Source organism: Geotrypetes seraphini, chromosome 8 (assembly GCF_902459505.1).
Source record: "Geotrypetes seraphini chromosome 8, aGeoSer1.1, whole genome shotgun sequence".
NCBI lineage: Eukaryota > Metazoa > Chordata > Amphibia > Gymnophiona > Dermophiidae > Geotrypetes > Geotrypetes seraphini.
Genome location: NC_047091.1, coordinates 96,484,515 through 96,544,198, shown reverse-complemented (window position 1 = coordinate 96,544,198; position 59,684 = coordinate 96,484,515). Strand labels below are relative to the sequence as shown.

The 59,684-nt window shown below is 42.2% G+C and overlaps 1 protein-coding gene across 1 annotated transcript; it reads right to left on the bottom strand.

Moving 5' to 3' along the window:
* Positions 1-7,154: 7,154 nt before the first annotated feature.
* On the bottom strand, positions 7,155-59,295 carry TMEM38A (transmembrane protein 38A). The gene is made up of 6 exons (XM_033953811.1): positions 59,055-59,295; positions 20,991-21,147; positions 18,990-19,174; positions 14,089-14,176; positions 12,114-12,231; positions 7,155-8,100 (listed from the first exon to the last, which is right to left on the bottom strand). Exons 1-6 carry the CDS (start codon positions 59,176-59,178, stop codon positions 7,873-7,875), a joined length of 900 nt encoding a protein of 299 aa, XP_033809702.1. The 5' UTR covers positions 59,179-59,295; the 3' UTR covers positions 7,155-7,872.
* Between the last annotated feature and the right edge of the window lie 389 nt (positions 59,296-59,684).

The window sequence follows — 59,684 nt, the reverse complement described above, 5'->3', positions numbered from 1 at the left end:
AGGATTTCTCCCTCTCACCCCTTTCTACCTCTTTGTTGTATCTATCCTTTCCTCTCCTCCAACCCATGTCCAACAATTCTTCTTCTCTTCTTCCCCCCCCCCCATGCGCAACAGCTTTCCATCTCTCCTGTCTCCCTGTGCAGCAGCTTTCCATCCCTCCTATCCCCCTGTGCAGCACCTCCCAACCAACCCCGCCCCCCCCCCCCATGAGATCTGGAAGCCCTGAATATGTATACCCTAGAGGAAAGGAGAGACAGGGGAGATATGATTCAGTCGTTCAAATACTTGAAGGGTATTAACGTAGAACAAAATCTTTTCCAGAGAAAGGAAAATGGTAAAACCAGAGGACATAATTTGAAGTTGAGGGGTGGTAGATTCAGGGGCAATGTTAGGAAATTCTACTTTACGGAGAGGGTAGTGGATGCCTGGAATGCGCTCCCGAGAGAGGTGGTAGAGAGTAAAACTGTGACTGAGTTCAAAGAAGCGTGGGATGAACACAGAAGATTTAGAATCAGAAAATAATATTAAATATTGAACTAGGCCAGTTACTGGGCAGACTTGCACGGTCTGTGTCTGTGTATGGCCGTTTGGTGGAGGATGGGCAGGGGAGGGCTTCAATGGCTGGGAGGGTGTAGATGGGCTGGAGTAAGTCTTAACAGAGATTTTGGCAGTTGGAACCCAAGCACAGTACCGGGTAAAGCTTTGGAGTCTTGCCCAGAAATAGCTAAGAAGAAAAAAAATAAATAAAAATTTAAATTGAATCAGGTTGGGCAGACTGGATGGACCATTCGGGTCTTTATCTGCTGTCATCTACTATGTTACTATGTTATTATGTTACTTTGAGCCTCCCAAGGCAGTGGCAGCGGTGGCCAGCTGGAAGAGGCAGCGCTATGAACAGGCTGCACGCCACATCATCAGTGACGCAGCAGAGGGAAGGCCTTGGTGGAGCAGGCTGCGTGCAGCCTGTTTACAGCACTGCCCCTACTGGCCAGCCACTGCTGCTGCTGCTTTAGGAGGCCTGCCACCCAGAGGTATGTCAGGTCTCACCGGTAGAGGGGGGTTGGTCACCAAATCGGTGAATCCAATTTTTTTGTAAAACGAAGCAATTCAAATCGGCGAATCGAGCAGCACTATTCTGCACTAGGCGGTTAGCGCAACCACATTTCCACATGCTGATTAGCACAAACTTAGTGCGCGAGCCTTTACTACCTACATTATTTATTTTAAAAATTTAGCAGGTAACAAATGATACATGCATAAAAAGATAACAAACTCTACAAATTCATCAAAACATCAGCAATACAAAAGAAAGTCATCATCTAATATTTAATTCACATGGGAATACTGTCATCTACTCATTTAAAACCATTAGGAAACAAAGGCTCGCATAAATAGGCATGTGTTTAAAAATTTGTTATAGGATTTAAAGTCTGCACATAATCTTAATGTCCCTTTCATTGAGTTCCAAAGTCTTGGGCCCGCTACAAATACAGCAGCCATTCTGGGTTTTTTGTAGTGTACATCCTGGTTTCTTTCCTCAATCAGCTCCTAGTCAATTCTGATCCTAAATTTCAATTTGGAATCAAGTACCACGGTGGCATACCATAAAGCACATGGTGTATCATTGTCAAAATTTGGTACTCAATTCGAAATTCAGTAGGCGGCCAATGTCATTTTTTTTAAACACAGGAGGGATGAGTGACAGCAGGGTCACATGCTAATAGCCACATCCCTACCTCACTTTCATTTTGTGATCCCTCCTTCCCCATCTCCAGTCTTCAGTGTTTCCAGGTTCCTGGTGATCTCCCACAATTTAACTTTGGACAGCAGGGGGCACTCTTTGCCTAGTTTCTGTTGTGATGCAAAGCTCAAGTTCTTTGCAGGCACCAGATACCATTCAGTGACACTGTAGAAGCAACTAGGGTAATTTGCCTTTACAAACTGTACATCAGAACAGGGCTGTATCTTATACAGTTTGCACTGCCATAATCCAGAGTCCAGACAAGACAGTTTCTGGTTGATTTTCCTCTTTTTCAAATCTGGCCACCTAATCTTTTTTTAAAAGATTATAGTGTTTATTAAGATTTATTTACTACCTTTTTTTGAAGAAATTCATTCAAGGCAATATACATCAAGAATATGTTACAGATTGTTGAAGCTTCATTTGTTTTGTATGATGAAATATGGTCAATGATGTTTCTTTTAAATGGATAACTGTCTGTAATATTTTTATATTTGTTGTTTGTATATTTATTATGTGTGTAATATTGCAATCCACCTTGTTAAAGGCGGACTATAGATAATAAACTATAAACTATAAGCAATAGACAATTACAGCAATAAAAATATTCAAATACCAATACAAAATATGCCATAGTATACTACATTATAATGCCAATACAATACACAATAAAACATTGTAGTTGCATAGGGTATAACATATAGACAGATAAGAGTAACAGAAATTAGAATAAAAGGGGAATAATTTAAAGAAAGGTGCATGTGAAGTCAGAAACATACTTGATAAACAGATCCCACTTGTGTGTGTGTGTGCTGGTTCTTAGCATTTTTTATTTTTTTTTTTTTGCTACTTCAGCTTGTCTGCGGTGTTCTTTGCTCACATGTTTAAAGACAATAGACTGTTTTCAGTCCAATTCTTTATATGTGAGGTTGCAAACCATTGGACCTCTGAGGAAGGCGTGTTCGCCGAAACACAGACCGTGTAGGGTCCGGTTGGATTTTTATCACAGTATTTTTTATCATTGTACTTTTTTAATTGCATTTTCATGGTTTTATGTGTCAGTGTTTAATAAATTATCTCCAGAACATCTGTATCCACAGTTTTTGTTTTCATCGGTGGATTGTTTTCACTGTGGATCATTGGGTCTCCCCATTTTTCTTTGGCATGTGAAGTCAGAAACATACTTGATAAACAGATCCCACGTGTGTGTGTGTGTGTGTGCTGGTTGAAGAGCCATGCTCTTACCTGCTTCCTGAAATACAGGTAGTATTACTGTGTTAAGCAAAGTCTTTCATGAAGTGCATTCCAGAGTGTGGTCACTGGCAGGTAGCACATTGTTCTGCATTAACTATAATAACACATTTCACTCGTTAACTCCCCCCACCCCTACGCTGCTCCAACGCTCATAGGGCTAGATTCACTAACCTGAGTTCCATGCCCAATCCGTGGCCGATCCCTGGAGGTCTGACCAATTTACAAAACCAAAAAATTAAAATGAGGGCGATCGGAGGAACGCTCCCCTCTGACCGCATGGATCGCTAGTGTGTGATCCCTACGCATGCAAAGACTATCTCTTTGCCTTGTCGATGGTCAGCACATGCTCTCTCCGCACAAGAAGACTGCAGGGAGGGAGGCAGGCAGGGAGGGTGCAATCAGCCAGAAAGCAGCCTCCTAAATGTCTCAGCCCAGGAGTTTGAAATTCAGCCGCTTGCAGATAACTCCCCGAGCTGGAGAAAAGACAGGGCTCCCAAAGAAAAGGGAAAAAGAGCACAGCCCTGGAGAGACTGCCTCTCTGTTTTTTAACTCGCCCAACTCTCCTGCTCTCTGCTACCTTCCCTGCAGTGCTAGCCTGCAGGTTTAAAGCGGGGCTGCACTGTGGCATGTTCTGGAGTGGGTTGAATTGGGTATGTGATTGAGTTTATTACTAGGTTTGTTATGGTTCGGATTTTGTTATTTTCGAGGAGGATGAATTTTGTTTTGTAAGGATTCAGTTTGTTTGTGCTCTTTCATCCATGTTGCTACTGTTTCTAGTGTTCTGTGTAGTGTGTCTGTCATGAAGGGCGCTGGTTGATCAAAAGGAAGGAGAATGGTGATGTCGTCTGCATAGCTATAGGAGGTTAGGCCTAATTTGTCTAGGCAGGTGCCAAGGGATGCAATGTAGAGGTTGAAGAGAGTGGGAGATAAAGGTGATCCTTGGGGTACTCCGCAGGGGTTGGACCATGGTTCTGATTTTTCTTTGTTTGACTTTACTCTGTAAGTCCTGGATTGTAGGAATCCTTGAAACCATGTGTGTACCTTACCTGTGATTCCTATTGAATCTAGTATTTGTAGTAGGATGTCATGGTCTACCAGGTCAAAAGCTGTGGTGAGATCTAGTTGTATAATCAGCATTTTTCTGCCTGTGCTGAGATATTGTCTAGCTGTGTCCAGGAGGGATCCCAGTAGTGTTTCTGTGTTGTAATTGGTTCTGAAACCTGACTGTGTAGTGTGGAGTAAGTTGTGGTTTTCTAGGCAGTTGGTGAGGAGTTTAGCTACGAGGCCTTCCATTAGCTTGACATAAAGTGGTATTGAGGCTATAGGTCTGTAGTTGGATGGTTGATCTGTTGCTCCTTTGGGGTCTTTTAGGATCGGGGTGACAATGATTTCACTGAGGTCTTGCGGTTAAAGACCATCTGTGAGCAAGGTTTGTATCCATTGTAAGAGGAGGGCACAGAATAAAGTACTGGAGGTTTTTAACAGGTATGGTGGGCAGTGGTTGAGGTCACAGGCTGCGTGGCTGTATTTTTGACAGAGTTTGTTAAGGTCTGACCATTGTATAGTGGAGAAATGGGACCAGGTTCTGTCTGCTACTACTGATTCTTTTTCTGTGGAGGGCAATGTGATCTCTTCTAGGTGTGTAGGGGTTCCAGTGAAGGTAGTCCTGGCAGTTGTGATTTTGTTTTCTAGTGGTCTGCATCTGCCCTGGGGGTTGCACATTGAAGACTAGAGTCAGTAAATGGTGGCCAAATTCGGGCGCTGAAAAAAAACTGAGCACTAAGGCCCAAATTCTCTAAACGGTGCTGCATGTTATGTGGTGATACTACTGCCGCCTAACTTGTTTTAATTGGTTCAATTAGTTCAGTAATTGACTGCATCGATTAAGAATCAATTTAAAACGTGTTTAAAAAATGTAGATACCCAGAGGCACCTACAAAAACAGCACTGGCATCACGTCTACAGAGGCACCTAACAGTGCCTAAGGTCAAAGTAGGCATGGTTTGTGCCAGAAATGACCTTAGGCGCTGTTAGGCGCCTCCGTAGGTGCAATTCATGTCAAAAGATAGGCGTCGGTAATATAGTCCTTCAAAATCCTGGCCTACATTCTCGGCGCCTATCGTTGATGTTAGTCAAGATTCTGCAAACAGCGCCATAACGTGATTGGCGTGTGACCAGCCCCATTGTTGCAGGCAGCCGCCGATTATGGCACCACTCGTGGAATCGGGTCCTAAGTGTTAATCCAGAAATGGCACTTTTGGTTGGAGGCCGTTTATAGAATAATGCCGAGTGCTGGGATCCACAGCCAATTTTGGACACAAGGATTCACGCTAACTGAATCCTGGTGTATATCCTCCCACCAGAATTAGGCACATAGGCCTGAAGTTAAGTGCCTAGATTGGCATGTCTAGTCGATCTAGGTACCTAACTTAATTATTGAGGCGCCCACCAGAAAGTAGGTGTGATTACGAGCAAATTTTGGGTGTGGTTTGACTTCGGCACTGGAAGACGCCTAACTTAGGTGCACTCATTTAGGCCAAGAAAACCCTCGCATGAATGGGGGGGGGTGCCTAAGACTGCGTAGGCGCTACTAGGTGTGATTCTATAAAATGGCATCCAGCGAATAATTGACAATTGCACTCAATGACACCTACAGGTTAGGCACTGTTTATAAAATCAGGGCCATATTTCTCATCTTTTGTGAACACCCCTACCAGTGGCGTAGTAAGGGGGGTAGGGGTGGACCGCCCTGTATGCTGTCTTGGTGAGGGTGCAGCACCTCTCCGCACCCCGCTCCTTCCCCAGCACATGCACGCCTTCACTTCCCTCCCCCCCTCCCCCACCACCATACCTCTAGCTCTTTGCCGGCACGAGCAGCAGCTCCAACCTGCTGCTTACGCCACCCTCGGCGCACCCCTCTGACGTTTACTTCCGGGTCCCGCAACTAGGAAGTGATGTCAGAGGGAGAGCTGACAACAGCATGGGCAGCAATTTGGAGATGCTCCTCGCACCAGGTAAACTAAATAGGTATTGGAGAAGGGAAGGGGCGCGAGCACGGGAGGGGGGTGGGGAAAGAGAAGAGAGCAAGGCGCCTCCTACCCCTCGTTATGGCAGGGATCCACTCATGTTCCTCCCATGACCACGACCCCTCTTCAGTTGCAGCTGAAAAATTTACATGTGCATCTTTCTAGAATACTGGCTAGCAACATGTGCGCATAAATTCAAACAGTTGTCAATTAGCACCACTAATTATTAGCACTAATTGGCTCCTTACTCGATTAAACTGTGTGCTCAAACTGGGCACACACTCAAATTTGTGTACACCATTTTGAGCGGTGGTTATAGAAGTTGGAGGCGAGTTTCCTGCTGTGATAAAGAGAATGTAGCGCTCAAAAGCTAGTGAAAGTGTAGTAGGTTAATCCCGTGAAAACAATATAACCATTCATCAAAAAGGCTCAAATTCATACACAGGAGAGCGATAAGGGAGTTCAGATTTCCACTCAGTTCATACGATATTGGTGGTGGTATTCTTCATTATTCCCTTCATAGTTTTTAATTTTATAGTTTTTTTAATTTTTCTTCTATTTTTTCAACTTTATCATTTAATCAATTTATACATCTTCACTTATCAATTCATTATAACTTTTTGGGATCGCCAGCAGCCGATATTGATGGAAAAGTTTTACTTCACAAAAAGTTCCTTCGACCTTGATAAAGATAGGCGAAATGCGTCGGGAAAGGGAACCGTAGCGAAAACAAAGCTAAGTTATAATGAATTGATAAGTGAAGATGTATAAATTGATTAAATGATAAAGTGGAAAAAATAGAAGAAAAATAAAAAAAACTATAAAATTAAAAACTATGAATGGAATAATGAAGAATACCACCACCAATATCGTATGAATTTAGTGGAAATCTGAACTCCCTTATAGCTCTCTGTGTATGAATTTGAGCGTTTGATGAATGGTTATATTGTTGTGAACAGAATTGAATTATAGAAATTGTGGAAAATCCTGTGAAAAGGCATTGCAAGTTCCTTGTCTTTTATTGCACAATGCCATCAGATGAGAACAGGTTTACGAGCCCTCGAGCCCACCATCAATTGAAAATGTTAATGCTCTCACTATTCTAGCGTGTCACAAACAGTCAGGCAACCGTATCTGGGGATGTCACAGCAGAGAATTTATTCAGTGTTTTATCATCATCACCAGTGGACATGAAAGGTGAAGGTCCCTTCTTCCAAGGGCTTACAAACTTAACAATACAAATTCCTGAAAAAAATTAGAGGTTAACAGAAATCACAGGGTTATGAAGTACAGGGAGATCCATGTGACTTGTTGAAGGCTAGCTAGTCAAACCAATAGAGTCTCTTGTTCAACTGCTCTATGCTTGGACCAGGAGGTCCCACTTTCAGCCTTACTGATTTCAGGGCCTGAACACTGCATTATAGCTGCTATAGGGAAGAAGTGCTCATGTCAATAGATAGAGGACTAAACCCTAAGCAAAACCCCTGCTCTAACTGCCGCACCCTTCCCTTCCTTCTGTAGAGAATTTCATTTTCCTTCACACATTTGACACAGATCCTTTTCATTGAATGTCCAGCAAAGAAGCCTGCAGTTAGGCCATGATTACAAAAAAAATAACTTAATAATTTAAAATCCCTATGTTACATAAACTCATCATTCTAGCAGTATCTGGCCCTCTCTCAGCTTTTCAAAGGTATTGGGGTAGATCGTGCTGCCAGATAGTTTTTAAACTCTTTTGTGGATCTAGCAGGCCATGGGCTCTGCTGTCACTATCGTGGACTCCATTTAGCGAGGCAGACTCCTCAATCACCTCTTATCAGGAGCTTTGCTTTTGACACGCTGTGCTATTTCTTATTCAGCCTTCTTTGCTTTCCGTTTCCGGGTTCCCTCATTGAGGTCTTCCTTGGACTTGGGAGCAGGCTGCGGGGCGAGCTGAGCAGGGGCCGGGCCATGAGACCCGCCGTGGGCAGAGCCGTGGTAGTTTTCCTCCTGGCTGTTCGCACCAAAGAGGATCGGGCAGATGTAGGCTTCAAGTGGAGCAAGTGGTGAGGCATGGGAGTGTGTGGCTGTCAAGAAAATCTGCAGTATCATGGGGAAGAGGGAAGAGAAAGAAGATTATAATATGAAATATTGAGTCATATGATCTCCAGGGCTACCGGACTTATCACCTAATGTAACATGCAGGTTCTTCCAGAATAAAGGATTCATTTTCCCACTAGAGTTTACAGATACTTCAAGAACAATGAATTCATAAACCATCAGCTCAATATTTAAAAAGTTATACTTTAGACCAGTGGTTCTTAAACCTGTCCTGGGGGACCCCCAGCCAGTTGAGTTTTCAAGATATCCCTAATCAAGTTTCAAGTTTATTTAAAATTTGATAAAAATGCTTCTAAAAATTTCTAAGCAAAGTAATGGGGGATGCTAAACTATTAAAGTTAAAAACAGACCAAACAAATAAAAGATGATTTACAAACAGAAATGTGGTGGAAAAAAGGAGAGATAACAATGAAGGAAAAAATAAAAGGGTCGGGGACACCACAGGAACAAAATCTTGTAAAGGAGGGAGGGGAGTGCAAAGAAATAAGTATCGTTCTATTTGGATAAGTTTGGATTAATTTTCAAATTTCCAAAATAATCCAAAATTAATTTTCAAATTTCAAAAAGCGTTCTTAAAGAGAAAAGTTTTTAAGGAACTCTTGAATCTATCTAGAGAGGTTTCTTCTCTAAGGTGGGCTGGAAGAGAGCTCCATGGTTGAGGAGCAGCGGTTGAGAAGATTTCATTGCAAGAATGTGTATGAAGCAGATTTGCATGTCTGTCATCTCTAATATATGCAAATCTGCCTCATGCATAGTCATTAGGGATATCTTGAAAACCAAACTGGCTAGGGGTCCCCCAGGACAGGTTTAAGAACTGGGCTAAGGTATAACTGATAGGAACGGGCTAGGCAAGAAGGGGAAGGTAAAATATTAAAAGCTAACCGTCAGCCAGAAAAACACATATATATTATACAGAATCTAGGGATATCTTACACACTGAAGCCCTGATATTTCACATATAAAGCAAAGATACTTACCTGTAGCAAGTGTTGTCTGAGGATAGCAGGCATATGTGGGTGATGTCATCCACTGAACCCGATACAGATACTACCAAGTGCACTATAACTTTACATCTTTAGGCAGTGCTCTTCGATTCAGTAAAGAAGCTAATAAGCCAACTAGGGGAGGTGAGCGGGTTATGAGAATACAGGTATATGCCAGTTTCCTCAGAGGCCGTGCTACTTCAATCATGCCTTTTCATAAGTGAAATGGTTGGGACTCCCAAGCTACCAGGATCATGTCTTTTGATAATGTAATGTAATTTATTTCTTATATACCGCTAAACTCCTTTAGGATTCTAAGCGGTTTACAGAAAAAATAGACAATAGGGTACATTAAAATTATAAGTAATATAAGTTTACAGAGAAATATACATTATAAGGATAATAGATACATAAATATGAGCCTGGCGAAACCCAAGAGGGTTGGAGGGAAAGTTGGCAATTAGGAAGTAAAAAGATTCTGTAGAACCGCTTGTCCAAACTGACTCTCTTCTGGAGTTTTTATCTAAGCCAGTGTCCTGCAAACTTTTCCAGCCGGCGGCACACTAAATGCAGTGCCCCGGCCAGAAGGCACCTTGAAGTCAACGCGATGATGTCATGCACATGGGTAACATCATCGCATCAACGTCCACGCATGTGCGGAGGCCCGTCTTGCCGCGACCCGTTACAGGGATCCGGGAGATCCAGGGAGAAGAGGAGAGAAGCCAGCCAGGAGGAGAGTTGTCCACACCGGCTGACTTCCTTCAGGACCTGCCTCTCGCCACAGCCGACGTGGATGACTCTCCTCCTCACCAGTGTGTCGTGGCACACCAGAAATCTCAGGCGGCACACAGTTTGCGATACACTGTTTTAAGCAGTAGTGAGAAGTAAAAGGTATGGACTGAGGACCAAGTAGCCACTTTGCAGATGTCCTCAACAGAAGAAGAGCAGAAATGAGCTACCGAAACCGCCATAGCCTGGACACTGTGGGATGTTACATGGCCCTGCAGCGTTAGAACAGCCTGAGTATACTGGAAGGAGGTACAGTCCACCGGCCAAGTGGAGATGGTTCTCTTGGCAACAGAAAATCCAAGTCAAAAGACACAAAGAGCTAGGAGGACTTTCTATGAGGTTTAGTGCAGTCCAAGTAGTATGCCAGAGCACACTTGCAATCCAAGGTAGGAAGTGCTGTCTCATCAGGATGGGAATGCAGTTTTGGGGAGAAAAAAACCCCAAGCACAACAATGGATTGGTTGAGGTGAAATTCTGAGACAACTTTGGGTAGGAATTTTAAATGAGTTTGAATCACTACTCTGTAGTAGTAGAATCTTGCATAGAGGACATCTGATACAAAAGCTTGAAGTTCACTCACTCGGTGTGAGGACTATGAGGAAATTACTTTCCAAGTAAGAGGTTTGAGAGATCAAGTTGTAAGTGGCTCAAAGGGAGACTTCATAAGAGTAGATAGGACCACATTAAGATCCCAAGCAATAGGTGGAATAGCACAAATGAAAGGTTGATCCTTGGCACTCCACAGACTGGGATTCTGACGAGAACAAAAACATTGTGGAGAAGATGATGTTCAATATACAGGCTTTATTAAAAGTACAGTCCAATAATTCACATGAAGAAATACCTAGGACCCAAAACATTGGGTACTATGGACCCAACACGGTCTGTGTTTCGACAAAACTGTCTTCCTCAGGGGTCCCTGAAGGTCCTGATATGAAAACTCATGGATCAAAGACTAGAAACTCTATGCAGTTGAGAAATCCTCAAAGGTGACTGCAGAGTTTTGTAAAAGTAGACAGCTTAATTAAGTACTCCCCCGACCTTGACAAAGAAATGCAAAACGCGTTGGAAAGAGGATGAACACTATTGAAAGCTAAGTTTAAATACTATCATCAATCATGTATTCTACTGCCTATATTATATAAGGAAGATAAATCTATGAAAAAAACAATAGAATAAATATATAAGTAAGCAATTAATTTAATATAAAAAAGAAAAAAAAAGTAAAAATAGAAAGCATATAAAGTTGCCCAAATTGGATGGCAGTCTGATGATCCTTTAAAGCACTTTTTGCTTCTTAGGCAATATTCTTTCTGCTTTTCAACGCCTCTTCTGTTTACACTATATTGCCATATATAAACACTGCTGATTGTTTAATGATAAAGATTTAAAGTGGCAATGCACTTGATAGTGTCCATACTGAGTTCCGTGATGGACCACTGGTCTGACCCACAGCGGCAATTCTTATGTGAGAATATCATGCCTGCTTGACCTTGGAGAAGTATACTTGTACTTTCTATAGAATTTCTACTGACATTCAGCAGCACTAGCTAGATGTATGAATAAAGAAGATTTTGAAACATCTAGATCAGGGATCTCAAAGTCCCTCCTTGAGGGCCGCAATCCAGTCAGGTTTTCAGGATTTTCCCAATGAATATGCATGAGATCTATGTGCATGCACTGCTTTCAATGCATATTCATTGGGGAAATCCTGAAAACCCGACTGGATTGCGGCCCTCAAGGAGGGACTTTGAGATCCCTGATCTAGATTAAATGGTTCACATTATTCCCTGGATAGTTTTCCAAATATTGACCTGTATGTGAAGTTGGAGAACAGGATATTCATAAAACAGTCCTATGTAGTGTCTCTGTGAATAAAAGAGCTATCTCCCTATCAGCCTACAGTAGTACAACTGATACTATTAAAAAATTTGGGTCCCTGATTAGAGAACATGGTGTGTGCCTCTTCTGTGCTCCATCAGCTCTTTCCATGATTATTAGCTGTTACCTGCTCACAGTAATCCCAATCTAGGTGGTCACATCTGTTGCTATACCTGGCTCCAGCCAGACACAATCACCAGCTAGTCCAGTCTGACTTTCCTCCCAAGTGCATGCAGATAAATGTAGTCCCTGTGTTTTTCTTTGGAAAGTCACCATGGGCAAAGCCAAAGGACATGGGGCCAAGTTGGCAACTGTGTACTTAACTTATTGAGAACTTACCTTGGCGGTTACCATGAACATGGTAAACAAAAAGATGAGATTAGCTTTGGAAATTGGAAGCCAGTGAGATTGCTGTAGGGTGAATAGGATGGCTCCATACAGACTGGCTTTAGTTGGGCTGCAAAGGAAAGACAGAATCTCTTAGACGGAGATGCCAATAGTGGAAAAAATCCAAATGCAGAGCTAGTTCCATCCTAGGTTAGGCGTCTGGATCACCTTTAGGAACAAACTGCCCTTTCTGGACTCAGATATGCTCATCTACTTCTGTTTTAACTCCATGTTTAAAAAATAAAGAGATTAAGGTTAAAAAAAAAAAAAAAGATGTGACACTTTAAGCATAGCGAAAAACAGATGTATTTCAAAGACTTCTGGTCAGGATATGGTCTGGATGGGATCCCAGATGGTGTGGGAGGGACTAGTATTTTGACATCAGCAAGATGTCATCTCAGACAGTACAGCACATGTTGTGGGGAGGAGCCTTGGTTGAGTGAGAGGGGCCAGTACTGTGACATTAAGAGGCTGTACGCAGCATTAAGTAGCGGTGAGACTTATAATAACTATTTTTTATTTTACTGTTACATGCATTTGCTATTGTCTAAGTATAATAGTCTCAAAACAGTGCTCCTTCATTGTCTGAGTATAAACATATTAATAATTATCAGGGCTATCAGAACAGTCTGGCTTTGGACTAGACCTACCCCTGTACAGAAAGTTAGGGCTGTTTCAGGAATTTCTTGAAGATTGTAGTTTTTATTTCTTTTCTGAAGTTATGGCTGTTTCAGGAATTTCTTGAAGAGTATAGTTTTTATTTCTTTTCTGAATGTCTTGTAGTCTGGTGTCGTTATCAGTAGATTGGAGATTTGGTTATCTAGTTTAGCTGCTTGAGTGGCCAGGAGGCCATCGTATAGTTTTTTCCGTTTTACTTCTTTGATCGAGGGGTGTGTGAATGGGGTGTGTGTTTTTCTAAGTCTGATTGAGGTGGTTTGGATGAGGCGGTTGTTCAGGTAGGTTGGGCTGTCTCCGTTTAAGGCTTTAAATAACATACAGTCGAATTTAAATAGTATTCTTTCTTGGATTGGTAGCCAATGTGAGTTGATGTATGCTTCTGTAATATGGTCGTGTTTTCTCAATGAGTTGATGAGTCTCAGAGCTGTATTTTGGATTGTTTGTAGTTGTTTAGTCATTGTAGCAGGGCAGGGGAGGTAGAAGATGTTGCAGTAATTTAGTAGACTTAGGATTAGGGATTGTACTATAAGCTGGAATTGTGTTTTTTCGAAGAATTTCCTGACTTGTCTTAGGTTTCTCAACACTGCAAAGGATTTCTGTATTGTTTTATTTATTTGTGGTTGCATGGTGCAGCATCGGTCTATAGTCATTCCTAGTAGTTTTATGGTAGTTTGAATGGGATAGTTGATTGTGTTAATTTCTATGTTGGTTATGGTTGGGACTTTGTCGTTTTCGAGGAGGATGAATTTAGTTTTGTCTGTGTTGAGTTTCAGTTTGTGATCTTTCATCCAGGTTGCTACTGTTTCTAGTGTTTGGTGTAGTATGTTTGTCATGGTGGTCTTTGGTTGATCAAAAGGTATGAGACATATTTTGGATAGTATTACTGCTTTACAAATATTTGAACACTTTTATATATGCATGGAAAGGGTTCAGAGTTAAAGTCCTGGGTAAGTAGGTGGGAAGGGAAGGTAGGGGGATTTGTTCAGAGATGTTTAGGGGTTGCATAGAAGAAAAACTGTGCACTGGTATGCTAATCTTTGTTTGTTTTGAATTACAAAAAAAAAAAAGAACTACAAGTGGAAATAAAGAAGTAAATAAGAAAACAGATAAATGGGGCAGGGCATGGGCGGAGCAGGGCCGAGGGGCCCAGTGTACTTGGGTGCCTATGGGCCCTCGAAGAATTAATCCTGCCCTGCTGGCAAGGATGTCCTCACTTAAAGAATAAGATGTTTTCTGCTGCATTGCTTACAAGCTCATGTGAAGGACTTCATTCGTTTCTGGCTTCCAGATACCACGGAGTAGTTGTTCGAAGTTGGACATCAGGGCAATGCCGGAACCTGTAAAGAGGCCAAAAGGCAGAAGTAATATCTTGAGAAGGTAGCCACATAGTAATGTGATACACAATACCTTAACCTATGATATATATATAAAAAAAAATAATGAAGAAGTTACTGGAGGCAGATCAGGGGCAGTTATTAGCCAACTGGAAAAGTAAACACTCCAGTACGAAAGTCATAGAGGATTAAAGTAATTAGGTTGCATTAATTGCTTTATGTACCACTAAATCACAATGTATTTAAGCAGTTTAGAAAACATAGTATTTCAATGACAAAAATCTAAAGACAGAAAAGCTATTCCAAAATTCAAAGCAAAAAAATCTGTTATGAATGTCTAAATCAAGAAGAAAAGGAAAACCCAAATAGCTTGTTATACTATAATATATTTACATTGGTGTGATATACAGGCCTTCACAGACGGAAGAAGTAGAAAGAGATTTAATAGTAGACATTCAGAATATATCTAAAAAAGGGGAAGTCTTGCTAATAGGTGATTTTAACATGCCGGATGTTGATTGGGGTTTCCCTATTGTGGGGTCTTCTAGAAGTAGGGAGATCCTGGATTCTCTACAAGGAGAACTGTTCTAGCAGTTGGTAAAGCAACCCATGTGGGATGGGGTCATATGTGACTTAGTGCTTACAAACGGGGAAAGTGTTTCTGATGTTACAGTGGGTGATCATCTGGCATCCAGTGATCACTGCATTGTATGGTTTAATATTAAGATGGGTAGAGGGAGGGCTCATTCAAAAACAAAGGTTCTAGACTTTTTAAAAAATTAACTTTGTTCAGATGGGGGTTTACGTCAAGGAATTATTGTCTGCACGGAACGTCTGGAAGGAGTGGAATTGCAGTTGGCAAAACTGAAAGGAGCGATTGTAAGGGCGACAAACCTTTTTGTGAGGCAAGTAAGTGAAAGTAAGAGGAAAAGAAGGCCGCTTTGGTTCTCAAAAGTAGTAGCTGAGAAAGTAAGGAATAAGAGGTTAGCTTTCATAAACTACAAAAGATCGCAGAAAGAGGAAGATAGGCAAAAATATCTGGAAAACTTAAGAGAAGCTGGTCTTGTAGTCAGGAAAGCAAAGATGCAAATGAAAGAAAAAAATAGCTGACGTGGTAAAATGGGGAGACAAGACATTTTTTTAGATATATTAGTTATAGCAAGAAGTGCAAAAGTGGCATTGTGAAACTCACAGGTATAGGAAGGAATATGTAGAAGCTGATAAAGAAAAGGCCGAATTGCTTAACAGATATTTCTGTTCATGGCTGAAGTGCCGGGAACGGGAACGCAGAAGACAAACATGAATAGGGATGGAGGAGTAATAGACCCTGATCAATTTTCAGAGGGTTGTGTTTGTGAGGAGCTAGCTAAAATAAAGGTAGACAAAGCAATGGGGCTGGATGGTGTACATCCTAGGGTGCTGAAGGAACGTAGGGAAGTTCTGGTAGCTCCACTGACTGGCCTTTTCAATGAGTCTCTAGAGTCAGGAGTGGTTCCGGAGGACTGGCGAAAGGCGGATGTGGTCCCTCTCCACAAAAGTGGAAGTAAGGAAGAAATAGGAAATTAAAGGCCAGTAAGTCTGACTTCTTTGGTAAGCAAATTAATGGAAACACTTTTAAAACAGAGAATGGTCAAGTTTCTGGAATCCTGTGGATTACAGGACCGGAGGCAACATGGATTCAATAGAGGTAGGTCTTGTCAGACAAATCTGGTCAATTTCTTTAACTCGGTGACCAGAGAATTGGATAGAGGATGTGCGCTAGATATGGTGTATTTAGATTTTAGCAAAGCCCTTTGACAGTGTTCCACACAGATGTCTAATAAATAAACTGAGTGCCCTCAGGATGGGTTACAAAGTGACGAGCTGGATCAAGAACTGGCTGAGTGGAAGGCAACAGAGGGTAGTGATCAATGGAGATCGCTCTGAGGAAAGGGATGTTACCAGTGGTATGCCCTCAAGGTTCTGTTCTAGGGCCTGTTCTTTTTAACATTTTTATAAACGATATTGCTGAAGGGTTGTCGGGTAAGATTTGCCTCTTTGCAGATGATACCAAAATCTGCAATAGAGTAGACACGCTGGATTGTGTGAACAACATGAAGAAAGACCTGGCAAAGCTTGAAAAATGGTCTGAAATGTGGCAGCTAAAATTTAATGCTAAAGTGCAAAAAACCAAGGGAACGGTACAGATTAGGGAGTGAAGAGCTTATGTGCACGACAGAAGAGCGGGACTTAGGTGTGACTGTATGTCTTAAGGTGGCCAAACAGGTTGTAAAGGTGACGGCAAAAGCTAGAAGGGTGCTAGGTTGCATAGAGAGAGGATGCCCCTGTATAAGGCTTTGGTGAGACCTCATTTAGAATAATGTGTACAGTTCTGGAGGCCGCACCTTAGAAAAGATATAAAAAGGATGGAGTTGGTCCAGAGGAAGGCTACTAAAATGGTATGTGGTCTTCATCATAAGGTGTATGGGGACAGACTTAAAGATCTCAATCTGGATACTTTGAAGGAAAGGTGGGAGAGGGGAGATATGATAGAGACATTTAAATAGATAAATAACTGCAGCAAAAAAATGTTGCAACAATGTTATAAGCCAAGTGGTGGCAATATCCTTTGAAAAACCATTTAAATTAATGGCGGAATAGAAATCCCTAATGTAATGTAATGTAAATAAAGTGGAGAAAAAAGCCTCAACTAGTTTTATATGCAGACGGCAACCCAATGAGTTTTTTAGCCATTCTTAATCTCTATCATAGGCAACAAAAAAAACTCCACTACTTCTCTAAATGTAATCTTTCAAAATAGGAAAATATTTCACCACTGTGCACAGGGAACAGGAAAAAGAACCTTCAGGAAGGTTACACTTATCTTCACAGCTGTTGATGTAAGCCAGGACCGTGATCCAAAAACGCAACAATCTTCCTACAGTCACATTTCTGGCATTGAAGTGAAGACGAGGAACTGATGTCCAAATCCAACAAGGCACTTGTTTCACCAACGAATGGCTGCTTCAGGGAATTCCTTCCTATTCCGTCCACAATTTGGCTCCACAATGGTTCCTGACTTATAGCTCCTGATATCAAGTTTATTATTATTATTAAGTTTCAAGTTTATTAGGATTTTATATACCGCCTATCAAGGTTATCTAAGCGGTTTTACAATCAGGTACTCAAGTATTTTCCCTATCTGTCCCGGTGGGCTCACAATTTATCTAACGTACCTGTGGCTATGGAGGATTAAGTAACTTGCCCAGGGTCACAAGGAGCAGCGTGGGATTTGAACTCACAACCCCAGGGTGCGGAGGCTGTAGCTTCAACCACCGCGCCACACACTCCTCCCTGAAGCAGCCATTCGTTGGTGAAACAAGTGCCTTGTTGGATTTGGACATCGGTTCCTCGTCTTCACTTCAATGCCAGAAATGTGACTGTAGGAAGACCGTTGCGTTTTTGGATCACGGTCCTGGCTTACATCAACAGCTGTGAAGATAAGTGTAACCTTCCTGAAGGTTCTTTTTCCTGTTCCCTGTGCACAGTGGTAAAATATTTTCCTATTTTGAAAGATTACATTTAGAGAAGTAGTGGAGTGTTTTTTTGTTGCCTATGATAGAGATTAAGAACGGCTAAAAAACTCATTGGGTTGCCGTCTGCATATAAAACTAGTTGAGGCTTTTTTCTCCACTTTACTTATATGGTTTTTCAAAGGATATTTCCACCACTTGGCTTATAACATTGTTGCAACATTTTTTGCTGCAGTTATTTATCTATTTAGATTGTTATTGCTAGTATTGTTTCTAGAGAGACATTTAAATACCTACCTACATGAGTCGAGTCTCTTTAATTTGAAAGGAAACTCTGCAATGAGAGGTCATAGGATGAAGTTAAGACATCATCAGTAACGCGGCAGAGTGAAATCCCCGATGGATAAGGCTGAAGCAGCCTGTTTAGAGTGCTGCCGGCCCGACGCTGCTTCAGATGAAGGTAGGGCTTGCTCGCGGTCAGCAGGTAGGGAAGGATGGAGGGTCATCTGGGGTTCGGCTGTGCGGTGGGGGCAAGGGTTGCTCAAGGGTTTTGCTGCACAAGGGAAGGGAGGGAGAGATGATCATGTGCATACCCTAAAAATAAGACCTAGTGCCTTTTTTGGGCTCAAATGAATATAAGACATTGTCTTATTTTTGGGGAAACACAGCATGTGTGTAGGAACTATTTGATCACAAAAGATTCCTTTGCTTTGGTAGTGTAAGAAAGGTTTTAATGTGTGTTTCTTTCTTTGCGTCTTTGTCTCCCTTAAAGCAATTGTGTCCCCTGATGAAGGCACTATTATCCGATTCTCATTCATTTCATTGTACAGTCATTTTGAATTTGGCAACAGAGAGGATTTTTATGCCCATGAGGTTTTGTTGAGACAGGCCTTAAGCTGTTGAGGTGGCTGGCTTGTGCTACACTCTTAGCCTTTTTCCTCATTTTTTTGCATTTAAATTAACTCTTGCAGGCTAAATTGGGTTGGTTTTTGGTGAAGTCTCCATCCATTGCACTACATTTGGTGAAAGTGTTATGTTGAGATTAAAATGAAATGAAACCATTTCTAATTTGGTCTTTAGTCTCCTTCTCTGTGACAAAATAGTGGACTAGTTGAAGATATGTTCCATTTAAGTGTCATTTACCCCCCTCCCTCCCCCAAATAAATGAACAGATTAAAAATCAAAAGAGTTACCAATGACTTTTCACAAGATCATCTAGTTGAGTTACTTCACAAGAAAAGGTATCCGTGTCTTCAGATTTCTTTGTATAGAGGGCTGGTGTTTACAGCTTTCCATTGGCTTACCTTTCACCCATCCGATGAGAACCATAATGACCCATCCGTGGTGATAGTGATGGTGGGCATGGTGAACACCAACGGCTATTTTTCGAACTCTGACCATCTCCTTCATGGCCACAAAGATCAGCTTCACAGGCAAGAAACTGACACATTTATAGAACAGGTTCATGGGGCAGAAGAAAATCAGGTACCTAGACCAGAGGGGGAGGGGGGGAAGCAGAGATACAAGAAAAGGTTTTAGAAATCATGAGGTGCAACGAGAAGCTGATAGCACAATTGACTTGACTTGGCGTCCTCTCCTGTTCTATTTGAATGACAGTCAAATAGCAGAACTGAGGACAGTGGCAACTGTTGTGCATCTCCATGCTGACCATCACTGCTTAGTTGTTTTTATGATCTAGGCGGTATATCACGTATAATTGAATTATTAACTGCAAACCTATTTCTGAAGATCAAAAAAAATTTGGAGGCACTTTGGATCCACTGGTTCCCCAGTTGGTTCACAAGTTTCTGTAAGAGTTTCCCCATAACTTCCACCTTTTCCATAAACGAGTACATTGACAAAAGCCAACACCAGCAACAGTACTGATATATACACTGCAGACTAATTTAACACATTGTTTATGACTCATCAATCCTAGGGTTACCAGATATCCAGGAAAACCTAGACATGTTCTCTTTTTAGAGGACTGTCTGGGTGCCTGGACGGATTTCCAAAACCAAGCAATTTGTCCGGGTTTTGGAAGGCCCCAAGCTCGGGGCACTAAAATGGTGCGTGGTTTTCATCATAAGGCGTATGGGGACAGACTTAAAGATCTCAATCTGTATACTTTGGAGGAAAGGCGGGAGAGGGGAGATATGATAGTGACGTTTAAATACCTACATAATGTAAATGCGTTCATTTGAAAGGAAACTGCAATGAGAGGGCATAGGATGAAGGTAAGAGGTGATAGGCTCCGGAGTAATCTAAGGAAATACTGTTTTACAGAAAGGATGGTGGAGACAGAGACTGTGTCTGAATTCGAAAGGGACTGGGATAGGCACATGGGATCTCTTGGAGAGAGAAAGAGATGATGGTTACTGCAAATGGGCAGACTAAATGGGCCATTTGGCCTTTATCTGCCATCATGTTTCTATGACATAGTAAGCTATTGTAGTAATTATGATGTGATGTTTTGAAGATTGTATATTTTTATGTGATTGTATTGTTTACATATTTTATTTTGTATTATTGATTTGTAATCCTGATCGTATAGAGGAAACTTGAAGTCCACTCAACAATACATCATAAATGTAAATACATAAAAATATAACTATCTTTTCTCACAAGACTTGGCTCTAATCCAAAAAAAATATATATATATATATAAATATGAAGAGCACTTAGCTTTAGCCCGACGGTTATGCCAGTTACCCAACCATTTCACTTATGAAAAGGCATGATTGAAGTAGCACGGCCTCTGAGGAAACTGTACAACTGCTCTTTTTGCACATTTCACTACACACAATTATCAATTCGACAGCCTATATTTTAAATTACATATTTGTTGGCTAACAAGACCAATGATTAATGCACCACCCCAGCAAGGGCATGAATGAAATCACAGTAGTGCCTTAGGTATATGAGGCCTTGTGAGAAAAGGGTTATATTATATAGTTTGCTCTCTTTATGTATTTACATTATTGATTTGTAAGCCACTTTATTGTAAGTGGGTTATAAATGTATAAAATACATAAATGTTTGGGATAGCCCTTTTTTTCTGCTTAGTAGAAAAAACATCACATCATGCTGATTGAGTCACAGAATTTCTTAGTGAAGTGAAATGTTTTTGTCTGATCTGTGAGATGATACCTCATATACTCATTAATGAAGTTACGAATCACCATAAGATATCTTCTCCTATACCATGAAATAATCTGCAATACAAAGACCTTGTATGCACAGTATCTGAACCTTTTTAGTAAGCAGGACCTTCTTTGGCTAATCTCGAACCATGCTACACTTACCAGACTGCTGAGGCAAGTAGCACGTTGGAATTATTGCTGAAATAATCAATCGGAGAGTCTCCAAGCAGAATATCTGCAAGAATATAGCTCCCAAAACAGTACAGCATGGCACAAAGCCAGGAGGCAACCGGACTCCGACGGGAAAGATCCACTGCACCTGAAAACCAGACAAATCCACTGTGAATTCAGACAGCATCTGCAAGGCATTTGCTATGTCTAAGGCATAATGACAAACGTTGTTAAGGAGTAAGAGGTTCTGTTGTGTTCTCTACAAAACCTCCGCTACCTAAATCAGCACAGAGGAAATGACTAAGGGAAATCAGGAGTCAAACCCTTCTTCTGCCACTGAAAGGCAAATGGATTTATGGTTTATTAAATCTTTTATACCGCATATACCAATCGAGCAGAGGAGCCAACTTTTCAAAATGATTGGGGGTGCTCAACCGGGAACAAATTACTGAGTCCATATAAAGGAAATTAAAGCATAGTGGGCTGTGCCCACAACTGGTCAGGCTGTCTTTAAACGAAAAAGCACAGCAGGTGGGGCACATACAGGTAGGACTTGTGGGTAAAAGAAATGTTAGGGATAGTACTGCAAGTCCCATCAGTTTCACTTCCTCCCCAACCCCAACTCATCATCAGAGTTTACCATCTTTCTCCCAGCCCATCTACATCACATTCACAGGTCTACAACAAGATCTCTATATAGAATACCTCATCTTGTTACACATTTGTTGAGTGTCTGTTTTGAGTGTGTGACCACAGGCACCAGTTCTATGGGTGCCGAGCACCCCCAATATTTTGGGGACCTCAAATGACCACCCTACGATCAGGGCCATCGTTTGGGGGGCAAACAGGACATGGCTTTAGGGGGCCCCCAAAGGCTGGCATGTTTCCCTCTTGTCTCCACCCTCGTTTGGTGTCCCCCTGGCCTTTCCAGACTACTGGAGGGAGAGGGAAGGAAAGAGAGATGCCAGACCAGGGAAGGAGAGACAAGTTAGACTACTGGAGGAAGAGGGAAGGAAAGAGAGAGAGATAGGTGAGAGGGGGTTCAGAAAGATACGAGACCACAAAGGGGGAGGAGGGATGGGAAGGAGGGGACAGAGAAGACAGTGGGAAGGAGAGGAGAAAGATGTCAGACCACCAGAGGGGGAGATAGGAAGGAGATGCTGCACAGGGAGGGGCCTTAGGGGGCTGAACCAATAAGAATCTTAGGTCCCATTTGAAAGGAAACTCTGAAATGAGAGCGCATAGGATGAAGTTAAGGGATAATAGGTTCAGGAGTAATCTAAGGAAATATCTATTTACAGAAAGGGTGGTAGATGCGTGGAACAGACTCCCGGAAGAGATTGTGGAGACAGAGACTGTGCCTGAATTCAAGAAAGCCTTGGCTAGGCACTTAGGATCTCTTAGAGAGAGGAAGAGATAATGGTTACTGCGGATGGGCGGACTGGATATGCCATTTGGCCTTTATCTGCCATCATGTTTCTGTTTCTGTATTCAATTGAACCACCAGTTTTCTGACTCAAGATGGTGCATCTTGGAGCAGGTTGCCAAAATGTTTACTGGGGTTATAGAATCTTTAACACGTGAATAACATTGGATATTTTACTTGAAATCATATTATCTTCATGGACTGAATGAGAAAGTGAAGTGGTTGATCAAATGGTTTTTACAAAGTTATCTTTGAGTGCTGCAATTGATGTACAAATACAGTCTTTTTTCTTTTCTTCTTTTTATTGTTTTTGTGCACATACAATAAAGTTTATTGTGTCAATGACTTCAACAAGTTTTCACAGTGAGTACGCTGTCATGGACTTCCGTCAAGGAAGCCACCATAATTTTCTGCTGTGAGACCAACTTAATTGCAGGGCAAGTTTCAGTTAAATTGAAATACAAATTTTGCTGGGCAGTGGGATTAGTGTCTACCCCTGACGAAGAGACAAAACAGAGCACTCTGTCGGGTAGCATATGGACCACATCGGATAAGCTAAATGACTACTGTATATATAACTTTACTTACTGATTTATGGACAATATAGCAGATTGAATTTTGAAAAGTTATATTCATTTCAGCTTCGCCAACTTTTCAGTAAAAAAAGAAATAAGTCTCTGGATTGATGTGATTGGAAACACCAATAGTGCATGCCACAATTTTGAGTATATATATTTTAAAAGTGTTATGGAGAAAAAAAATGATGAACATGAATGTATAGCTTATACATAGTATATAAGAAATTAAGCTCTTCCATAGGGGCTAATTCTAAAATAGCACCTTAGTCCATAGATGCTCTGCGATGGAATAGTTCCGTGCTCAACGTAATTGGTTTTAATTGGCTTAAATGGTACTTTCAGTTTTGAAGTGAAATTCTCAACGCTTCCCTGGTATATTTTATGATTTGGCATTACTGTATTTCCATGGGTATTAATTAGTCTCAGCAGCATAGACCTTGGACTCCTGTTGCAGGCCCATTGCTGAAACACTGTATGCCTAGATGATTTTCTGAACAAATTCAAACCTTTACTGAATGTTAGAAGGGGTCCACAACCTATTACTGCTCTTAGCAAAGACCAGCTTCTAAGTTTTTTTAAAAATTGCACATGGCACTTAGAAGTTAACTTAAACAATGGAGGTGAACATCAGTTTCTGGGGAATAACCTCACTGTTTTAGGTTTTCACTCGGGTATATCCCACAGATCAAGTGCACAAGAAGTACACTGTGAGCACTTTTGATGATTTGAATGGCTGCCATCATCTCCAGATAAGTTTAAGCAACGGGTTAAATAAGACTGTTGCTATTTTTTCTATTTATTTTATTAAATTATCACAGTGACACTCAAATGAAATGTTAAATGAAATGTTTTAAAAGTTTTTATTGCACAGAGCACTTTTTTGAAAAATTAAACATGCTAATGACTAAAAATGATATTTTTGGGTAAAACTCACAATGTACTTCTTGTGCACTTGATCTGTGGGATATGCCCGGGTGAAAACCTAAAACAGTGAAGTTATTCCCTAGAAACTGATATTCACCTCCATTGTTAACTTCTAAGTGCCATGTGCAATTAAAAAAAAACAAAACTTGATAGATGATTTTCTGTACATGCTTTATTGGTTGCCACTAAAGTGTTGCTCATTTAATGACCTGGCTTACTCTGCTTCTTCTTTGGATTCCTTGGGATCGGTGCAGAGTAGACTTTCTCTGTTGTTTGGTGGTTAAATGGCATGGTACCAGGCCATTAAAAACCAATTTAAAAACCATTATTTTAATTAGCAATTTAGATTGCGTGTGGATATTCACTTGGCGCCAAATATACCAGCGTCTACCACAAGGACGCCTGAGCACACCTAGGCACCACTAGGTGTGATTCTATAAAGGACGCCTAGCAGTTGACAACTGTTCTAAACCGTGCCTTGAAGTTAGGCACAGTGAGGCACTGTTTATAGAATCAGCCCTTTAGTGCCTGAATATTTGACACTGTACAGCACTCCACCCATCCAGCTAGTCTTACACAATCTAAGTGGTATTACTATTATAGTTAGTCAGGCTATCAGCATTCAACTTAACCCAGAATCTGCAAATAAATAACTAGTGATTAGTATTATGGGTTTTCCATAGGATTTTTCTTTAGTTTTCCCCTTACTAAGGCCCAGTTCTTCAATTGTCATTCCAGACTTTTCAAGATTCTCTAAATCTAACCAGAAAAAGCACAGTGAGCGCTGGCCTTTTCTCTCAGTACCCCAGGATGATGTCACTTGGGGGGTAGAGTCAGCTCTGTCCTGGGCGAGATGAAGCCGCATGAGTGAGACTGCTTTGTTTGGAGGCAAAAAGAGCAGCATTCTAAAAGGCAGCATGTCCTCTTAACTTAAAAAAAAATAAATTATTAACTTACAGTATTAATGGCTGCAAAATACTCGTGAATAATCAGAGTCGTAAGGGCTGAACCTGCGAATATGGAGGGAGACCTGTAAGAACATAAGAACTGCCACTGCTGGGTCAGACCAGTGGTCCATCATGCCCAGCAGTCCGCTCACGCGGCGGTCCTCTGGTCAAAGACCAGCGCCATAACTGAAAGGTGCTCAGAACCAACTGTGAATAACTTTGCATACTGCAATCATTGCACCTCCAGCACATTATATGTAACTCCAGGTGACAACTAAAGCCAGTTCTCAAATCTTCTAAGTTTTGTACTTGTTCAAATGATATTTGCAATTTCTGGAGACATTTTCTTTGAGTCCAGTCAGTCGTCAGCTGGTGTTACATATACAGGGCCATTTTAGCTATGACGTCCAAATTCAAGTTTGGATGTTTTGTAGAAGATGCACAAAAATCCAGTACCAAAAATGCCCATTTTCAAAACTGCAAAATGTCTATCTTCTATAGTGAAAAGGGCATGTTTCGAAAATTACTGAAGACGCAATTATTTGTAGATGCCTTTTTTAGCCAATAATTTTCCTCTCTAGAAACATAGAAAAATGACGGCAGAAAAGGGCCATAGCCCATCAAGTCTGCTCACTCTATAAACCCTCCTCAAACTGCCCTCCAAGGGTCACCCGTAGGTGGCATCACCTCTATACTACCCCCATAGAGATCCGACGTGGGCATCCCATTTTGTCTTAAAATCATGTATGCTGTTGGCCACGATCACCTGCTCCGGAAGCTCGTTCCAATGGTCTACCACTCTTTCTGTGAAGAAGTACTTTCTGGTATCCCTATGAAATTTCCCACCCCTGATTTTCATCGGATGTCCTCTTGTGGCCAAGGGTCCTTTGAGAAAGAAAATGTTGTCTTCCACCTCTATGCGACCAGTGATGTACTTAAATGTCTTTATCATGTCTCCCCTCTCCCTACGTTCTTCGAGAGAGTATAGACGCAATTTGTGCAGCCTGTCCTCATATGAGAAATCCTTGAGCCCCAAGATCATCCTGGTGGCCATTCGCTGAACCGACTCAACTCTCAGCACACCTTTACGGTAGTGCGACCTCCAGAATTGCACACAGTACTCCAGATGAGGTCTCACTATGGTTTTGTACAATGGCATTATGACCTCCGGCTTCCGGCTAACAAAACTTCTGCGGATACAACCCAGCATTTGTCTAGCCTTGGATGAAGTTTTCTCCACTTGAATGGCTGTTTTCATGTCTCCACTAATGATCACCCCTAAATCCCGCTCTGCTGCAGTCCTAGCCAAGGTTTCGCCATTCAGAGTGTAAGTTCTACACGGATTATTGTTGCCGAGGTGCATGAAAGTTGATGAATTATTCATGATATTCATTATATAAGTTATGGTATTAGTTTGTAGATATGATTTCTGATGATTGTTTGTGTGTCTGTTTTATTATGTTTTTACAAAATTATATATGTAAATTATGTAAACTGCTTAGTTTTAAACGGTATAGAAATTTTTAAAATAAATAAAATTTTCCAAAATGGCCATATTTCCGATGAGTGTCTACATTTTGGGGGGAAAAAAAACCCTAAAAAAAAATTGCACCACACAAGTCATTGGGATGTAGGAGGGGCCAGTATTTTGATATTTGTAGTAGATTAGCCACACATATATCCCAGCAGAGCAAGGGGGCATGCTTGGAGCAGGAAGGAAATGGCATAAAGCAGCAGCACTATAATTATTTGGCTGGTGGGGCTTGGCAATCCTACCAGCAAGGTTAAAGTAGGTTCTGGGGCCTGAGCCCAATGTGGGGGGCCCAGGCCCCCCTGTAGCTACGTCACTGCCAGGTAGGCACTAAAAGGATCAATATGGTTACTCCTTTAATTTCTTGTGAAGTTGACCGTAGAATATTATATTTCATTCTTGCTTTTCTTGTAGTCCATAGTAGGTCTCTGCAACTCCTTTTCAACACACTTATTGCAAAGGCTCCATCACATACATTGCATTCATTCCAAATTTCTCTTAGTTGTACTTTCTCATTTGAAAACTAGAATAGACCATATGCACCAATCTGGAATGTATCTCCGTGCAGAAAATTCTTACCAACAATTTAACATAGTAACATAGTAGATGACAGCAATAATGATTAAACAATTACAGACAATTCAGAATACAGCTCCGAGACTCGTCTACTCATTGAAGAAACATGACCACATTACGGAGGCATTCATCAACTCACATTGGCTTCCAATCCAGGAAAGAATACAATTTAAATTCTACTGTACACTATTTAAAACTATAAATGGAAACAGCCCAATCTACCTAAACAACCGCCTCATCCAAACTACCTAAGGTCTACCAGGCATAGAAAAACACCCCCCCATTCACTTACCCCCCCAATCAAAGAAGTAAAACGGAAAAAACTATAAGACTTCCTACTAGCCACTCAAGCAACAAAAATAGATAACCAAATCTCCAACCTATTGATATCAACCCCAGACTACAAGATGTTCAGAAAGGAAATAAAAACTATACTCTTCAAGAAATCCCTTAATAAAGCTTAATACCATGAATACCTCTTCTTACCATCCCCTCCCCATCCCCTTCTTAACCCTCTCTTGGAAACGATTTCTGATCTAACTTTGCAACCCTTCTTCCATAACTCTTTTTGTAATCCGCTTTGAACCAAAAGGTAATGGCGGAATAGAAATCTGTAATGTAATGTAATGTAATAAAGACCAGAATGGTCCATCCAGTCTGCCCAACCTCAATTTAAATTTTTAAAATTTTTTCTTCTTAGTTATTTCTGGGCAAGAATCCAAGCTCTACCCGGTACTGTGTTTGGGTTCCTACTGCCGAAATCTCCGTTAAAACCTACTCCAGCCCATCTACACCCTCCCAGCTATTGAAGCTCTCCCCAGCCCATCCTCCACCAAACGGCCATATACAGACACAGACCGTGCAAGTATGCCCAGTACTGGCCTTAGTTCAATTTTTAATATTATTTTCTGATTCTAGATCCTCTGTGTTCATCCCACACTTCTTTGAACTCAGTCACAGTTTTACTCTCCACCACCTCTCTCGGGAGCGCATTCCAGGCATCCACCACCCTCTCTGTAAAGTAGAATTTCCTAACATTGCCTTTGAATCTACCACCCCTCAACCTCAAATTATGTCCTAGTTGAAAATCTATTACTTTACTTTAGCCTTCCCTCCTCACTGTCCCTGGTTGGGTTGGAGGGATCCTTGCAGTAAATCCTCTTTAGTCTATAGCACTATTAATTTTCCTATTATATAGCTGTTAAGTACTTTATGACTTTGTTATTTGCTATAGCTGATTGATGTTATTGTTATCTTGCGTTCCTATTGTTACGCTCCACTCCCTTTGCTATTTTACTCCTTATGTCTGTTTATAAATTGCTTAGATATACCCTTAATGGGCAGTATTTAAATATAGTTGAACAGTGAACATCTGAATAAAAGAGGTACAGCATCTGCCTTCATGTACGTTCCCTGAACAAGTGCCCTGTTAACCTCTATGTATCCTTGATACAGTGACTGCACAGACCATGCACCGTGTTATTTCTTCAGGAAACAATGGTGACATGGCCTTCCTCAGCTGAAAAATATATGGGCTAACCATGAAGTAGTAACGCTGTCAGCAGCTGCTGGACAGTACTGGTAGCACTGCGCTTGAGGAGCCCAGGGAGGGGGTTTGGGTGGATATTTTTCAAGGGTGGGGAGCGGAAGAGAGTTGTAGGGGAAAACCGATCCCTTTGTCACGTCTTAAAATAGAACGCAGGCTTCTGCTGTTCTTGACAGCACCCTGGTCTTCAAAGCACCTGCTCGATTCATTCATTTCAACATCAGCAGGGCAGCATGAAAGCAGACTGGGATCTAGGCCAATGACTATCAGATTGCTCAAAATGTTGAGGTGACCATTTAGCTCATAATCCAGCTTTATTTGTTATACTGAAAATAATATAAGTGGTCTAAAGAATAATCCAAAGAAATTTTAGGGACATAAAAAGGAGAACAACAAAAGGTGTCCCTGAATGTCTTATCCTGAGCCTCTTTCCTTTTATTCCTTACATTTTTTTTTTGTTACGCTATGTTCTCTTGTTTATGTTTTGATTCATTTTTATTCTCATAGATTTTTAATTTAAGTACAGATCTTGTTCCTTATTCAGCTGCTCATGCTTAATAAGCCAGTTTGAAGTCTACATGGAACTTCTCTGTTTCCTTTTGCTCATTTGGGCTTCAGGTTCAATTAGAAGTGGGGCAGGGATCCAGCGTCAAGAACCTTCATTCTCAATTACCCAAGGACTCTCCCTCCAGTTTCGTATCTCCTTCTCAGCTTACTTTATTCCAGTCACTGCGCCAGGGTAGTATTATCCCCAGAACATTTGAAATGCATGTGCCACCTGGCTGACTGTACTGAATGCCTAGTGGTTAAAGAAGCTGCCTCAGCACCCTGAGGTTGTGAGTTTGATTCCCACTGTAGCTCCTTATAACTCTGGCCAAATCACTTAACCCTTCTTTGCCCCAGGTACCTGTCTAAAATATGAAAGCTGCTTTGATTGTAACCACACAGAAAAAGTGGCATATTAAGTCCCAATCCCTTTACCCTTGAATCAGAATATGTTACATTTCTACACAGTACTCCTTCACCTCAACTTACTGGCACTAGAACCTAGCAACAGGACTCCTCAGTGCCTCTAGTGGTTACAGCTAAAAACTGCACCGGGGTATGACCCAGTATGGAGTCACCCTGCAAACACTGTATTAATATGAGTAAAACAAAGAAAAACAGAACCAATGCACACAGTTCCAGGTTTGGTTCCAAAGAAAATTTAATGTCAGAATGAAACAGAAAAAGCAAAATGTAACTTGCAAAACTCAAAGAAACCCCTCCCCCCACCCCAAAAGGAAAACTCTGGGTGAGTTCCGAATTTCTCCTCACCAAAGTCAATAATCTGCTCTGTGATTTTACTCTCTACAGAGCTTCTTACAATAAGGCTATCAGAGCCTGCTCCTAGCAGGTTCCAGGTAAGTTCAGTTCTCTGCTATGCTGAAAGGTCACTTGGACACACAAAGTCAGAGGCGTGAAGAAAGTAAAAGAAATTTATTCACAGCATGCATGTTGGACCCCTGAGCTTCAAGCTGGCTCAGAAGTGCCGAAACCAGGAAGTTACAGAGATATTTATTCATTTTTCTGGCTATACAACTGAATTCTAGAAAAAACTTTTCACATGTTACTTTTCTTAACACTCATTGGTTCTAAGCTCACACTAGCAGGTCACTAGCAGGACACTTATCTAACTCTTGCAGGTAAATGTACAGAAGGGCAGGGTACATCATGGCTCAAACTCTTATCTATTCAGCTTACAATGTGGTAAGGTAGGGACATACATTTTAGGCAGATGCAGTCAATAGATTATACACTCTTTTCAGCTATGTAGGCCAGAGCAATATTTTAAACAACAGTTAACTATTTCATGACCCTACATTCCCCCCTTTCAGGCTGGCGTACCTAAGGAGCCAAGCCTGACAAAATAAAGTTAGGGGTCAGGAAAGTCGGGGTTCCCAGTGGGTAAGGGACGATACTGGGAGAGGGCCAATGCAGCAGTGGAACGTTTGACAACAGAGTCCATAGTTCAGTGGAGCAGCTTTATGGCTATGGGGACCATACAGGGCAGGCAGCAAAGGAGCAGAGAAGACAGGGCGGCAACCAGCAAGATGATCTTCAATGCTGAACCAGAGGGCAACCAGGAGCTGAAGGTACCAGAGATCCAGTCTGCAGTAAGGTCACGCCAGGTCTGGTCAGGAACATGAGCCAGTTTGGTGATACGATCCACATCGTTCTCAATCACTTTACTCAAGTTCAAGGCAGCAGTTGGAGAGGTTGAATTTATCACAGGTACAGCAGCTAGTAAATAGTCCAAAGCTAGACGATTCTGATAAATAGCAGTGCACATTTTAGCATTCGCTCTGCCAATGGTACTCAAAGCTCGGGAGGTCTCATTGGTTATCAGTTCAAGTACAGCTTATAGACAAATAATGCAGTTCAGCATATAGATTGGGGTCCGATAGCCCCAGGTGTCATCCTCGGTCCATGTGGCAGGTCCATAAGCAGCAATGATCCGTTCTGCAGGCCAGTCATCACCCCATTCACCTATTTTAAGGGAATTGGTGGAAGTAGACCGCTTTTGGCGACCTCTGGTGTTGAATACAGGGGCTCCCAGGTGTTCACCATCGGCCAGCGGTAACAGGAAGAAGCTGGGACGGATCATGCAAAGCACACATGTACCAGTCTAGTTAGCAGGCAATCAAGAGTAGGCAAACAGATCACAGAGCCAGTATCAACTATCAGGAGCTGACCATCATTCATAGGAAGTTCCATTAAGCAGTGTCTGAAGGGCGCTGAAGACAGTGGGAAGCAACAATGGAGGTTCACAAGGCCCATCGTGAAGGTCGTGGACCTGACGTAAAAGTGAGGGTCTGTGAAGTCAGGTTTAACATGTCCAGCTGCTTTGCCTCCCATAGCCACTGTTCTCCCATACCAGTCCCTCCTCATACAAAATAATTGCTAACATTAAGAGTCTGACCTATAGTTTCAGCAAACTATATAAACAGATTTCTAGTGATTACAGGATATTAGTATCTACTTTCATAATTTCATAAAACTGGGGAAACACCACAGAGTGATAGACAGGAGCACATGAGTGGGATACAATTCGGACATATACATCAGTACCTGGGTCTCACCTTTTACCATCAATATACAATGCCATGCAGTCTCTGGCCTTCTGGACTTGGACATTGGCATTCCAGTTATATGGGTCAGTGATAGTGAAAACCATGGGATTACAGTAGCCTGTAGTACACAAGGGGCCGGAGCTAGGACCTATAGTAAGGGAGGCAGACGGGGTATTCTTTCTCATAAAGGACAGGCTCCACCATTAGTGAAGGTTTCCTCATAGGGGCAGTTCTTAAAGGCATCAGGTTATACAGACCTATATACTTAGCACATTTGGTATAATAACGCTGTCAATCTAGGGAGCCACACAAAACTGAATTAGGGGTAGTACCATGACCTTGAGAAACATCAAATAGCACACATGTATCACAATACAAAGACACCGGGCGAGTGGGGTCTACAATAAGAGTCTAGTTGATAAATGGACCCTCAACATCATCAATGCAGATTTCTGCCCACTTTTAAACTTCATCACCAGTAGGTTAGAAACAGAAAATACTCTCTGATGTTTGACACTTTCTGTACTTAACCCCTTCATGCAAACAAACATCAGGCAAAGGGGCTGCACTTGTTAAGTACAATAGGAAAGAAATACAGAAGAAAGAAGCATAAGTAAGGGCAACACAAATATCAGATATATATATACTAACAGGGGAAACTCATTTTTCTTTCAGGCACAACTTAGAAAACTTCAAACAGTTATACTCAAGACACTTGCTAAAAGCAGTGGTGAACCACAGGCAGTCAATTAAACTCAAACACTTATAAAGAATTATATTCAGAACACCTGCTAAGTACAATGGTAAATATTCAGAACTTTTGAGGTCTTAGAAAGCTTCAGCTGAAGATCCGTGTTGTAGTGGAACCAAGTTTCATGTCCGGACACCTTTGACAACTGTAAGAGAAGAAATTAGGACAGTAAAAGGACCTATCCACCTAGGTTTCAGGGGGTCTGACTTCCAAGTTTTAGCCATACTGTATTTACAGGGACATACCCATGGACTTGTGTAGCTATCGATAGTGGGGCCCTTTCCAGGACCCATTTATGGAGCTCTTAAAGGGCTTTAGCTAAAGACTGGACCTGACTCTGGAGGATATCTGATCCCAGAGTAGCAAAGGAACCAGGATCTGGGTTCACAATGGGTGGTTGCCGGCCGGACATGAGCTCAAATGGGGCTTAGATGGGATGCATCTAATCTGAAAAAGAACAGAAGGCAGCAGGACAGGTCAGGACAGATTAGTTTCTTCAATTCATTTTGTGAGAAGGGTCTTAAGAGTTCTGTTTATTCTTTCGACCTGACCAGAGCTCTCAGGATAGTAAGCAGCATATAATTTCTATTCAATTTGGAGGGCCTGAGCAATTTGTTGGACAACATCGGCAATGAAAGCAGGGCCATTGTCACTGCCTATAAAAACAGGGAGACCAAAGCACGGAATTATTCAGGAGTTGTTTGGTTACGTCTCTGGCGTGTTCAGTGCAAGTAAGGAAGGCTTTGACCCATCTAGTCAGGGTGTCTGTGAAGACTAGGAAGTGACTGAGGGAACGGAAAATGGGCATGTGGGTAAAATCTACAGACAGAACCTGCATCGGATATGTTCCAATAGGTTGGTATCCAAGAGGTGGCAGTCATCTGATTGGGAATTTTATTTTAGAACCGACAACACACTGTCGGACCATATTCCGGACTAGCTGATCAAGGTGATTGATAAAGAAATGTCTCTTGAGAGTCAATTTTCATAGCGGGTTCTCCAAAGTGTGCCAGATCATGGCATCTTTTGACAATCGTGAGGGCCAGGTGTTGAGGAATAACTATGAGGGTGTTGTGCTTGCGTTTGAAGTATCAGTGTGTGGGTCTGGATTGGCACTTGAATTGGCGCATTTTGTATCCACCCCCCTTTCAGGACAGACTGGTCCAAAATAATGCATGCCCAAGTCTGTTCCTGAGAAGCGTACTGGGGTGTAAGGGAATCCAGAAAAGGAATGATTGTATACAGAGGAGCTGAAAGAGGGGGCAGAGACTGGCAGCTCGGGCTGTGCGGTCGGCAAGGGCATTGCCACGAGAGACAAGGTCCATCACGCGTCTGTAAGCATGGCAGTGCATAACAGAAACACGTGAGGGTAGTTGTACGGCCTCAAGAAGGTCAAGAATGAGGGGAGCATGATGGATCAGGCGGCCGGAGGCTATAATGAAACCTCGATGTTTCCAGATGGCCCTATGGGAATGCAAGTTAAGGAAAGCATATTTGGAGTCAGTATATATATATTGCAAGACTGAGAGGCAGAGTGGCGCAGGGCAAAAGTGAGGGCATAAAGCTCAGCTTCTTGGGCAGAAGGGCCAGAAGGCAGGGGCCTGAGTCAGAAGTTTTTGGAGGCAGCGAAAGACCTCTCCTGAAGTTGGGTCCAGACAAAAGGGGCTGAGTCAGCGCCTTTGGTGGAATCATACAGAGGACGAGCAATAGTAGAGAAATCAGGGATCCAGATGGGACAGTATCCTGCAATACTGAGAAAGGTGCTCAGAGCCTTGCAGTTATCAGGGACAGGGAGACTACAGACAGCCTGGACACGGGTGTAGGAAGGGACCTGGTACCCTTGGAGATTTGAAAGCCAAGGTAGGTGACACGAGGAAGGCATACTTGAAATCAATGTAAATATGGCCACAGGAAAATTTAAAAGGCAGACCCACTATCTGAAAGACTCAGATAAATAATAATAATAACAGTTAATATACCGCAATACCGTGAAGAGCTATGTGGTTTACAAAAGATTAGAGAAGGTACAAAATAATTGAACTTAAGATGTGCACTAACACATAAGAATTGTTCTCAATCCCTATTCTATATCAGGTTCCTACCCCAAAGAGCTGACTTGTAAAATTAAGTAAAATGCAGTTCTGGATCCACCCACTAAGCAGGGTAGTCTGACACAAGCACTCTCTAAAGCAGCAGTCCCTTCACTATCAGCTGACTGGCAAAAATATTTACTTCAATACAAAAGCATTCCTAAAAATTACATTGTTATACCTAAACTTACAATTTTTATATACAGAAATACAAAACAAAGATTGGAATATACAGTAAAACTTTGGATTGCAAATAACTTGGTTTGCAAGTGTTCTATAAGACAAGCAATGATTAAATTTTAACTTGCTATACCAGCAACGTCTTGCAATACACATACATACAGTATAGAAGCATCACATTTTCACAAGTGAGCCAATGGTTCCTCTCTATATGACGCTGCAGGAATGCAGTGACTGTTCCAAACGAGCAAGGGCTTGCAATACAAGTATGTATATTTTTGTACACTAGTGCCCTGGAATACAAGCATACTTCTGGAACAAATTATGCTCCCAAACCAAAGTTTTACTGTACTCACAAGTTTAAACATTGTTCATTTTTATTTTTTTTACAATCAACATGGGTCTCAGTAGAGACTTACTCCCCCTTCCTACAGAATTTCACAAAGGAGAGAGAGTTGCTTAAAGATCAAAGAGATCAAATTACAGATGTAGTCCTTTTCAGAACTTTTAAATTTAGACAAATAACTACTAAATTTGGACAAAGAACTTCTTTTTAGCATGGAATATAAGTTCCAGAAATCATATTTTTCGTTTATATGCATTTCTGAATATGCATATACATTTTATAACATAGCCAAAAACTTCAAATGCAAAACCACTTATCTGTTTCAGGAGAAACCACATTGGAAGTGCTACACACTTCATGGCCCTTATCAGCACAAAAGGAAAAGTACTCTCCTCTCATGCTATGAACAACTGACAGTTTAAACTTCACTGAAACATTTGAACAGACAGAAGTCATAAAGAACCCGGGATATTGCAGGACTTGGGAATCAGATGAAGGGAAGAATTTGGCAAGGTCTGAAGCAAGGGCAGTGCTGAATAGAGAGGGGCTAATTTTAAAGCCCTGGGGTAGACGGGTCCAGGTTACTTAGGAGGTTTGTCCAGTGGAAGGGTTTTCCCATTGGAATGCAAAAATTGGCTGACTGGAAGAGGAACTGACAGCAAACGAATGCATAAAAACCTGACGAGTTATGTCCTCTTCCAGGAAGCCAGAGGGGGCCAGCCCACACCAAATATCGGCCATTCTAACTGGCACAGACAAATAAGGGTTGATTTGTTAAGTATAATCAAAGACAAATTCCTTTTTTAAAATTAGCTAACATATCAAGGGATCCCCACAGGTAGACAGACATCCCCCCATTGTGCAATGGAGGACAAAAACACTTCCCTGAATTCCTGGCCCCGCCCATCTCTGGACTAGGGAAACGCAGTACTAACAGGTCCACACTCGCTTCGTCCTCAAGGACGTCTCAGACACTCTCAAACACACAAAACACAACAGATTTCAGTTCAGTTACTCAACCAGAAAATAACAGTTCCTAGAATCCCTTTCCCACAACCTTTCAGCGACAGATCACGTGGCTTACTAGGCAGGAGACGAGAGACAGGATAGGGATGATCAATCCCCACTTACCAGATAGTGGCCACTCCAGGTACAGATACAGATACAGATACAGATTCTTGTACTTTAAACTGAGACTAGATAAGTCAGTTGAAGCGGTCCAACGTCCTGAGGTCTGCCAACCCCCCAAAAGGAAGGCAGCCGGCTAAGCAGACACATCAGCCGTAGGACCAGAAACAAGTGACCAATCGAGTAACCAGTGGTCAAGAGACCTTCAAGTCCCTGTTCGGGCGCCAAATGAAAGGTCACTTGGACACACAAAGTCAGAGGCGTGAAGAAAGTAAAAGAAATTTATTCACAGCATGCATGTTGGACCCCTGAGCTTCAAGCTGGCTCAGAAGTGCCGAAACCAGGAAGTTACAGAGATATTTATTCATTTTTCTGGCTATACAACTGAATTCTAGAAAAAACTTTTCACATGTTACTTTTCTTAACACTCATTGGTTCTAAGCTCACACTAGCAGGTCACTAGCAGGACACTTATCTAACTCTTGCAGGTAAATGTACAGAAGGGCAGGGTACATCATGGCTCAAACTCTTATCTATTCAGCTTACAATGTGGTAAGGTAGGGACATACATTTTAGGCAGATGCAGTCAATAGATTATACACTCTTTTCAGCTATGTAGGCCAGAGCAATATTTTAAACAACAGTTAACTATTTCATGACCCTACAATGCTACACCAATGTTCAAACAGTTTTAAATAACAAAGCCTCCAGCTTATCTTTTAGCACTGCTGGGTCTAAGAGAGTGCCTCAAGTTTGCCTGACCAAAAAGCACAAAACAGCTTTCATAATCCCTCCCAATTGTTGGCAAACTTCTCCCCACTAATAGGCATTCTCAGCTTCTTAACAAAATGTGCAGAGAACAAAATAGAAAAACAGTTCCACAGTTCAAGCAGTCAATGAAACTGGCTGGAAAACAAAACCACCTCAGCCAACAATAGCAAAAAAAAACCCCCACAAAAACAACCCATCAAAAAACAAAACTCACAGTTCTTTGTTCAGGCTTCGCAAATGGCTGCCAAGCCTACTTCCATCAGCTCAGGAGTTAAATGCAAATCTTTTAAGAGTCAGCTCTCCTTGCAACTCCATGGGCATCTCCTGGTCTGCTTCCAGCAACTCTGAAGTGGGTCCAGCTTCCTCCACTTCTTTAGGGTCACAGGTATTACCTGTGCTTGAGCTAGGAAGCTCTTCTTTAGGGAGAGACCCAAGCTTCCTCCCTAACCTGCCTAGTAGCTTGCTAACATCCACTGGCTTTTCAAGAGGGGAGCCATGCCCTGCTCTAGCTGAGCCTGCTCTCACCTGGGCTTCTCTCTGGCTCCCCCGGTGGACACTAAGGCAATAGCCTTCCTCCCTATTCCTAGAACTAAGTTTAAAATCTATGTTCCTAGCCCTGCTGTGTGGATGGTAGTGATTGTGCAGGGCTTCCTCTTCCCCCCATTATGGGTCGGTGGCATCCTCAAGCGGGGCAGACTGGTACTGGGAGCTGGTCTTGGCAATCCCCTTCCTGGGCTTCTTGTCACCCTTTCTTCCAGCTTTCATAGGGACCTTGGCAGGCCCGGAGCCTGACTGGTCACATTTCGCAGTTTCAGCACTCGCGGTTTCGCTCATTCGTGATTTTTTCGCATGCTGACTCCGCCCCCCCAAATTACTTCATGATTAAAGTTCTTTTTCTTTTACTGTACCGTTATAAAAAGTTTAGCTTACCAACATTCACTCTGACAATTGCTGCTTCCATGCTTTCTCCCACAAAATCGATAATTCAAACCTTTCACCCTGAAAAATCGCTGCTTCCCAGCTTCCCAGTATGCACAGAGAAAAACGCTACTTCCCAGCATCCAAAGAGAGAAACACTGCTTCTCAGCATGCATGGAGAAAATCGCTAGGGATCTTTGGGAATCGCCTGCTAAAAGCCCTAACACCTTTGTGAATTGCTGCTTGCCTTCCATAAGCCCTAACAGCTTTGTGAATAGTAGTTTCAATATTAAAAACGCTGGCTGTTTCCCAAAACCGTGAATAACATAAAAAGTTATTTGCAGTTTTTCCATATTCACGGCTATGTTCCGCCCGCATCCACTGCGAATACGGAGGGAGAAGTAGTGTTACTACTTACCATTTCTATAGTGTTGCTAGATTCACACAGCGCTGTACATTCCATTTATGAGACAATCCCTGCTTGACAGAGCTTACAATCTAACCAGACAGACAAACAGGACAACTGGGGTAGGAAATTACAGAGGAAGTGACAAAATAGACATGGGTGCTTTATAGGTGGGCTGGAGTTAGGAGGAGTTAAAAACAGCATCGAAAAAGTGGGATCCCTTTCCTTGCCATGCTTTGCTAGCTACATGGAGCAAACTCTTCATGCCACCCAGCTGGCAAAAATTTCTGGGGAGAACACTGCAGGGCATAGGTGGCAACATTTCCAAATGACTGAGGATCCAAACACATTACAGATTACCCCTCCGTGGACACAATGAAGGCACTCACTCGATAGCAGGGGTGCTCAGCCCCACTGCACTGACAGAGCTGAATCCAGAAACCTTTGCAGGGTAAATTGGATGGGCCATTTTGGCCTTTATCTGCTGTAATTTACTCCATTAACCTGAAATCACGGGGCCTAAATCCAGTCAAAAATGGTTACTATTGTCTGATAATGACTCCGTTCTCCTTCTTCTTCAGGTGAACAAGGCTTCCAAAGCATCCTGACCCTCTGGGATCATGTCCAGGTCCCTCCGTATGGCAACACATAACACTGATACTTTGATATAAAAGGTACCACAAAGGGGTTTCCTAATCACTTTGTCTGGTCTTTTGTGGGCCCAGTCGCTGTAGTGATGTGCAGAAGACATGGATTAGGCTGCTCATCTGTATTTAACATTGTGGCCTGTCTTCCATCCAAAACAAAAGTTATTCCAGCATGGTGGATAGATTGCATGCCACTGGACTTTGATCTCCACCAGATGACCTTTATTGATGATTCTGATGGGCCACAGGGATCTGAACACCTGCCACCAGGATGCCACAGAAAAGCAAAGGCCCAAGTGGGAACATCAGGAAAAAGCTCAGAACCGATTGATGGGAGACACTTGTTTTAAATATCAAGATACGGCAATTCTTAATTTAGAAAAGTAGATCCTATATTCTTTTTAAAATATATCTAGTAGGGCACTACCTACATATTAGACCAGATCACAAGGAACAGATTCCAATGGTCTGCTCCTCTACTGGGAGAGAAATATGCTAACTGTGACTTTTTTTCCCCTTTATACAGGGTGTTGGAACTGGATGGAAATGTATGCCATACTTTGGGCTAAATTCACTAAGCAAACTTATCGTATACCGATCGATTTGCGACCCCTTTGCGACCTAATTTCTCTCCGACCCGATCCACTAACCTATGTAGCAATCCCATCCTGATCTGTGCATGCAAATGAGGGGTCCACCGCACACACATCCTGGACTGGCCCCCCGCACCCCTGACCGGCCCACTGTGGTCAGGCCGGGCTGGCTGGACCCCCCCTCCCCGTACCTTTAAAACTGTTGGGAGCAGGAGGGGTGCTCAGTTCCTCCTGCTCCTTAGGCCTCCAGTTATCTTCATGAGCAGTAGGAAGCGCTAAGTCCTGCACCTGTTGCTCTGCCAGTCCGACACAATACCGACCTTAGGCCACACCCCAGTGCATCATGTGATGCACGGGGAGGGGCCTAGCCCCGATTGGCTGAGGCACCTCGGGCTCCTCCCTTAGGAGGGGCCTGGGGTGCCTCAGCCAATCAGGGACTTCCTTAGGGAGGAGTCTAAGGAACTCCCTGATTGGCCAATCCTCCCAAGGGAGGAGCCCAAGGCGCCTCAGCCAATCAGTGCTTTAGGCCCCTCCCTGTGTATCACATAATGCACAGGGGCGTGGCCTAAGGTCGGTGTTGCATCCGACTGGCAGAGCAACAGAAGCAGGAGGACTTTGCGCTTCCTCCTGCTTCCAAAGATAACTGGAGGCCTAAGGAGCAGGAGAGACTGGGCACTCCTCCTGCTCCCAACATTTCTAAAGGTGTGGGGAGGGGGTGGGTCCGGCCGGCCTGGCCTGACCTTGGGTGGGCTGATCGGGGGTGCAGTGGGCCAGTCGGGGGGGATGGAGCGGTGAACTGGTTGGGAGTGGGACCCTTGCGTCGGGTCGATTTTTTGGTTCAGGAAGGGAGAGGGGAAGGGGCACTCATTGGGAGAGGAAGGGGGGTTTAATTTTTTTTTTTTTTTAAATCGGGCTATTTTGCGTGTGTAAAACAAGCAAAATATCTGCCTGATTTTAAAAAAAATTTAAAAAGCCGGCAGAAGCCCTGACAGCAGTGACAGGAGGCTGCTTCTCCTCTCACTACTGTCAGGGTTCTAGCGATCCGTGCAGTCAATTGGGGGCATGCTTTCGATCACCCCCATTTGCAAGCAGATGTTTGGGGAATCTGTCAGCCTGCCTCCAATTGCACACCGATCGGACACGGATCGGAGGATTAGTGAATCTAGCCCTTTGTATTGTAAGTTGAGTATTTTTACTGCTTTAATTGTCTAATGCTTATGTTTGACTTAAGGGGGAATTCATCAAGGTGTTCTAACCGATTTAGCAGCAACAATTAGCATGCACTAAATACTAAGGGCTAGATTCATGAACCTGCCCGATTGGGCCCGATCCGGGCAGGTCCGATGAATTCCCTAAACTGAAATATGCAGATGGGGGCAATCAGAGGAACGCCCCCCATCTGCCGACATGGGTCACAGGTAAGCGATCCCAATGCATGCGCAGACCATCTGTAGATGGTCTGTACATGCGTCTAGACCCGACTTTTTTTTTTTAACTTTCATGCATGCCGACTCTCCTGCTCTCCCCTTCCAAACCCTGCTCTTGCTGCCTTCCCTGCAGTGCAAGCCCGCTTTAAATCTGCAGGCTCGCACTGCAGGGAAGGCAGCAGAGCCAGGGGGAACAGAGAGGACATGTCAGGCAGGCGTTTGGGGCAGGCAGATCAGGGCAGAGAGCAGGGCTTCAATAGAGCAAGAGAGTCGGAAAGACATTTTCGACTGTTCCAACAGTCGCTTCTTCAGTTGATCGGCCAGCACAGTCGGATGTGAAATTTTGTGTTGTGAATTGCGTTCCTGCCTATTTTGCATGCTTTCCCCCTCATTTGCATGCATGGATTGGAAGCGGATCGCAAGAGAGGTAAGTCAAGTTTCAAGTTTATTAGGTGACTTGATCAATCGCTTAATCAAATATTCTAAGCGATGTACACTTTAAAATTTACAATTATTAAATATAAAAAAATAAAACAAACAATGCAGTACATACAATTACTTAAAAAAATGGGTAAGAACTCTAGATTTTAACATTGATAAACATGGGAAAGGAGGGATGAACTACAATTCATAAAGTAAAGAAGAAACATTGAGGGAAAACACAAAGGGAAATAGTTAACATAGGGCTCATATAGGAAAACATGATACTGAAACTAAAACTATGTTAAAAAAGCATCTTTAAAAAGGAAGGTTTTAAGTTCAGTTTTAAATTTTCCAAGCTCTTTTTCGGCCAGAGGGAAATTTGGTTGTAAAGGGGTCGCAAACCGAATGGTACACGATCGGTTTGCTTTGTGAAGCTAGGCCGCCTAATACATGCTAAATTGGTTAGCACCCCTCGATGACTTTCCGCCCCCTCTCCCTTATTCTTCAAAGAGGTTAAGGCAGAGCTTACAGGAATGGGACAGGGACAGTGACAAAACGCACGTGGACGGGACGGGGGAAATTGAGTTCCTGCGGAGACGAGAACAAATTTGTCCCCGTGCCATTCTCTAGACTCTGGAATCCTTGGAAGTCTGCAGGCCCCCAATCACAGACTGGCCCCTTACAGTACTAAGAAACAAGTAAATTGATATTCTGAAGACGGGAACAACCCATCAGCTGTTGCTGTATTCTGTTAATAGAGCTGTATACAAAGTAGCAATGCAAATACAGCATTTCATGATAGAGATACCAGTATTTACTTACTGGGCAGGCACACACTGACATACACACTAAGGTAGGATGTTCTTACTTGCAGTTTGTCATGTGTACTACTAGCAAGACAGAAGTGAAAAAAACCAGAACAGGCTAAATTTCGTAGAATGCAGAGACAAAATCTGTCCAGGACTATGAAATAATACACATCTTCCCCTGGATTCTACATATGGTGCCAAAATTTTGTGGTAACTGAATCAGTTAATGAGCAATCAAGTATAATTGCACTTAATTAGCACTAATTTGGATTTGAGCACACACCTAGCTATGAACTATTCTGTAACCCTGTGCAACTAAATCCTAAGGTGCATAACTTAAAGTAGGGTATGACCATGGAAGGGGCATGAGGGGAGGTCAGGGATGTTTAATTTAATTTTAATGTCAGTATTTATATCCCACTTAACCACTAAGGGGCTGTTTCTATAAACGGCGCCTATATTGGATGGCACCGGCCGCATGTCAATCACACAGGCGCCGTTTACAGAATCATGGCTGGCGGCGCCTATGCAAAAACTTAGGCACCTGACACCTAGGCCAGGGTTTTAAAGGCCTACATTTCAAGCACCTAAGTTTTTGGAGAATTGCGCTTAGTGGCGCCTAAGTTACACTCTGCCAATAGAAACACCCACTTAGGAAATCTCTCTATCTCTTCTGCCCAATTCGGAACATGATAAATTGGTGTCTCCCATGTCAACTACAGAAATTATTGACGCTATCAACTGCATGGCAACTAATAAAGCACCAGGGCCAGATGGCATTACTATTGAATTCTATCAAGCCTTTAAGTCAACCATTTCTACAATCCTAAATATACAAGAGCCCTTAAGTTTGCGCGTTATCATACTGGGTCATCATGGCCTACTGCACACACTGTCTGATCATAATGCGAGGCTGCTTAACGTCTTGCTATTTTTGGCCCTTAAAAATATCTTACATTGTTGGAAAGACCTATCGAAGGTGAATTATATTAATTGGTGGAATACGTTATGCCTTACAGTAAAATATGAAAGTGTCATAGCGGAAAGGCACAAGTCTATGGCATTCAGTTATTATGCTAGGATATAGATAGCTACAACAGAACTTATGCATTATATCATGGCTCGCTATCCATATTTATACCGGGGTGTAACTCTGGTGTTTCTCTGTGCTTTGGATATTGTATATGGTTATGGCTGCAGGTTGTGCTGACACTCTCTTTTTAGATAGGCAGGGGTCAGCTTGTTGTATTGCATAAATAATATTTTATGATTCTTTGCTTTCTACAACTTGTCTATATCTTGCCTTGTTAACATTTATTGTATTTTTGTATTTTATTAAAATCAATAAAAATCTTTGAACTGGAGAAACACCCACTTAGGCGTTAGGCGCTGCTAAGTACCATGCGATAGGCACCTATCTTTTATAGAATCGGATAGGTGCCTATCACCTAATTAACCCCCCCCCCCTTTAAAAAGCCACTTAGGCTTTTTTATCGCCGGCCATGGTGGTATTAGCTCCGACACTCATAGAATTCCTATGAGCATCAGAGCTAATACTGCCGCGGTTGACGATAAAAAAAGACTAACACGGTTTTATAAAAGGGGGTAAATTTTTTTTTACCAATTATTGAGGCTATTAAGGGTATTTTGCCAATTAAGTTAAGGCATCAATTTTTGAGTGCCATTTGAGAATTCCCCCCTTTATGTCCAAAATTTGGACTGTATAAAAGAATGAGTGAGAAAATAAAAGATTAATTTCAAATGCACTAAAAGCCCATCTCACTTTCTATTTTATTCAGCATGCCTGATAAAGGGGACTCTTTTCATTCAAAGTTCATGCCCGCCTACGTGGGGACAGAAACTCACTACCTGAAGAAAATAGAATTCTAGCGCCAAGGAGGTAAGATGGGGAGAGCTACCGGATTCTGTCTAAGCTGGCCCTGACCAACTAGCTTCTGGTGGGTGTGGCCAGGGGCAGAGTGAGGGTGTGGTGGGCAGAGCCGGGGTGGGGTCATGTGTCCTCTTTCTTTCATTTCACAAATATGGTAACCCTAGGTCGGGCAGCCCAGGACTGGAGGCCAGGCCTCTGTCAGGAGGGGGGAGCGGTATTGCAATCTGTTTTCTGCAGGGGGTGGGCACGCTGGTAGCAGAGAATGATTGTGAATGAGGTGAAGGGAGACAGAGTTTGTTTTTTTCCAAAAGTGCTGTGGCATTTTTGGCAGAAACCCAAACATGGATTTAAGGTCAATTTTGGTGTCAAATCTAAAACCAAAACAGAAATTCAGACAGCCTTTACATAAGAGAAAAGGTCACCTTAACAAATGAAAGAAATATATTACTAAACAGTCCGTTTAAATGGTGAGAAAATTTTTTTAAAAACTTCTCCTCCTCCACCTAGCTAATAAAGAAATACCTTAACCTTTTCCTATCGTGTGTCCCGGATGATGGGACATTCCAAAAATGACATAGATAGTGGATAAACAGTCTGCAATGGACTAATAAAGAGCCAGGAACACAAAATATTTGAATTTACAGACTTATGACTTATTTACATTATGTTTACAATAGCCGTAAATGGTAACGGTGAATAATACAAAACTTTGCTAAAATAATTACGATTGGAACCAGCGTAACGTAAAATTTATTACAATAGGAAAAGGTTAAAGCCAATCCAATTAACTGGATGCCATACCTGCAGTTATATTGTGCTAAACTACTATCCTGAAGCCCTCAAAATGGTTTTGTGAGAGCTCAAGTCTATTCAGGTCTAGTGGGGCAGGAAAAAAGGGACGCCTAGATTAATAGTCTAAAAATAGGTACTTTTCTGCCCTCTTTTATAAAGACATACAGGTGTCATTATAAAATACTAGCACAAATCCTGCATCTAGGTGAAGACGTGGACTCTAAATATTAGCGCATACTTTTTGCATGATCAAGTGTATTTTATAAAATCACACCTCTGCTCATTCTCCGCCAAATTCCACTTTTACGCAGCCATCTAATTTCAGCCCATCTGCATAAAATTACCCTTCTACCACTTATATTAGTCCCACATTCACAGATGACCCTATCATAGTGAGAATGAATTTGCTGCAAATTATTCAAAGTTGATCTCCATCACCAGCACTGGAATTAGAGAATGAAGATGAGATTTCAGCCAGCATTTTGCAGTGCCACTGCATTTTCCAAGACATAAATGTGCTTCACTATACCAATATCCTGTGAAATTGAATAACACTGTGTCCCCAATCTTTTTCTGCAGACCAGGGAACGTGCTTTAAATAATTTTCAGAAAGAATTGGCACCAAATATCATCAGCTCCTGTAAAATACAATCCTAACCTCTTCTACATTTACTTTACTTGTGACCCGTCTGGGGTTTTAAACATGTAACAAAGTTACGCAGGAGCAGTACACAACCATTTTGCTGGCCTAATCTAAGGACCAGACTTAAGACAGATTTTCCCTCACTATCTATATTTATTTAATTAATTAATTAAAAGATTTTTAACCCACTTAAACCTAAGCAGTTTACAAAATACAAACATAATACATACAAATAAACAAAACAAACTCATCTAAAATGCACATAATTAGTATCCCAGCCTACACCTCTAGGCCTTAATTCACTTTTCTGACCCATTCTTCCTTCGTCAGGGCAGCCCAAAGTGAGATCTGAATAGGACATCTTGAACCTGAAAGTGATTCAGCTTGAATTCTATTTTAGAAAGAGAAGCAATTTTTTTTCTAATAGCCCAAATCTATAATGCTTTCACTATTTCATTCTTCAAGTCATACCATCTGAATACAGCAGCACCCTCTTACAACCACACTGCAGCTTCCTCATCTGGACCAATGCCATTCTGTTTCAATTCAAGTTTTCCAGCTTGAAAATGAGGTCGTTTATCTTGACCTCAGTCTCCAAACTCAAGCTCAAGTTGAGTTGTTAATGTCAAGATGCTATTAGATCCAGTTTTCTGGTGATATCGTCATTACTCTAGTAAAGTAATTACAGTAATTACAATTCATTCTGTACTTTCTATTCCCAGCCGCACACCAATAGATGATATTCAGCTGCTAGTTTTCATTCCCACCTTTCTCAAGCCACTCTAGACAAACCTGAAATCTTTGGAAGGTAATTTTGCATCTTTTTCAGTGGTTTGGACTCAACTGTTCATTCTTCTTTCATTTTCAGTAAGCAAGAGATGGTCTTCCAAGATTACAGAAAAAGGTGTGATTATAAAGCAACCTGATACATGCCCAGCTGACTTAACATAAAGTTTATAATGCAGATTGAAGTAACTGTCTTGGACAAAGATAGGGTCCACTATAAATGCGCCTGTTTAACTTTCAAAATCCTATATGGTATCCTCCCTCCCTTTATCCCTCTTTCTTGGAATTCCTGAAACCCTAATACCACCAGATCCTCCCACAAATTAAAACTATCCTTCCCCTCGCTAAAAGGCATTTCCCACACAGGAAAGCTAGGGACCTCCCTCCACTTCAAAATCACTGAGCTCTGGAACAACCTTACCTCCCCTCTTCAGAACTTGAGCTCTCTCCAAGTTTTCCGCAAACATCTGAAAACCTGGCTTTTCTCAAAAAATGTAAGTCTCCCTCCAACTTAGGAGTCAAGGAAACTCTTATATCTTGGCATCCCAAGTCCTCTAAATTTTCTTCACACTTCTACCTCTCACCCTCTGTTGTAGTTCCTTCCTATTTCTCCTACTGTAAACCGCGTCAAGCTCTACGAACGTGGAGATGATGCGGTATACAAACCTAAGGATTAGATTAGATTAATTTTTCTGTGCCTACAGCAAAAATGTCATCCACTATTTTGCTCTGCAAAGGCAATGATGCTTCTGGGTCTTCTACCTACGACACACTTTTACACAAGGGAGAGAGCTACAAAGGTTCCAAGAAACCAGCAGAGGAGTTTGTCACCCTAACAATCCTGTGCAAGGCTGCTTAAAGATAGACTGGTTCGGCAGGTCTGGTGACTCATGTGACAAGTGCTTCATGCTGCCATAGAGTGCAGAGCCTTTGGGAAGCAATCTAGCATGTAGGCTCCTGATCGACACGACAATGCCATGTTTTCCAAGGAATAAATAATATTTCTACATATGTCATGATTTTTACAATATGTCCCTGATGAAGCAGTTATTGTAAAACGGATGAGCCGCCGGACTGTACTTTAAGATTGGATTAAGGACTAGACTTTAAAGTTTGGATTATAAAGATATTTTGAAAGATCAGATCAAGAATTAAACTTTAAAGATTGGACCAAAAAAGATTGGATTAATCAATTGATCAAAGGACTGAATTGGCCCACAATGATCGGATCAACAGATTGATTGAAGGACTACACAGCTGATCTTTATAAGGACTCCTTTGGGTTTCTTTGCATCATTCCAACATAAAGTTAAGTGCCTTTTGCAACATTATGAATATGTGGATGTATGTTTTAATATTTTAGTGATGTTTTCACTTGGTATTTTTGCACACAATGAATTAAGTTGTTAATTTATTTTAAAAAGATTTAAATAATGTAAAAAATAAATAATAAATCAGGTTTTCAAGATCAAGGGTCTTTTATGCCTTGAAACTACACTATTAACATATTAACTTTATTTTCTTTGTTTGAGTGACATCTATATAATAAATGCAAAGAATTAAATTTTTTTTTAAAAAAAGCATAATTTAAAGCCAAATAAATAAAAATTGTATTTCTTATTCTAAATACAACATGCAAGGAATTAATTTCAAAGTCTGGTTTAACTGGTGCAGATCATTTGGTCCATAAATTTGTCTGTGCATAATCTGGCTTCAGCTGTGGGAAGGCCACCTCCTCCTAGATGATGCACAGTAGAGGTTTGCACATATGTTATCAAGTGACCACACTATCCACACGCCTCTTGCTCTATGAAGTGAGTCTTCAGAGAATTTTAATTCACCACTGTTGTCATGTTGAAGGTTCATAATAGAGAATGACACGGGGACAAATTTTCCCCGTCCCCACGGGAACTCATTTTCCCATCCCGTCTCAGCAAGTTCTTTTCCTGTCCCTGCCCCGTTCCTGCACGCTCTGTCCTCATCTGCACAAGCCTCAAATACTTTAAAATCATAAGTAGCAACATTCTAAAGCTCAGATTGTGATGTCATAATGCCTCATTCCACCAATGCCTAAGCTCCGTCCTGATCTGCACAAGCCTCAAACACTTTAAAATCATACGTGTTTGAGGTTTGTGAGGTTAAGGCTGAGCTTAAAGGAATGGGGCAGAGGATTGCGGGGACGGGACCGGGAAATTGAGTTACTGCGGGGACGGGGAAAAATATGCCCCCATGTCATTCTCTAGTTCATAATTCAATCTGTAGCTAGGGATGCTATGGTGGTAGAGGTCACAACCCCTAGAGGGGACAAGTAGTCAGGTCTTCCACTTAAGATTGACACCTGTTAGCTAAATTCAGGAGCCACAATTGCAGAGTTCCCGGAAGGAGCCTTGGTACATGGCCCCCATCCCAGGACCATCATTGCAATGACCAGACCATGTGTGTTGGGGGGATGTAATATAAAATATGTGGAAATACCCCAATAATTGTGAATGGAGACCTATGATGCCACATTCCTAGTGTTACCAGATTTCCTAATTTAAAAAAAAAGAGGACACCTAGTCTTGCCCTGCTCCCGAAGCTCCCCAAGCTCGGGACCACATCTGTGCATGCGTGGACATTGGTGCAATGATGTCACATGCATGCACAGACGCCCTCCAGATGCGGCCCTGAAGTCGAGGACTTCCGGTTTTGGAAATACCTCCGAGCACCCAGACAGTTCTCTAACAAGAGGACAGGTTCGGGTTTTCCCAGACATGTGATAACCCTACACATTCCAGTATGCACACAGGGCTGGTGCAATTTATAGAATCCGGCCCTGTGTGTGGACTAAAAACAAGGTGAAAATCTAAGTGCATACTTTAGAAAAATTAGCCCAGGGGAGTTATGTGCCAAAGCCCACAACAGGAAATGTATACATATACATTTTATTAAGAGGTAGATTTAAGAAAGGTGCAAAAATGTAAGTGCTAAGCAAAAGCATTTTTTTAACCGCAAAAAAAGCTGTTATAAGATACTAACATAAGTTAGTATTTCAGTGCCTATCTTTCCGCCCCCCCCCCCACCCTTTTATGAAGCCGCATTTGGCTTTTCTATCGCTGACTGCGGCAGGATTAGCTCCAACGCTCATAGAAATTCTATGAGCGTTGGAGCTAATACTGCCATGGCCGGCAATAAAAAAGCCTAACACAGTTTCGCAAAAGGGGGAGGGGGGATTATGCACGAACATTTATACCATGTTAGAAGCTGGTGTAAATACTTACACCTAAATACTGTCAGTTATGTATGTAGCTGACAATATTTTATGACCTTAGGGCTAGATTCACAAAGCAAACCGATCGTGTACCGATCGGTTTGCGACCCCTTTGCTACTCGATTTCCCTCCGACCCGATTCACTAACCTCTCCTGTGGGGTGGAAGAAAATTACTGTTTTTAGGGGCTCTGACAGGGGGGCGTGGGGGGAACCCCCCCACCCACTTTACTTAATACAGATCGCGCTGCGTTGTGGGGGGTTTGGGGGGTTGTAACCCCCCACATTTTACTGAAAACTTCACTTGTTCCCTGTTTTTAGGGAAAAAGTTAAGTTTCCAGTAAAATGTGGGGGGTTACAACCCCCCAAATCCCCCACAACGCCGCCGCGATCTGTATTAAGTAAAGTGGGGGGGCTCCCCAACAAACCCCCCATTGGAGCCCCTAAAAACAGTAATTTTCTTCGGCGCACGCCTCCATCTTGCGCTCAGTTGTCGGCGCGCGCCTTTGTCTTCCGCGATTATGTCTATGAATCCTCCTGCGGTCTGCTTCCGATCCATGCATGCAAATGAGGGGAATGGCATGCAAAATAGGCAGGGACGCAATTAACCAAACAACTTTAGGACACTGACTGGGCTGGTCAATCAAGAGAAGAAGCGATTGCTGGGGACCAGTTGCACACATCTCTGCCGACTCTCCTGCTCCATTGCCGCCCTGCACTCTGCCCCAATCTTTCAGCCATGCTTAATCTTAGCTAAGTGTGTGTGTGTGTTGGGGGGGGGGGTTCTGCCTCCCAACAAACAGATATGAACGTGGAAGCCTGTCCAGTCCCGATCTTCAAGCCCTGTTTTCTCCCCCATGTCCTCTCCACCCTGAGCACTGGATCTCTGCCGCCTTCCCTGCAGTGTGAGCCCGCGGGTTTAAAGCGGGGCTGCACACCGCAGTGCAGCCCCACTTTAAACCCGTGGGCTCACACTGCAGGGAAGGCAGCAGAGAGCAGGGCATGACCAGCTGACAGAAGAAAGCAACAAGCTAGTGTCGGCGAAAGGGAAGAGGCTGCTGCCGCCAGGGATAGCCCTTCCCTTGGGAGAGCAGGAGAGTCGGGGCCCGATTCTATAAATTGCACCAGTCCTGTGTGCATACTGGAATGTGTAGGGTTATCACATGTCTGGGAAAACCCAAACCTGTCCTCTTGTTAGAGAACTGTCTGGGTGCTCGGAGGTATTTCCAAAACCGGAAGTCCTCGACTTCAGGGCCGCATCTGGAGGGCGTCTGTGCATGCATGTGACATCATTGCACCAATGTCCACGCATGCACAGATGTGGTCCCGAGCTTGGGGAGCTTCGGGAGCAGGGCAAGACTAGGTGTCCTCTTTTTTTAAAAAAAAACCAGCAAAAAAAAAAAAAAAGGCCACAAAACACATGCGTAGACCATCTGCAGGGAAAGCTGATGGTCTGCGCATGCGTCAGGATCGCATACTAGCGATCCATGCGGTCGGAGGGGAGGGTGTTCCTCCGATCACCCTCATTTCAATATTTTGCTGTTGTGAATTGGTCAGGCCTGCTGGAATTGGCCCCGGATCGGACCCGGAAGTCAAGTTAGTGAATCTAGCCCTTAGGCCCCAATTCTATAAAGACGCCTAAAGGTAGGTGTCTAGATCGGCACTCTTAGCCAATCTAGCTGCCTACCTTAATTATTTAATAAGCTTTAATCAATACCATTAATTGAAAATTGCAATTAAATTGCAATTAATTAGATGGCAGGCACATACTTTGGTAGGCATTACCTCCAAGGTGTTACCAAATGCTTTAACATCCAAAACGTTTCTATTTTAAGCAATTGCTGATGTTTCACTGTCCGACTAGAGCACTGCGTTCAGAAAATGCCCTATTACTTGAAACATCGACTAAAGTGTGATATGCTGAGAGTAGAGCAGATGTTTTTTGTGTGGCAGGTGTTAAAATGTGAAACGCATTGATGAAGCAATTACGCTGATGTGCTGACAGATTGAAATTTTAAAAAAACTATTGAAAATGTAGATATTTGTATCTGCTTTCATGTATAGAAAGATTTCTATTTGTATAGGTAATAGATGGAAGTGGGCAAGAAAAAGACTCAGCTTCTTGTAATGTTGATTTTGTTATGTACCGTATGTTTTATATGGAAACCATCTAGATATAGATGGTATATAAATTTAAAATAAATAAATGAATACAATGGATTTAATACTATATTAATATTTTTCCTAAATGTATTGCATATTTGTAAACTATGAGAGTTTGTGAGAAGAGCTGGGTTTACATTTAAACTAGAATAGAAGTTTCTGCTGTTTCTCCATAGATGATCAAATCTCAACAGTGTTTCCGATTCAATTCACTGCCTGCCTGTACGATGTAATATCATTGTTTTGTGAAATAACCTTACAAATATATGTTAAGTTTGGAATATATCCATTTATGCAGATATGTTCACAGAAAATGCTAAACTCGCAGGCCAACAAAAAAATGTTTTTTTCTTGGTGCCTTCAGAAAATTGCATTGGATAGACCGTATCAGAATCGGGTTGTCATAACAAGCTTTCTTTTTTGAATGGGAAATTTATGTATTTAAATTAACCACATTTTTTGTGTATATAATGACCTTTGGTAGTACGAGATAAAATCATACTAATTCACCGTTACATATAAAGCTAGGCCTGATAAAACAATTTGTAAAGGCTTTGAATATAGACGGTTCGTGCATTGAATACATGGAGCAGCATAATAAAAAAAAAAAACGTCTAAGTCTGTTTTGGGCCAAAGTCAGCAGCATCTAAAGTCCATTCTTGAAAAATACGTCCAAAATATTTTTTTTTTCAAAAATCGTCTACTTATTACATCCCTCCTTCTGTTATCCACATCATCCAGGGTACCTACCCTAATGCACATTTCGGCATCATCTACAAAGAACAAAAACCTTTCACAATATTGCTTACAAAAATATTAAAAAGAACTGGAGAAAGGACTGATCCCTGTGACAGATTACTGATAACATTCTTATTGTCAGAGTGAAATCCATTTGTTAATTTATTGTTTGCCACTTAATCAGTTTTTAAGCCAGTCTTTTATTTTAGGGGCCATACCAAGGACACACTATTTATATCACCTATGCAAAATTTGCTGAAATCTAAGATCCAGCATTCTATCTAACCAGGATAATAGCACTGGCCAACATTCATCTTGGTGCCTCAAATGTTAGACCTGTTTCTGGGTATTTTTAACCTGCTGATTCAAAAAATGGCACCAGTTTTCTCCTATCAGCTCTAGGTTTTGAGATATAGAACATGTGCCGTATACCACGCTTCACTCTGCTTGCCCATTTAAAAATCAGGATATTTGAATGTAGTGTTTAAATTAATATCTTTTAAGCATGAAGAAAACATTAAAAATTAAAAGAAAAGTGTACAACATTAAAATCTACTTATTTCATACCAAAAGCACAAGTTTATGATACAAACTTTCCAGTCATTCGACACACTAGAAGCTCCTTTTGTAAGATTTCCGAGAGTGGGATCTGCCAGGATAATCCTGCATAAGATTCCAATAGTCTGCCATCATGTGTGCACCCCATCTTCCTTGGTATCTGGATTCCATTGTTTTTATGTCTTGGTGAAATCTTTCACCTTGCTCTTCGCTTAAGTCACCAAGGTTCTCTGGAAAGTGATCTAAGTGACTGTGCAGATAATGAACTTTAACGCTCATGTTACAACCAAGCCTGTTGAAATGAAAGAGCATATCCTCTACTTATTGTGCATAATTGTCTGCCTTCTTGTTGCCAAGAAAATTTTTCACAATTGCCTTGTTGTATTCTCCTAAAACCATCTCTGGCATGTGATATATTATTTACCACATATTTTGTATTGGAAGAAATGTATGCCTTATTTCTCAGATACTGTACTACATGCAAGGTCATGCAAGGGGTTTCAGTTTAATTTATGTTTATAGTTTGTGGTCAGTTATTCTGTATTTGGCATTAGTGTTCAATGTGTGTGAATGAGGTATTCTGTTAACATGAATTTTTTATGTAGCATTCTGCAGTAATTTGCCTTGTTCAGTTTTCACTATAGATATATTGATATTTTAAGGTCCTATTGTAATATTTAGGGCACTGTATTTGCCGAAGGGTTAGAAGGAAAGGTTTGCTTTTTTGCAGATGGTACCAAGATTTGTAACAGAGTGGACACCTCAGAGGGAGTGGAAAACATGAAAAAAGATCAGCAAAAGTTGAAAGAATAGTCTAATGTCTAGCAACTAAAATTCAGTGCAAAGAATTGTAGAGTGATGCATTTGGGGAACAGAAATCCAATGTGCTGGGAGGCTGATAAGCACGAATGGGGAGAGGAACCTTGGGGTGATGGTGTCGGAAGATCAGAAGGCAAAGAAACAGTGTGACAAGGCGGTGGCTGTAGCCTGAAGGATGCTAGGCTGTATAGACAGGAGTAACCAGCAGAAGAAAGGAGGTGTTGAGGCTCCTCTTTGAGTCCATATCTGGCTAAGGATATAAGAAAGCTTGAAGTAGCCACTGAAAGGTGATGAAAATGGTAGGGGGTTTGCACCAAAAGACATATGAGAAGAGACTGAGATTCCTGAATATATATACTCTAGTGGACAGGAGAGACAGGGGAGATATGATACAGATGTGTAAATACTTGAAAGGTATTAATATAGCACTAAATCTTTTCTAGAGAAGGGAAAATGGTAAAACTAGAGGGCATGAATTGAGGTTGCAGGGTGGTAGACTGAGTAATATTAGGAAATTCTTTTTCACGGAGAAGGTGGGTTGATGCCTGGGCTGCTCTTCCGAGTGAGGTGGTGGAGAGCAAAATAGTGACAGAATTTTTAAAAGCGTGGGATGTACACAGAGGATCTCTATTCAGAAAATGAAGTGTATAAATTGATGAACTAAGATAGGTACTGGGCAAACTAACACGATTTGTGTCCCGTATGGCTATTCAATTTAGGATGGGCTGGGGAGGGCTTTAAAGGAAACTCCAGTAATTTGGTATGGTTTAGACGGAATGATGAGGCTCTTTTGAACCTGGGCATGGCAGCCTATTAAAAATGGACAGATATGTGGTGGAATGGGCATGCATGAAAAATAAAATAGCCATTATATTTTCCTCCCATTGCTCTGGATTTACTAGTCAGGGTTTGATTTATAAGGACCTAATCCAAGGGCAGAGGTGAAGGGTTTATAATTGGCTATATAAAATTACAATTGGATAAGCCAGAACACAAACCAGATAAGACAAATATGGGATAATATATTGACCTAAATATGTGCTTTGTGCTGAGGTCACTGGAAACAGGAGTAGGCCTTCTCTCAGGTCACTAGAATTAATATATAAGCTCTGTTGAAGACCAGAGAAGATACACCCAGGCTATAGCTTAGTTTTATGAAGTTCCATTGTTTCAATGTGTGCCCAGTCTGGTCTCCAAAGACCTGTGGCAGATAAGGTTTGGCTTTTGACCTGGTTGCTTTAGAGATGGACTTTTCTTCTTACTACAGAGATTACATTCCAGGGGAGGGGGTTCCCTCTCCTTTTTGCAGGGTAAACTTAGAAATTCTAATTGGATATACAAAAAGCATATATCTATAATAATAAAACGCTAAGCGCGCATGCGCACTGTTAAGCCGTGTTCCCTGAGATCTGATCTGTCAGGATGTGGCCACAAGAGTGCGCATGCGCACTTACTACGTCACCAGGACTCCAGGACAGGCTTCACTCCATCAGACCTCTGGTATTTGCCAACCATTTCGCCGCACGGTGCAGCCATGCAGAGGGACCGGCGCTGAGGGAGAAGGCATCGCCACCGAGCACCCCCGAGGGCAGAGGCAGCCCGTGCGAATGGTGGACGGAGCACGAGGACGGACGGCCGCCCGCCCACCCAACTGCAAACTGACAATTCCAATGGCTCCTGCCGCGGCCCCAACGCACGCGCTCGGCCCCTGAGGCGCAGCATCCCTTCACTGACTGGCGGTGACCTGGGAAGGGGTGGGGAGGAGGAGGTGGGAGCTTGGGTGCAACCTTCCCTCCCACCTCCTCCCCACCCCTGGATTCCGTTCCGTTTGCAGTTTGCTGTTAGGGAGGTGGCCGGGAAAGCGGGCTGGGGACCGCAGCCAGCCGTAGGAAGCAGACCCCACCGGACCAAAAGCGAAATCGCATAAAATTTTACGTGTGGATTGAGCTATCTGCCACCCAAATACAAGAGGGCACTGTTTCCCCCAGTGAAAACTACCCCAAAGAGTAGCAAAAAACAGTCGGGGTCAGGAGGACTTAGCTCATAAACTCGGAGGGGATGCGGAGCTGAAAAATCAAATATCTCACTTCCTCCCCCAGAGCACATTTTCTGAAAACAGCAGGAGTATACAGGCTGAGTTTCTTCTCACTCTACATTAAAAAAAAAAAGTGCAGGCCAGAACGTGAGAAGGGAAATGGGGTTAGGGGAAAGGATGTGCTGTGGCTGCTGCACAGGGAGGGGGGAATAAATGCTGCTGATGCATAGGGGGCAGGGGAAAGATAGACAGACAGCAGGAGGGAGAAAGAAAGGAAGAAGGACACAGGGGCAGGAAGAGAGACAGACAGACAAAGGGGGCCAGGGAGAGAGACAGAAAGAAAGACAGACACACATATTCTACCATCCGTTAGAATGCACAGGGGGAGCAGGCAAGGGGTGGTGGTGGACAGCTGAGGAAAAAGAAAGACAGAAAGAGAGAAATACAGAAACAGGCTAAGGAGAGAGAAAGAAATAAATACAGACACACACACACATATTCTAGCACCCATTAATGTAATGGGCTATAAGACTAGTGAGGAATAAAATTTTAGTAAACTATTAATGTAGGAACTTTCCTATTCAAGGGTTCAGATTGAAATATAATTACCTCTCTGAATTGTACTGGAGGAGTCATATAGGAAAATGTAGGTTTTGTGGGAGTGGATTGGCCACTCCCCTTCTCTTTCACTGAGACACAGGATTTTCAGTGCATGCTCTTAAGTGACTCAGTAACATGGAAGCAGTAGTTTTACTGTTAAGGAGAAATGATTTAAAGCTGTGTGTATGGATACTTTTTTCTTCTGTAAGTATATTGTAATACTTTTCTTGGTTTCTTCTGTATCTTTTCTTTATTAGATAAGCTAGTATTAAAATGTAACTTTTAGGAATTCTTGTGTGAGGGGGACAGATACTCCCCCAATATGCATACAAGCGCCTTATATGGTATCAAGTATTCATGACCAATTATATGCAGGCAGTAAAATGTCGTCATGTATTAGGTATATTTAAGTGAACCTAGCAGAACGGAATTTTGAGGGCGTTAAGTCAGGGAAGTTGCAATTACACTCTCTGACTTGTTCCTCCATTATACAAATGAATGCCTTGAAACAGGACTGTGTTAAATTTTAATAAACAATATTTTATCGGAAATATTTGTACAATTATTATCATTTCAGTGCACCTATGAGCAGGGTAGAACCAAAACTCTGCTCAGGAAACACCTGTGATTTGGGATAGTTTAGATAGGCTGGAATGAGCTTTGACAGCAACTCCAGCAGATGGAACTTAAGAACAATACCGGGCAGACTTCTATGGTCTATGGCCCAGAAATATATATATATATATATAATCTAATCTAATCTTCTATTTGTGAGTCACACATACCTGTACAGGCTCAAGGCGACAGATCAAAGAGGAAGGGGAAAGTAGTAGGGGAAGGGGGCATGGAGGAGAAATAGGAGGGACCTAGAAGTAGGGGGTGCTATACAGTTAATTGTCAAAGAGGTGAGTCTTCAGGTTTTTTCTGAATGTGGTGTAGTTTGTCTCTTTCCTGATAGCTTCTGGTAGGTCATTCCAGGTTTTTACACCCAGATCAGTTAGCATAGAGTAGAGAATTAACTTGTAGTGAAGGTATTTTGTGGATGGCAGGTTTAGTTGGATTCTGTTAAGAAGTCTTTTTTATGTCGACCAAATAGTAGAGAATAGTTGGATGAGAGGGGCTGCTGAGTTTCCGTATAAAATCTGGTGTAGGATACATGACTATTTGAAAATTATTCGGGATGATATTGGGAGTCAATGTAGTTGCCTGATGAAGGTTGTGATTGAATCAAATTTCTTTAATTTTAAACAGATTAGTTAAGAAGTGTGTTTTCCCCTTCTGTGCTGTCGAGTATACCAAAGTGTCCCTTTATTTTCTTGGAGACTGATTTAAGGTTTGGCACTTTTGTGATTTTTTTTTTCTCTAAGGGATGATCTTGTTTCAAAAGCTCAGAAATTTCCCCTGTCGCTAATCAGTTGATATGAGAGTGAGAGTGTGTGTTTGTTGACCTCTGGCTCTAACTACATATATATACAGAGAGATAGTTAATACGATATACCACAGCCCACACTAAATACATATGGAGCTATTTATATGACATGCTAGTGTAGCACTCTAGGTGTGCTGTAATTATTCATTATTTTGAAGGATTTGCTAATGCACTCTTTACATTAATGTTAGAGTGGTGTACAATGTTAAAAAAATTCAAAGGCATCAAACACACAAGACACAATTATTATTATAATAATCATAGGTGCCAGCTCTATGGGTGCTGAAGGTGCATAAATACCCCTAATATTGTAACATACATAGTAAATGATAGCAGATAAAGAACTGAATGGTCCATCCAGTCTGCCCATCCAGAACACAGCCGTTAGACTAATCTACAAATCTGAACACACAACTTTCTAATAAGAACATTGATTTTAACTGAGATATAAAGCTGCTCTGTACCCATAGAAATAAGTATTTTCTTTAGAAAACACAACCAGATCACTTGGTATATTGCTTGAATTACAGACCCCCCGGGGAGGGGGGATATCCATTATAAAATTGGCCGAAATCTAGATCTGTAAAGAGGTGAAAGCTCCTAAGAGCACCTGGTCTTCTTTAAGCGACAGTGTTGCTGGTGAGAAGTGGTGTTACCCTCCGAAGTGTCTATTTTCTGAAGCCCAGAGGTGTCACTTTACTGGCCCACCTCGTCCCCTGCCGCTGCCATATATAGACAAGACATTGCTGCGTTTCCACCACAATCTGAGCAAAGTCAAACCAAAGCCAGTGATCACCCACCAGGCCAGGGAAACTAACTAGCCCAAGGCTCTTTCCAGCCATTGAAAAAGCACCTTTCACATAAGATCTGGTAGTCCACCCCCACTTAACCTTGGCTAACATCCCAGCTGTTTTGCTTTATCCCCCCTCTGACAGGGGGGGGAGGGTAAAAATAACCTTTTAGCCGTTCGTCTTTGATGATCAGCGAAGGCACTGAGAGCCACCACTGATAGGCATATGCCCTCAAAGGGACACTGGCTGCCATGTGGCAGGTCGCTCCTAGAGGTAGAGGGAGTTCCTGGGCGACGAATGGACCAGGAGTAAAGCCCTCTCCTCAATAGCCTTGCTGGTTTGCTCGACTCAGGAATGAGGTTTCTTTCCTTAATAAGGAGACTAAGGGGGGGGGGGAATAAAGGGAATGGGAAAGAGAGGGGCTGCACTGACCTGGCTCGTATTTGAGGTAGAGGATCGACACGATGTAGTAGCCCAGGTCGAAGACGGGGAACATGGGCAGCTCCGAGAAGGTGGCGGGCAGCTCGCCCAGCTGCAGCGCCCATAGCGCGTCCATGTCTGCGACGGCGGCCCCCACGAGCCAATACCCTGTTCCAGTACCCTGTTCCAATACCCTTTCACCCCCACCCCCCAAAACTCCCTGATCGGAAAGGCTGACAGCCGGCTACCCCCCTCCGACTCTCCTATTTATAACCTCCCAACCTCGCCTACGGGGGGGCGGGGCTTCTGACGTCACTGCAGCACAGCCGATTTGCCTGTCACGGGGGAGCGAGAGGGTCTTGAGATGTCCCTTCGTCCAGCCTGAGCACTAGTGAGATTCTTGGGGGTTAGCCCAGTGATTGTTTCTTGGGGTTCTTTGTTTTTGGACACAATATATTTTCTTTCTTATATTATCCAACTGCCCCTATAGCTACAGTATATATACCTTGTGGTTGCTGGCGGTCCACAATGAATATAGACAACCTAAATTTGCACATTCAGGGTTTTACCTTTCAGGCATTACTAGTACACAACCTTCCCCAGGCACAAAGTATTCTTGAAAAAGTGCAAGACTAAACAATT

Bases quoted from the DNA above. Each gene is read 5' to 3' on its own strand.
- TMEM38A (XM_033953811.1), bottom strand. From the start codon at position 59,178: ATGGACGCGCTATGGGCGCTGCAGCTGGGCGAGCTGCCCGCCACCTTC. The intron at 14,177-18,989 runs GTAAGCCAATGG...GCCTCTTTACAG, and splicing joins TCTCATCGGATGGGTGAAAG to GTTCCGGCATTGCCCTGATG. The intron at 12,232-14,088 runs GTAAGCAATGCA...TTTCCTTTGCAG, and splicing joins GAAGTCCTTCACATGAGCTT to CCCAACTAAAGCCAGTCTGT.